The 71706-nt window shown below is 46.4% G+C and overlaps 2 protein-coding genes and 1 pseudogene across 5 annotated transcripts; 1 reads left to right on the plus strand and 2 right to left on the minus strand.

Annotated features, from left to right (window-relative positions):
* Window positions 1-9588: 9588 nt before the first annotated feature.
* LOC109746087 (putative FBD-associated F-box protein At5g50270) lies at window positions 9589-13257 on the minus strand. Of its 3 annotated transcripts, XM_045231122.2 has the most exons (7): window positions 13151-13257; window positions 12852-12960; window positions 12627-12731; window positions 11375-12250; window positions 11119-11274; window positions 10699-11017; window positions 9589-9876 (listed from the first exon to the last, which is right to left on the minus strand). In XM_045231122.2, the coding sequence occupies exons 2-7, from the start codon at window positions 12912-12914 to the stop codon at window positions 9851-9853; spliced, it is 1545 nt and encodes a 514-aa protein (XP_045087057.1). In that variant the 5' UTR covers window positions 12915-12960; window positions 13151-13257; the 3' UTR covers window positions 9589-9850. The 3 variants fall into 3 exon arrangements, with proteins under 3 accessions (XP_045087057.1, XP_020160790.1, XP_040251069.1); XM_020305201.4 differs by lacking the exon at window positions 13151-13257 and having other exon boundaries at window positions 12852-13082; XM_040395135.3 differs by lacking the exon at window positions 13151-13257 and having other exon boundaries at window positions 12627-12728; window positions 12852-13030.
* Window positions 13258-17141: 3884 nt separating this feature from the next.
* LOC109746106 (uncharacterized) lies at window positions 17142-49398 on the plus strand. 2 transcript variants are annotated; one of them, XR_006666614.2, is made up of 17 exons: window positions 17142-17271; window positions 42561-42723; window positions 42802-43060; window positions 43143-43371; window positions 43480-43630; window positions 43757-44158; window positions 44263-44518; window positions 44637-44868; window positions 44984-45134; window positions 45229-45624; window positions 46273-46380; window positions 46455-46713; window positions 46936-47164; window positions 47290-47437; window positions 47518-47715; window positions 48498-48671; window positions 49134-49398. XR_006666614.2 is itself a non-coding variant. In XM_020305223.4 (16 exons), the coding sequence occupies exons 2-16, from the start codon at window positions 42631-42633 to the stop codon at window positions 48528-48530; spliced, it is 3144 nt and encodes a 1047-aa protein (XP_020160812.1). In that variant the 5' UTR covers window positions 17142-17271; window positions 42561-42630; the 3' UTR covers window positions 48531-48978. The 2 variants fall into 2 exon arrangements, 1 of the variants encoding a protein (XP_020160812.1); XM_020305223.4 differs by lacking the exon at window positions 49134-49398 and having other exon boundaries at window positions 48498-48978.
* Window positions 49399-64367: 14969 nt separating this feature from the next.
* Window positions 64368-67859, minus strand: LOC120971057 (putative F-box/LRR-repeat protein At3g58880; annotated as a pseudogene).
* Window positions 67860-71706: the final 3847 nt, after the last annotated feature.

Consider the following 71706-nt stretch of genomic DNA (forward strand, 5'->3'; position numbering starts at 1 on the left):
CATCACTACGCGCTCAAGATACCATGGGCATCGGCGGAAGCACAATACGGACAACCCTGCAAGCATTCCCTTAACGCTTTTTTTATCCATTTTCTTTATTTTCCTTTATTATAAACAGGTGTCCGACTGGACAGCATATACAACGAACTCTGTCGGAGTTCGGATCCGCACACTCACCTAAGGGGTTACTTCAGTTAAGGACTCCCCTCCCAGAGGACGGGCGACGCAGACGTGCGACAGGAGGTCCAAAACATCTTTTTGCAGACCGCACTCTTTATTTTGAGCCTGTACAATGCCTTTTTCCTCCGTTCCCGACCCCGAGCATGTCAAATAGCCGGGTTGTGGTTTTTTCTCTTCTTTTTATATATATGAATTTATCATTGGCTTATTGCTCCACTCCCAGTAAACTTCATCCGAACTAATCTTCTATACTCTTTTTGCAATGAGTACGGCCGTAACGGCGGTGTTACAAGACACACCTCGGCATAACCTGCCAGGGGCTCGGTATGGGAACAAATGAGTTGCCAATAAAAGCCCGAACAGCTCTATAGCGTACTTCGGCATCGCAAGTTTGGCCTTATATGCATCAGCTCCGAATCATTGTCTTTGGTCAATAGTTGGGTTGCCCGGCTCCTATGCTTGCTACCCTACGTTCCGCTCTATCGGCTAGGGTAGTAAAGGGAGAACTACTGCGATTGTGCCCTGGCTTCGACTGGATGAGCACCTCAGTAGAGAAAGCCGAAAACTGACTGTCATGATGCGGCGAGAGCTGGTCAACCACTTGACGACTTATTCGAATCTTTAGCGATTCTCCGTGTCACACGAACGATCTTTTTCAGATCAAAAAATGTAAGGCACAATATTACGATACGCCGCATACATACCAGGGGCTATGTCGTAGCCCCACCATAAAACTCCTATGGCTAAGTGAAAGTGTTAACGCCCTATAGTCCGATTGCCTGGTTCGCCGCATTATCACCTCCTTTATGGACCAAGACATTGGATAAAGAGTGATTCAATGCTTTTCCGAACACCCCCGTATTTCCTACGAGGGGCTGAAGCCGACGACTGGAAAACTTTCAAATTACATTAAAACGGCCGCACAGGAGGAATACAAGCTTTCGAGCAAAAACATAGATTAATTATAAAGTTGTCTGTTACAACCCTTGTACACATCACTCGAATATTATGTCTTTTGAGCACTGACCCTCTATTAAGCGGGCGGCCTATAGGACGTCTCCAAAATAATGCTCCGGTTCCGGACGGTCCTTGCCTTCGGGTGGACTCTTCGTCGCAATATCGATGGCCTTCATCTTCCCCCAGAATGTCTTGACTCGGGCGAAGGCCATCCGTGCACCTTCAATGCACGCCGACCGCTTCACAGCGTTGATACGCGGCACCGCGTCAGCAAGCCGCTGCACCAGGCCAAAGTAACTACTCGGAACAGGTTCAGTCGGCCACAAATGGACTACGACGTTCTTCATGGCAGCGCCGGATATTCTATGCAACTCGGCCCACTGGGACATCTGTTCATTCAGCAACAGAGGGCGCTTCGACGCGCCGAATTGCGACCAGAAAAGCTTCTCCGTTGCATACCCCTCTTGCGCCTGATAAAACTGCGCCGCATCGGAAGAACTCTTCGGCAAGTCTAAAAATTTGTCCGGAGAACTCCATACTTGGTTAAGCTGAGTATAGTTCGGATCGCTGAACTTAGCCTGTAGCAAAAATGGCTTGCCAGCCACAATCTCCCCAGCTTGCCGGATCTCCTCATGGGCTGCTCTGGATTCAGACCGTGCCTCTCTCGCCTCTCTCGCCTCTCGTAAGGCCTTGTCAAGTTCAGCCGTTTTGGCTTCATTTTCCTTCTCCAGAAGTTTATAGCGGCCAGCCGCATTCTCTAACTCGCGCGCCATGGTGGACATGGCCTCCTTGTCCTGGCGCCGCGCGGCTTGTTCGGCCTTCAATTCAGCCGATGCCTTTTCGGCAGCCGCATTACTAAACCGGGCCTGCTCCTTGGCCCGGGCTAGCTCCGCCCGAAGGGCTTCCACGGTGGCAGCACCATCTGCATTGATGCACATTTTATGTCAAACTCTCTTCAGAGTCATGCTTACATTATAACCACATTGGTGTAAGGAATGCTCGAAATATATACCGTGCGAGTTGTCAAGACGCCTGTTGATCAAAGCAATGTCATCCTCTGCAATATCCAGCTTTCGCTGTAGTTCGGTTACCTCCGAATTTCGGGCAGCGGCAGGAGGGGAGACAACCTGCATTCCAAATTAAACCAAGGTTAGAACCTGAAAATATCTTTTCGATCCTCCGATCACTTCCTTTGGAAGGCGATCCGAGTCTCAGGGGCTACTGCATATACAACAGGTGCATTCAGTCAATAATATTTCATTGACAAAATTACATCACAAACCTCAAAACCCCTTAGAAGGCTCATGAAGGCCTCATTCAACCCGCTCTTCGCGGAGAGAACCTTTTCGACCACTGTAGCCATTAAGGCACGGTGCTCCTCTGAAACGGACGCCTGACGCAACACGTTCGTCAGCGTCTCCGGCACTCCTGGGTCTCCGGACACCGTTGCCGGAGCACGACACTCCTTTAAAGGAATCCGCTTACCTGCCTCCAGAATCATCTCCGGTTGGAAGCCGGACAGTTCGGGCCCGCCATTCTTGACCCCCGAACCCGGAGTGACAGAGGCACCACCTTCGGGTAACTCCTTCCTCGTTTCCTATGCTACTTGCCGGTCGGGAGGGGCCCTCCGGGACGACACCTCAAGATCATCCGCCCTATTGGGCGAGGAGGCCGGAGAAGGCGTATCACTCTCCATCATCTCTGGAAGAAGGTCCCCCGAGGAGGAGGACGGTTGAGAAACACCAGGCGTTAACCTGCGAGGACGCACACATGTCGGAGAACTACTTCAGTAATAAGAAAAGAATGAGGTATGGTTAAAGTAACCCGCTTCACTTACGGTCTGGCCAGAGGTTCGTCCTCACCATCAAGCTCTACATCGACATCGCTTGCCCGGCTCGAGCCGACCGACGATGGCATTTTTCCTTTCTTGGAAGGTTTCCCCTCCTGGCCTCCAGAAGCAGCCCGCTTCTTGCCGTGGCAGGCATCTCCTTTGGGCTCCCCGCTCTCGCCCCCCTCTGCAGACACCCGGTACGGTGTCAGAATTAACATCCGCGTCAACAGGGTGGACGCGGGATCTTCGGGAAGGGGTGCCGGACTCCAGATTAATACTGCTTTCTTTATCCAGTCTTGCGTAGGGACGGATTCTTCAGTATCTTGTCAAAGGATGTTGGAATAAAAGGTGTTGAATACTTACCGAAGTGTCCGGATGATTGCAGTCGAGGCCAACATCTTCGGTGGTGTCCGGCCATTGCTCCCCCTCCCCGAAATATAATTTCCACATTCCTTCGTGCGTAGTGCCGAAGAAATGCTGAAGAGTCCGCCGCCCTTCTGGATTAAACTCCCACATACGGATAGGCCGCCGCTGACATGGCAGGATCCGGCAGACTAGCATTACCTGAACAACGTTCACAAGCTCGATGCCTCTCTCGGTAAGGCTTCGGATGCGACTTTGCAGAGTCTGCACCTCATTAACGGATCCCCAGTTCAATCCCTTGTTGATCCATGAAGCAAGTTGAATTGGAGGGCCGAAAAGTCTTGAGCCACAAACCAAAGTCCGTAGGAGTCCGGAGGAAGGCCTCACACGTGACGATGAATGCCGAGATGAGAAGAATGGTGTCCGGGGCCAGATCGTGGAAATCTAGCCCATAGTAGAACATGAGCCCCCGGACAAAAGGGCTAAGCGCGAACCCTAGTCCATGAAGGAAGTGGGACACAAATACTACCCTCTCGCCGGATTTGGGGGTGGGAATAATCTGCCCCTCGGCAGGAAGCCGATGAAGAATTTCTGGGGTCAGGTACCTCGCTACGCGGAGCTTCGCAATATCCTCCTCCGTGACGGAAGAGGTCACCCACCGGCCTGAACGGCTGGGCCCGGACATGATTGGGGCTGGTGGTGATTGGAACTCGAGGGCTAGAACTCGAGGTGGCTGGGATCAAGGAAGAAGCAAGTACAGAAGAGAAAGACAAGTTCAGGTCCCTATATAAAGGCCCAGAATATCGAGCGTTCCCTCCTGGGTCTCGAAACTTACCTATCCTCAAAGAGTTGTACCCAGGGGACGGTTGGGTTACCCGTACCAACATTATTGAAAATCCCGTGAATAAGGGGGCACGGTCTCTGCTTTGACAAGACGTGCCAATAAAACCGCTTCCCGAGGCGTGGGGCGACAGGCTAGCCAGCGGTTGAAAATAATAACCGGGCAGACATGATTGCAATGTCATAAACAGTTGTCGACAGATTGGACTCGTGAAGTATTGTATTTTCTGCAATTATATACACAGGTCCGGATACAATCATCACATCCGAAGATTATATTGGAGTTCGGAAGAGGGGTGAAAGAACATGCGGTGCCCCCATGTTTGGTTTTGGTAATTGATGACAATCCCTATGGACTAATGGTTGCCTTGAGTTATATTTGAAGGATTTGTCCATAGGCATTTCTTGAAGTCCATGTGTTGGTTTCAAGGAGTTTATGTGGTGACCAAGGTGTTATTAAGGAATTATCTAAATATTGGTCATGTGAGAGTAGAGCTTATTGCAAGCATGTCTTGAAGAAGAAGATTGTGTGATCATTCATGTTTACCTTCAAGACATCATCCAAATGAAGAGAGTTGGAAAGAGTCAAGGTTGATCAAGACTAAGTCAAGAGTGTATCAAGTTGATCAACACACAAAGCGCACAAGATGTACCGAGAGGGATCAAGCGATCCATGGTGTTGTCCATTACGCTTTGTGTACTAACCCATGATCTTCGTGAGAGTTCTTTGTGGGGTTAGGTTGCGGTGTGCAAGTTCAAGTGAAGCATCATGAAGAGATCAAATGCTTGAAGCTTGCCGTCCATTGTGGCGACAATGGACTTGTGAAGATGTTGCGGTGTGCAAGTTCAAGTGAATCATCATGAAGAGATCAAATGCTTGAAGCTTGCCGTCCATTGTGGTGACAATGGGCTTGTGAAGATGTGCGGAAGAGTGGCTCACCCATAGTGGAGTATGGGGGAGCAATCAACTAGTCTTCATCGAGCCAACACAACCAAGAAAGGTGGTCCAACTTGAGGGAGTCAAGATCGTCATCATCTAGCTCAAGTGGACCATGTGCAAGGCAAAGGTTTGCTCTTGATAGGTTTTCTATTTTACCGGTCTCATGATGGTAGTTGGGAGACCGGGTTATAGGATCGATTGCCGTACTATCAAGGGGGGCTCTCGATGAGTAGCTTGATCGTATCGTTCATAGAGAGCTCAAACCATTGCATCCTTGCATCATCTTTGTTGGTTCTTGTTTGGTTCTTCTCTTTGTGAGTTTTGGAGCTTATGGTCATCTTGATGACAAGCTCGAGTTCATCGAAAACGGAGTTCACTCGCATCTTCTATGATGTTTTCGATGTTGGAGGTTATGTCGGTTCTTCTCGGTTGGAGGTTTCACTCCTCTATTTGTCGCTGTTTTGATGCTACTCGTCTTTCTCAATCCAACAAGCTTGAGTTTGCTCAATTCGCAGCTCATATGCAGAAGTTATGGCAGTTTTGGTTTCCTAGCGGTAGTACCGCGGACAGAGCGGCAGTACCGCTTATCGCCCCAAGCGGTAGTACCGCCATCCAAAGCGGTAGTACCGCCTATGGCCATAAGCGGTAGTACGGCTACGGTTCCGCGCTGGTACCGCCTCGATTTTGGGTCTTGCATTTTTCGTGTCGAGTTTTGCAGTAGTTGCACGGCAGTAAGGCACGGCAGTTCCGCCTATAAGCGGTAGTACCGCCCCGATGTGCGGTAGTACCGCCTGTAAGCGGTAGTACCGCTCCGGTCGGGCGGTAGTACCGCTACTGCATTTTTGGTCCCGTGTTCTGCTCCTCCAGCGGTAGTACCGCTGGGGTGCGCGCTAGTACCGCTTATAAGCGGTACTACCGCCCCAAGGTTCATGTTTGGTTGCTCCTTTTCCCTGCTTCTTCCGCCAGAGCAGTAGTACCGCTCGTGGAGCGGTAGTACCGCTCGTGTGCGGGCTGAGCACATAACGGTTGGATTTTTCCCTTTCTATAAAAGGGGTCTTCTTCCCCAATGAACCTTATCCTTTGAGCTCGTGTTCTTCCCCCATTGTTGACCTTCTTCGAGCTTGCTAACTCTCAATCCCTCCATGGATTCTTGCTAGTTTTTGAGGGAAAAGAGAGAGGAGATCTAGATCCACATTTCCACCAATCACTTTCTCCTCTTTGTGAGGGGAACCCCTTGGATCTAGATCTTGGAGTTCTTGGTGTTCTCCTTCTTGTTCTTCCTCTCATTTTCCTCCCTAGCATTAGTTGCTTCGGTGGGATTTGAGAGAGAAGGACTTGGGCACTCCGTGTGCCCTTGCCATTGCATTTGGTGCATCGGTTTGAGTTCTCCACGGTGATACGTGGAAGTTACAAGTTGAGAAGCTTATTACTCTTGGGTGCTTGGTGCCCTTGAGCTTGTTCCTCTTGGGTGCTTGGGCGCCCTAGACGGTTGGTGGTGTTCGGAGCTCAATCATTGTGGTGTAAAGCTCCGGGCAAGCGTCGGGGTCTCCAATTAGGTTGTGGAGATCGCCCCGAGCAATTTGACGGGTACCGGTGACCGCCCCCAAGGGTTGCCAAAGTGTACGGGTTCGGTGACCGCCCCCAAGGGTTGCCATTTGTACGGGTTCGGTGACCGCCCTCAAGGGTCCCTTAGTGGAATCACGGCATCTTGCATTGTGCGAGGGCGTGAGGAGATTACGGTGGCCCTAGTGGCTTCTTGGGGAGCATTGTGCCTCCACACCGCTCCAAACGGAGATTAGCATCCGCAAGGGTGTGAACTTCGGGATACATCGTCGTCTCCGCGTGTCTCGGTTATCTCTTACCCGAACCCTTTACTTATGCACTTTACTTTGTGATAGCCATATTGTTTCTTGTCATATATCTTGCTATCACTTAGTTGTTTATCTTGCTTAGCATAAGTTGTTGGTGCACATAGGTGGGCCTAGTTGTTGTAGGTTTTGTGCTTGTCAAATTAACCGCTAGGTTTATTCCGCATTTGTTCAAGCCTAAACCGTAATTATTTTAAAGCGCCTATTCACCCCCCTCTAGGCAACATCCACGATCTTTCAAGGGGGAACCCGCCTTGCAATGCCGAAGACAATCTGTGCGCCGGACTCCTCGTCATTGAAGCCAGGTTCAGGGGCTACTGAGGGAGTCCTGGACTAAGGGGTCCTCGGGCGTCCGGCCTGTTACTCATTGGGCCGGATTGATGGGCTGTGAAGACACGAAGACCGAAGACTATACCCGTGTCCGGATTGGACTCTCCTTGGCGTGGAAGGCAAGCTTGGCGACCAATTATGAAGATTCCTTCTTATGTAACCGACTCCATATAACCCTAGATCTCTCCGGTGTCTATATAAACCGGAGAGCATAGTCCGGATAGGACAGATTCATTACCATATACTCATAGGCTAGACTTCTAGGGTTTAGCCATTACGATCTCGTGGTGGATCAACTCTTGTAACACCCATATTCATCAAGATCAATCAAGCAGGAAGTAGGGTATTACCTTCATAGAGAGGGCCCGAACCTGGGTAAACATCGTGTCCCCCGTCTCCTGTTACCATCGATCCTAAACGCACAGTTCGGGACCCCCTACCCGAGATCCGCCGGTTTTGACACCAACAGACGTCTTTTCTCAGAAAACATAATAAAGTCTTAAGTCCAGTCAAATTGACTATCTTTATTTTCATGAAAAAATGGGATCTATCAAGCACATTCAGGATATGCCTACTATAAAATCACTTAGTCATATTTTTTTCTTCCTTTTGGTATTCGAGTTGAAGAAGTACGAGAATTCTATAACTACCAAAAACTTTTTGGAATAGTTTATTTAGTTATTATAGTTAATTGTTTTTGGTACTGAAAAAATATATTACTACTAGAATTCTAATTATAGTAATTAAATTAATTAAACATTTTTGAAGGTTGATAGTTTATTTATTGGTGGCCGATGCATACAAGATAACTTCGGTCGTTCAACTCGCAATTAAATCTCTCAACGGAAGCAGTGGCGTATCTAAGGGGGTGCTTCTACAGGCTCGAGCCCCCCCCCCCCCCCCCCCCCCCCTCAGATTTAAAAAAAAAAGAATTACTAGTATTCAGCCCAGTCTCGTATTGAAATTTTAACCTTATTTGAACTAAAAAACTGAGAGTTAGTGGCTTTTTCTTCACACCGTTAACATCGAGCCTCCCCTTCATTTTCTTTCAAGATTCGCCACTGCACGGAAGGAAGAAGCCAGCCCTTTTCCTTAAGCTGGATGTGGCAAAGCTTTGATTCCGTGGCGTGGCAAGTCCTTTTGGAAATCCTTGCGAGGAGGGGATTCGGTCGAAGATGGAGATACTGGATTACATCTTTTCTGTCCTCGTCCTGCACGCAAGTTTTACTCAATGGCTGCCCCGGCAACACGATTTGGCATGCTCGTGGCCTCAGACAAGGCGATCCGATCCCCCATTGTGATCGACGTGCTCGGTGCTCTTGTGCAATATGTGGAAAATATGTGTCTTTTGGAATCCTTCTCGGGCATGGGGATTAAGCACAATGCGTCACTATTTGCAGATGATATTGTCATGTTCATTAAGCGCAACTAGATTGAGCTCAAGGTGGTCGGAGAAAATTTTGGGACAGGCATGCTGAAGCCGGGGTGGTAAGGCATGCTCTACTTTTTGCCAAAGATTCAGGATTTGACAGGGTCATCTTAGCTTCAGACCGTCTTTCTTTTGGTTCACAAGCTGAACTCATTATTGCCGGACAGAACGTCTGTTAGGATTGGGGTACTAGTCTAGTCTATGGCATCAACTGAACGCTGAAACTTTGAGTTTGTTTCTTTTTAGTTTTATCCATGTAATCCATGTTTGTAATCAAGTTGCACATCATATCGGCCTTGTGTGCGTCAGTAAGGCGCCGGAGCTTTTCCGTGTCCTCCTCTCTACTGAACAAGCTTTGTTGCATCAATAGAACGCTGTTGATTATATGAGCAAAACTCTGTTTAATTCAACCTCTTCAGAATTGGAGTTATCGAGATTCTTTCGATTCTAGCCTCTGCTCCAATTCTTTGTGGAACCCCAGTACAGCACCGCGGAAACAAACAACTAATTCATCTCGATGCCGAATCGTTTTTACTTCATCTTTCAAGAGCTGGCAAATGTATACCAGCAGAGAGAATTTGAGCTTTCATCGCACATGTTCTATCAGTACAGATGGTTTTTTCTTTTGCACAAAAATGCTCCTGACTGTATGTCCCTATGGTATAGTGTTTTTTTATACATCTTAGTGTATTTTAGAACATAGGTAGGATTACTTCGTTTGAAATGGACTTGTAGGCTGTTGCACCAGGGCCCATAACTTCTTTTGGGGAAATGACCTGACTTCATTAGTTAAATAAACAAATTACACTAGATTGAAGAAATTGAACCATACACGGACAAGAAAGGCCTCTGATACAACCTCAAATTTCTTCAAACATTGATTGTCACAGACAAAACAAAAGGCCCAGGTTTACTGTTAATTTTAGATCGTCTGGTTTGGTTTTGGTGCCCTTCTGACACATACTAACTCACTCTAGGAGCAGGATACATTGAGGTTAAACAGACACCAGAGGATTACAGATTCTGAGCAAGGTAGCATCCCACTACGAATTGCTAATAATCTGCAGGCAATGACGGCACTAGCTAATGATGGTGCTGAAGAGATCCTTGTCTTACTGGGCCAAAGAAGCCTCCGTTGCTGCAGGAAAATCAATACATGAAAGATAACATCAGTCAATTGGATGTTCCAAAGAGACCACCCAAGCACTGTAATCCCAAACCAAAGATAATCGATGCTCCCAGTCGGCTCAGATTTCAGCCATGTAATCATGTCTTGGACTGATAGAGGGCGCCAATTCCAACCCAAAACCTCTCCAAGAAAAAGAGCAGACAAAGATAGCAATGGGACAGCAAAACAAAAGATGATCAGTTGTTTCAGTTTCCCCACACAGGGGGTAATTGCTATCTGTAGGCCAATGTCTATGAAGTATTTGTTGTCTTGTAATGTCTTGTAAGGATTCTATTCTATCATGGACAACCTGCCATCTTTAAAAGAATTTTAGCTTCCAGAGTTCGACCAAATATTGGGGTTTGGACTCCCAGATGGGAAAGCCAACGATACATAGATTTTGTGGTATAAGTTTTGCTACTAATGAGCTCCCATTACAGCTTCACTTCTTTCAAGAGTTGGCAAATGTACATATGGAGATGCAAGTTTGTCTGAATTTTCACAAACTAGGGTTCTTTCACTCGCTAGTAATAGCACACCAAGTTACAGGTTGAAGCAAGACATGATTAAAAAGGAAGAACAAGGAACGGATGCATTGGACACACATAGATTGGTTGTTCTTTTTTCTCTCTAATAAAGCTGTTAAGCCAAGAATAGTAACCAAAACAGCCACTACAGAAGCATTATACATCAACGAATAAACTTCTCCCAGCTACACTGAACTACTGCAGACTGAACTACCGAAGATTATTCAATATTAGCACAAGATGGGAAAAAGATTGGTTTACTCACTGTGATGGGAGGCACCTACAACGGAAATCACCTTACGGAAGCGCTCCGAGGTGACCTGTGCCCACTCACAGACCCCTGGTAAGATTTGGCCAAGGTCAGTATTCCACTCGGAACAATCACCCGCCCATACTTTGTCTGTAATCCTTGGTTCTATTATCAGCTGCTCAAGAACAGAAGCATTTCTCAAGATACAGCATGCCAGCTCAATCTGAGCCTTGTAACATCGAAAACCGCTCATGAAGACCGTCTTGAGATGATCATGGCGGCGCATACCCGCCACCTCACCGCTGGAGAAACTACTGGATATCGCACAGAGCATCTGCATTGGAAGCTTGCAATCATTGGTCAAACTAATAAAAATACAGTTTTTTCTTGAAGGTCTTTATATTAATCGTTTTAAATAAATAAAATTGCACTCACATGCAAGTGCAACGTCTCCAGTCTGGGTGCAACATCCAAACAATTGGCCAGCTGAAGAATTCCATTATCACCATTTGGGTCGTTAGAGTTGACGATTAATTGACAAGTCATATGCCTCAAATGCAAAAACATTCCCTGTTGTCTTGCTGGCAGCTTCTGCAACAGAAACATGACCCAAACGAATAAGATGACGCTGACAGTAACACCAACTTTGAAGAACTATGAGGTGAACCAAAAAAAAGAAAGACCAGCTAACCTGTGCATATTTTGATATGAATGCTTGCAGATGTAATGTCTTCACTGACAAAATGCTTGGAACTGCAGTGAATGTATGTGCCAGTGCTTTAGTGCCATTAAACTTCATTGTTGCCTTCTCTAGTTTCGAGCAACCATGAAGGACTATAGGGATCACTCGCCCTTTGTACTCAAAATGAGCAAGATCAGTAGCATGAAACTCAACCATCTGGATGTCCATTCCGGCGATCAGCAAATGTTGAAGTTTATCGAGTTTGTGTGGTACGATTAAGTTGTCCACACCATAGCACCCGATGATCTCTAAGTCCTCAAGTCCTGAACATTTTGCTAGCAAACCTGGAAAATCTCCTAATATCTTAACAAATTCCAGAACAAGCCTTCTGAGTATTGTAAAGCCAGATATTACTGAGTTTGGCTTTATAGAAACACTGGCGAGAAATAAGGACTGCACAAATGAGCAACCTTGTGAATCTAAGGCCTCAAGAGGGAAGTGGTGAAATTCGAATGGCTGATAAATTTTCTTCAGATTAAAATGTATTATCTTTGCCTTTGATGAAGTGGCAAACCCAATCCACCTGTCAAGATGATCAGTGTACTCTTTGTGCATGCCGCACCTGACGCTGAACTTATTGATTCCTATCCCGCTGTGCTGTTGAATAACCGAATTTACAGTCTCAATGAACTTTGCTCGTTTCATTTTGGTACTATCCTGACCAGCGAACTTGTCATCGGTGTCAGAATCCAGATCATTGGGAGTGGGACCATCAAAACATAGATCAGAGTGGAATGTCCAGAGCATTCTCCAACTCCTTGAAACAATGCTGGTCCTCACAGCCTCTTTCAGTGGCAGCTGTGACATTATAACAGGTTGAACTTCCTGTAACAAGAAAGGGGCTGAACTAACTGCCAGTGGTAGACGCAATGAGCTGAAAGTGCATATATTTTGAAAGAGAAATCTTATGCAAACAGCAATTTTTAGCTGTAGTTTCACTCAGTCCTTCATGATACTTTAAGGAAGTTGATTACTATTCACCTTGAAAACAAGTTAAGCAAGATGACTAAAAACATCATGAAGTGGGCAACAACTCAAACAGAAGACCAAATATATTTTTGCCCCAGGGGTTCAGATCCGTGGAGAACACAGCAGGCATCACACCAAAGATCAATTATTTCACTTTCAGTCAACACTTTATTTCCCTTGCTGTAATGGAAGGGGGGAAACAGAGGAACTGAACTGACGGAATGGAAGTTACCGCGGGAAGGTCCTCCATGCGGAAGGACGTCTCGTCGGGGGCGCCGTGCTCGTGCTCCAGCCTGGTGAGCTTGCCTGCTGCCGCCGCCGTCTCTTCCATGGGCTGCTGCAGGGAGGGAGGATCCACGGGTTAATGGCGAAATAGAAACTCCGCATCCGCCATCAGTGGATCTGTCAGAAACACCTACGGGAAAAGGAAAGGGGAGAGGATGATACCGAAGCTTACCTTCTGATCTAGTAGTGCAGAAGGAGGAGGGGGAGCTGATTCGTCTTCCCCGGCTCCGGCCATCCCCGCTGCTCCTCTCCGCTCTCTCCCTTCACTTCTGGACGACGCTCTGCAACACAGTAGAAGCGGAGGTGCTTGTGTTAGTTCTAGTAGTACCGAGTTTCAGAACCATTTCTTTGCTCGAGTGCACAAAAGGAGAGCGTAGTACTAGTAGACATTCTAATAAAAAATGTTGACCTTTTCTCTTAAAAAACAACCATTACAACGTGGATCTACATGGCATATCACTGCATACATACCCCCATCGCGAGGTGCTCGCCGGACCAGCACAAGACGACCCGTCACAACCCTAACCGGCCCGCTCTGACCCAAATCAGGCCCAAAAGGGCCTAGATCTGAGCTTGCGAGGTGTCGCCGGCCACTGCCTGCCCGAAGCGCCGTCAGCCGAGCCACACCGCCGCCAAGCCCACCTGCCCAAGTCGGCGGCAACGGCGAGAGGGAGGGGCGCGACCGAGGTCAGAGAGGTGGGGGAGAGGGGGCTGCCCCGGTCGCCTCGCTCGGGGAGGCGAAGGGGGGGGGGGTACGATGGGGGAGCGGGGCCAATACGAGGGGATGTAGATGTTTGATTCCAGATGGCGGCAATTGCAGAGTCCCAAAAGCCAAGTTATTTTTCAAGGAAGACATAATCATATTGCTGACAACATGGAGCCAGGAATAATCAAGATATGCCTTGTACACTATTTAAACATGTCGTACGACTTTTTGTAGAGATAATCTATTTAAAAAATATTAACTGGTCAATATTACAACTTACCAAAGTTTGTATTATAGACACTCGTGCATGTTAGATATACCGCATACACACTAGAATCATCTATTCAGTCGCATCTAAACTGGTCGGTCTTGACCTTAGCAATATCTATCAAGTTACTTAATTGATACACTATAAAACACTACCCGATTCTCTTGACATTTAGGAATACAATGAGAAAGGATACATAAAAATACAATATAATCATTAAATGTGTAGTTTATTTGTGAAATATTTTGATAATATTGAATTGCTCAAATCTATGATGAAATCCATTCTAACAAAAAAATAATCTTAAGCATGCATTTTTTTTCTTTTTTTGCAAAAATGACGCATTTCACATAGCACTAGAAATGTATTACTAATGATAAATAGTAGAAATGGATGCATTTTATAGTAGTATATGAGTTTGTTTACATTCTTAATGTTAATAGTTACCTAAAAGTACTATTAATATAATATGTCAAAATCAATCTACATTTGATGATAAGATAGTTATGAAATGGAAAATTTCGGTATAAACAAACAATTACATATTAATAGACCGGTGAAAGTGTGAATGACGACATAAACGATAAGTTTTTGTCATACCCTTTAATTATGTCACCATCGTGTGGTTGTTGTTTCACGAGACGTTTCGCGAATACTCAACAGGCAAAAACAAAATTAAGTATATTAATCTTTAATTTAATGTGATCTATAAACCATATCTGATGTAGGTTCAATTATAAATGTTCGTAAATTATAAATTAATGTGCACAATGCATGGTTGTGGTTAACTGTCGACTGTAATGATTGCAATCTTCATAACTTTTTTTATTCTGAAATTTATATATGGGCTGTCTCATTTCTCATCTATTGCTGTCAGTTTATTCGTAGTACTGATTTCTGGAGGCCTTTCCTAGGCGAATTATCCCAATTATTTTGTAAACTATTTGATCGCTCCGCTCACGAGAGATTCCTCACTTGTTGTACCTATAAAATCACACTATGAAATGTACTTGATCACTCCGATGAACTAGTAGAAAGTCTTTAAGAGGGTTAGGATTGCCTCGGAGATGTGCAGCAACGTCATGAGAATTTAATTGTGTAGTTCTTTTAATTTCATGATTTTGGTTATATAAAATCTTTTTTAAATTACATGAAAATTAAAAAACATGCGCATTTTTAATCACATAAACATTTCTAAACGTGTTAATACTTTTCTTAATTACATGAAACACTTTATAAAATTAGATTAAAAAATTCAAAAACTGATGAACACATTTTGTTAATTTTATGAATGTTTTTTGAGATGTGTAATTAGTTTTTTATACATGAACACTTTTTAAAAGTACATGAATGTTTTTTGTTAGAAGTACATGAGATATTTGAGACATGCCTATTTTTTTTACGGATGCCTATTTTCTTTACAACACACAAATTTTTTGTACTTATGTTATTATTAACTAAATTATATAGTTAAATATATATTTTGGAGTTTCCTTAAAAAATATATGGAGTACCTTTTTATGGGTCGCAACCGACGTACGGCCCGACTGACTCCGCGACGCGCGGTAAACGGTCGCTAAGAGCGCGGTATAGAAGCGCACGCCTCTGCCAGCGGCGGCATGCTCACCTCCGGTGCCGCTCCTCCGCCCGGCGCTCAAAGTAGCTGCATAACCACTGCTACGGCGCTGCTCATCCGTCCGACGCTCAAAGTCCCTGCATCGCCAGTTCGCCATGCCTCTGCGGTGGCGCTCCGCCCTCCGGCGATCAACCTCGCTGCGTCACCATGGCTTCGACGCCGCTCAATCGTCCGGCGGGAGGTGTGCTCAGCTCCTTGTTCGTCCAAAGCCGCACCCACTGGCCCTCGCAGCTTCCCGGTGTTCTCCGTCCCCAGCTCCAAGCACAGGCGCACGACCAAACAAGCTACATATTGATGTTGGCCATTTCACCTGGCCTTTTCAGATTTGGAGGAACTCGCAAATACACTTCAATTTGTATTGACTATTCAATAGTCATTTTGAATTATTTTCTTGTGTGAGATTGCAGGCTGAGGTTCTAGTTGTGCCAAATTCTTACATTCTTATATGGCATTGTTAAAAAGTATTAGTGGTGAGCATGCTCCAAGCTCTGGTAATCAGGCCTTCAACCACTCTCAGTTTCCATTCACACCATGCCTATGAACCAGGTTACAGATTCTGATCACTTGAAAAAATCAATTCCATTTCTCAAGTATACTCTGCGTTTTAGTCACCCCCAAAAAACAAACCGACCCAGCAAGAAAACGTATGCAGGCGCAACAAAGCGCTCATCCCTTGCTTGCTGCTTCGCGTTCTTTCTATTTCATCCCAGTCCATTCCGGGATAGGCGTCACGCCGCTGTTAATTCACCTAATGCGCGGCGACACTCAATCACCCATTCAAACACTAAATCACTCTGCCTCTTCTTCTTCCACCCACTATCTCCACCTCTCCAATCCAAGCACCCATTCAAACACGAAACCGTGTGTGTAGTTGGGGCATCTCTCTTTCCCTGCAGTTTCGGTATATTTTAGAACGTTCTTGTCTTAGCAAGGCGTGCAGGCAGATTTTTGTTGTGCCATGGCAAGCTACTCTCCCTACCTCTCTTTCCTTCGCCCTCTCCACCCCCTCCCTTCCGTCCCCCCCCCCCCCCCCCCCCCCCCCCAACACGATACAAGGCATGGTTAACTGAGAAAAAACGGCATCAAACCACACACACCTATAAACCGCACGATCGATTAAGGGATAACCGTGTAAAAACCCTACCACACGATTGATTAAGGGACAACCGTGCAAAAAAAACCCGTAAGATTGATCAACCGTGCAAAAACCCCACAACCGGGTGGATAAACTTGCCACCCTCGCAGCACAAGATCATCACCCATGCAATGCAGAGCCACGGGTCTACCTCATAGAGCCGTTGTTGCACGCCATCCGAGGCCGCCGCCTCGGCGTACATCCACCGTCCGGAGCCGTCACCCCGGCATCCACCACCTCAACCATGAAGAACCCTGCATAACCGAATTCAAGGCGACGCCTCCAAGAAGCATTTGAGTGGCTTATATAAGACACCATGCGGCCTCCTGGTTTAGAACCGAATTGTGTGAAGTACTGAACTACAGAGTGGATGATTTTTGTGATCGGCCAGGACATGATTTGTGTACCGTTAGGGAGAGAAATGTTCTTATTCTTAGTGCGAGACTCATCTTTATTCTTAGTGCGAGACTCATCTTTAGATTTTAGTCGTTGGAGCAGAGCTATACACCGGAGAAGAAATTAAGTGGAGTAACAAATGATCATGTTTTCAATCCGCTTTGAATGGTTCCTCCATTGGACATGGTCTTATTAACATAATTAAAGATATCGGTATCACATTTGTCCTCCGATGGAACCTTTTTACAAGTATAAATGGCCTGTAGCAAGTCAACTTTGTTTGTTTATTAATTAATTGGGTGTCGTGCGCCCAACGAACACGTTTACCTCAACTACTCCACATCGCTGGATCTAAAAGGCTCCTGCTGCTGCTGGATGAGACTCTCATAGTCATCGCCAAGGAGCAAACAAGGGGATCGATCATCGCGCGCCTTCCATCTTCTTCCTGCAGGTTAGTGGTTAATACACGATCTACTTATTCGATTCAATTGTACCCGCACCTACTGTTTCTCTACCGAGTAGTTCATGCATGGGGCCGAGCGGGGAATAGCTGGCTGGTTTCAATCTTAATTTGCTCTTTCAAAAGAAGTTAACTGATGCAGAGACCGAGGGTAAGCCTCCTTTTCCAAAAAAAAAAAGTTAATTGATCCGTTAGCGGAGGTGCAGCAGCCATCGATGCTGGATCTCACGCTGCATAGGCCTCTGGACTGGAGCCGAACAGTGGAGAGGATGCATGGACATGTACTAGCTGCGCATGTTAATTAGGCGTATTCTCTCGTCATGCATGAAGAAGACGATCATCAATCGTCTCGGATAAGCCAGCTGGGTTGGAGGTAACATCAGGATGAGTTCTAGTGCTTGCTAGTTTGTTTGGATTGTTTTGCGGTGTTCTTTGATCAGCTAGAAGCCTAGAACACCATGCGGTCATCCCCTGGCCCGAAGTATATAGCAAAAAACTACCACATTACGGGCTATCGTTACGGAAAATTATCTTTTTTTTTCAAAAGTCTACCATAATTTTGGTTCGCTGTTTCAAAAAAACTACCATGTTACATTGATGACTATATTGATTAAGTTTAAGCGTGATTATGACAGGTCGGGTCCACTCGTCAAGTTGACCGTTAGCTTTCATCGTTAGGTTGACCGTGACAGGTTATGACAAGTGGGGCCATTTTTTAAAAAGCAATCGGGTCCCTTAACTTTTATATAAAAGCAATCGGGTCCCTAAACTTTTTTTTAAAAAAGCAATCGGGTCCCTATGGCTGTGGCGACGCCGGCCATGGTTGTGGCCGGCCATGCTGCTGCTGCTCGCCGTTGTGCTGCCTTCGAGTGCACCGCCACCAAGGGAGAGCACGGCGCCACCGTCGGCGAATTTGACGAGATGCGCGACAACGTCAAGCGCGACCACATCGGCGTCGGCGAGGAGCCCGGCTGCTGCTCCCGCTGTTCATGGGCACGGCGGCCCCGAGCTCCTACCCTAGCTGCTGCTCCTTCTACTGCACACGACGGAGGCGGCTGCTCATGCTGAACGCCGCGGCAGCGACGCTGCTGCTCCCGCTGTTCATGGGCACGGTGGCCCCGAGCTCCTACCCTAGCTGCTGCTCCTTATACCGACGGAGGCGGCTGCTCGTGCTGAACGCCGCGGCAGCGACGCTGCTGCTCCCGTTGTTCATGTGCACGACGACCCCGAGCTCCTGCCGGCTGCTGCTCCTGCTGCTGCATGCGACGAAGGAAGCTGCTCCTGCTGAACGTCGCGGCGGTGGAGCTGCTGCTCCCGCTGTTCTGGGCACGGCGGCCCCGGGCTCCTGGGCATGACCGGCGGCCTGCTCCAGCTGTGGGCGTGGTGGTCCGAGCTCCTGGGCATGGTCGGTGCGTGGCTGCTCGAGTGCGGGGAGAAGCTGTGTCTCGCTAGGAGAATGAGCGGGCACGAGGAGCGGCTGAAGGAAGCACGGGAGAGTGTCCGGCCAGGCGGCGGCGCTGGCCGGAGGGAGAGAGATAAGGGAAGGATAGGGAGAGAAGATAAAGAAGAAGAAGAAGAAAGAGCTGACATGTGGGTCCTATATAAAAGTTGACGGTCAAACAAACAGTCAACAAACGGTATGTTTAATAGTGGGCCCGACATGTCATAAACCCGATCAATTTTAAATCACATGGTCATTTGGGTTTTTTAAAACAGAGAACCAAAATTATGGTAGACTTTTGAGAAATTAAAAAAAGTGATAGTTTTTCGTAACGATAGAATGTAATGTGGTAGTTTTTTGATATATACTCCCTGGCCGGGCAGGGTTTTTGGACGGCTTGACAGGTGAAACCCCCAAGCCTGAGCCTGGCCGGGCCTATCGCTCGGTCATGTAGTTGTAATTAAAAGGCCTATTTCAAGACTAGGCCCCAGCAAACTGAGTAGACTTGCTCGTGAGAGAGCAACTAATTAAGTATGGCTTCTTCGGGAGCCTCCCAATGATTGAGGGAGTCCTGGATTAGGGGGTCCTCGGACAGCCGGACTATATCCTTTGGCCGGACTGTTGGACTATGAAGATACAAGATTGAAGACTTTGACCCGTGTCCGGATGGGACTCTCCTTGGCGTGGAAGGCAAGCTTTGCAATACGGATATGTAGATCTCCTTGTAACCGACTCTGTGTAATCCTAGCCCCCTCCGGTGTCTATATAAACCGGAGGGTTTAGTCCGTAGGACGAGAACAATCATACCATAGGCTAGCTTCTAGGGTTTAGCCTCTACGATCTCGTGGTAGATCAACTCTTGTAATACTCATATCATCAAGATCAATCAAGCAGGAAGTAGGGTATTACCTCCATCGAGAGGGCCTGAACCTGGGTAAATATCGTGTCCCCCGCCTCCTGTTACCATCCGCCTTAGACGCACAGTTCGGGACCCCCTACCCGAGATCCGCCGGTTTTGACACCGACATTGGTGCTTTCATTGAGAGTTCCACTGTGCCGTCATCATAAGGCTGGATGGCTCGCCTCGTTGTCAAGGACAACATCACCTCTGGGGGAGCCCTGGCTGTAGGCCAAACTCTCCGACTAGGCGGTTTCGTCATGACCGCCTGTTCGGCCGCTGCGCCGACGATGACTTCTCGGGTCATCGAAAACAGCCTTCACGTCGGCTCGGAATTCGCCGAGCAGTTGGATCCAATGGAGCTCTCTTCCTTGAACGAGCTCTTGGATCGCATCGCCGCCTTGGGAGTCACTACGGACTATGATCAGATCGGGCTTAAACCCGACCAAAGGGAGATTAACTCCTCGTCGGTCACCCATCAGATAGCGGTGGTGGAGGAGCAATGCGGCGATTCTTCCTCTATCTTGAGGACAAACTATGTCCGGATTCCCGAGCTCTCCGAGCCGGATACCCGTCTACGGGAGGACATGGCCCAAACCTTGAACCTAGAATCAGGCAGCAGGCCAGACCTATTGGGCAACATCCCGGAGCCCGATCTTCCAAGATCGGAAACTCCTCCGCCCCTGGGTCTCAGATCGGGTCAGGGTTTGGACCTAAATCTACCCACCCACCCAGATATAAGCGATCTTTCCCACATTAGACAAGAGCCCCAAGAGACAGTACACCACTATTGGGCCAGATTCCTCCTTGTAATGAGCAAGGTTAAGGACTGTCGCGAGGAAGACGCAATTTCATTCTTTTGCAAAAATTGCACGGACAGGGGAATCCTCAACGCCATAAGTCGCCGTGACATAGCACACTTCGCTGACTTGGCGGCCATAGTACGGAAGTACTGTGCGATGGAAAGCGCCTGGAAAACCCAAACAAAATTTTGGGATCCTCCGGCTCTGACAAAACCCCCAGTCCGAACTAAAAGGGTGCACTCTCGTAAGTCACCCGATCCAATTACAAAGAAGCAAAAGCCCACTACAGGGCGTGGAACCGTATTGGAGGGATGGCTTAATGGGCCATGCAAAATTCACAGTACAGCGGATACCATACCAACACACAGCCTTAGAGCATGTTGGGTACTCCTGCAGGTGGCCAAGAGCGGTGAGGATCTCCTCATCAACAATACCGCAGAGCACCATCCCGTGGAGAACAACAATACAGTATTGACAGTCTTCGAGACCTTCGCCTCAAATAATAGGCGCAAGCGAGCACTCCGCAGCCTTGCCGAAGTCTGCCACGTGACAGCAATAAATCCATGGAGCGATATGGCTACCACCTTCAATGCCAGTGACGAACCTAAATTCCGAACAGCCAGAGCACCAGCCGCCTTGGTCCTTAGTCCAATTGTGGACGGCTTCCGGCTTACTAAAGTGCTCATGGACGGCGATAGCGGATTAAACCTCATCTATGAGGAGACTCTTCGAAAAATGGAAATAGACAGAAGCCGCATTGAGCAAAGCAGCACGACCTTCAGAGGAATCATCCCTAGCCGGGAGGCACGATGTGCTGGGAAAATCACACTAGATGTGGTATTCGGCACACCGGAGAATTATAGGTCCGAAGAAATCACATTCCAAGTGGCCCCGTTCAATAGCGGATACCACACCCTTCTAGGGCGGGAGGCCTTCACGATCTTCCAAGCTATACCCCATTACGGGTACATGAAGCTCAAAATGCCCGGGCCCAATGGAATCATCACTCTAACTAGTGATCCAGACATAGCACTCCGCGCAGAAAATAAAACAGCCGCACTGTCCCTCGAGGCGTTATCCGAAGCCCTCGCGGCCGAGGAATTAACTGCGTTGCGCTCCACAGTGGACAGGGACGACGTGATACTTGACAAAAGATCCAAGTCCACCTCTTTTAAACCAGCGGATGAAATAGTCAAATTTCAAATCCATCCAACGGACCCTATAAAAACAGCATCCATCGGGGCACAGTTAAACCCCACAGTAGACGCCGCACTACGGGAGTTCTTGCGCGAGAATTGGGACATATTCGTCTGTCATCCTTCAGACATGCCAGGAATCCCACGCAGGCTGGCTGAGCATAGCCTTAACATTCTAAAGGGATTCAAGCCGGTCAAGCAAACTCTTCGGCGCTTCTCTGAGCCTAAGCGACAAGCTATGGGAGAGGAGCTAGCCAAGTTACTGGAGGCCGGATTCATTCGAGAAATAAAATATCCGGACTGGCTAGCAAACCTGGTGATGGTACCAAAGAAGGACAAATCCTGGCGCCTATGCGTCGACTTCAAGGACCTTAATAAGGCTTGCCCAAAGGATCCCTTCCCCCCTTGCATCGATCAAATTATCGACGCTACCGCAGGACACGACTCACTGTGTTTCCTCGACGCATACTCCGGATACCATCAAATAAAGATGGCGGAGTCCGATCAAGCTGCAACGGCATTTATCACCCCATACGGCCCCTTCTGTTTTAACACCATGCCTTTCGGTCTCAAAAACGCCGGTGCAACCTATCAACGCATGATTCAGACATGCTTGGAGACACAGATTGGCAAAACAGTGGAGGCATACGTAGACGATGTGGTCATTAAAACCAGACACGTCGAATCCTTAATAGACGACTTGAGGCTCACGTTCGACAATCTCCGAACATACGACATTAAGCTCAATCCGGAAAAATGCGTCTTCGGCGTGCCCGCCAGAAAGCTCTTAGGCTTCATCGTCTCCAACAGAGGAATCGAAGCAAATCCGACTAAAATCCGAGCTCTGTCACAGTTGGCCATCCCAACAGACCTCAAGCAAATCCAGAAACTAACTGGATGCGTGGCTGCCTTAAGCCGCTTCATCTCCCGATTAGGAGAAAAGGCACTGCCTCTTTATTGCCTTCTTCGACGCACCGAACACTTCGAGTGGACGGATGCGGCCACGGCCGGATTAGAAGAAATAAAAGCCGTTTTGGCCACAAACTCAATCTTGGCCGCACCTAACGTCGGCGAACCAATGCTGCTATATATAGCGGCAACACACCAAGTTGTAAGCGCAGTGCTCGTCGTCGAACGAGAGATGGACGGACATAAGTTCCCGCTTCAAAAGCCGGTATACTATGTATCCACTGTCCTCACTCCAGGCAAATCACGGTACCCATGGCATCCCGGAAACTACGACACTACTTTCAAGAGTGTTCAATCACGGTGGCCTCTGAAGTACCACTCAACGACATAATAAACAACCGCGAGGCCACGGGCCGGATTGCTAAATGGGCTATTGAGCTCCCCCCGTTCGACATAATATATAAACCACGGCGAGCCATTAAGTCACAAGTACTGGCTGATTTTGTCGCTGAATGGACAGAAGCCGAACTCCCTAAAGAGTACGACGCGTATTTTAATTGGATCATGCACTTTGACGGCTCTAAAATGCTGGCGGGTCTGGGGGCTGGTGTCGTCCTGACATCCCCCACCGGAGATACAGTCCAATACGTACTCCAAATACTATAACAGACTCCAACAATGCAGCAGAATATGAGGCCCTCTTACATGGTCTCCGGATGGCAGTCTCCATGGGCATTCAACGCCTGGAGGTGCGTGGGGACTCAAACCTCGCAATATCTCAAATAAATGGAGACTTCGACGCCAGGGATCCAAAAATGGCGGCTTATCGCAACGCCGTCCTCAAAATGTCAGCTCGGTTCGAGGGGCTTGAATTCCACCATGTGGCCTGGGAAAACAATCAGGCGGTGGATATCCTCGCCCGCATCGGCGCTAAGCGCGACCCTGTCCCACCTAATCTTCTTGGAAAGGCTGTTTAAGCCATCCGTGGTATGGGAAGGAGAGACCGGTAACAATAGTCCGGACCCGGCCACAACACCAGATACCGAACACTCTGACATAATCGGAGGCTCTGCTACCGAAATAACACCTTCCGCCCACATGATAATGGCTGTCATCGCCCCGTGGACAGAACCATTCATGGCCTACCTAACTCGGCAGGAACTACCCGAGGACCCAAACAAGGTGCGCTGCATTGTGCGGCGGTCTAAAGCCTACAAGGTCCACGAGGGAGAGCTTTATAAGAAAAGCGCTATCGGAGTCCTTCAAAGGTGCATCTCCGAAGAGGAAGGACGACAACTTTTGGCAGAAATTCATGCTGGACTTGGCGGGCACCACGCCGCAGCTCGGGCCCTTGTAAGCAAGGCCTTCCGTACAGGTTTCTACTGGCCGACGGCCCGAGCAGACGCACAGGACCTCGTCCAACGTTGCGTCGGTTGCCAGCTTTTTGCAAACCAAAGCCATATGCCGCCTACCGCTTTCCAAACAATCCCCATTACTGTTGGGAATCGTAGCATAATTTTAAAATTTTCCTACGCTCACCAAGATGCATCTATGGAGTGTACTAGCAACGAGGGGAAAGGAGTGCATCTACATACCCTTGTAGATCGCGAGCGGAAGCGTTCCAATGAACGTGGATGACGGAGTCGTACTCGCCGTGATCCAAATCACCGATGACCGAGTGCCGAACGGACGGCACCTCCGCGTTCAACACACGTACGGTGCAGCGACGTCTCCTCCTTCTTGATCCAGCAAGGGGAAGGAGAGGTTGATGGAGATCCAGCAGCACGACGGCGTGGTGGTGGATGTAGCGGGTCTCGGCAGGGCTTCGCCGAGCTTCTGCGAGACGGAGAGGTGTAACAGAGGAGGAGGGAGGCGCCCAAGGCTGTAGGTTGCTGCCCTCCCTCCCCCCCTTTATATAGGCCCCCTGGGAAGGGGGGGCGCCGGCCAGATCCCATCTAGGGTGGGGGGCGGCGGCCAAAGGGGGGGAAGGGGTGCCTTGCCCCCCAAGGCAAGTGGGAAGCCCCCCCACCCTAGGGTTCCCAACCCTAGGCGCATGGGGGGAGGCCCATGGGGGGGGGGGCGCCCAGCCCACTAGGGGCTGGTTACCTTCCCACTTCAGCCCACGGGGCCCTCCGGGATAGGTGGCCCCACCCGGTGGACCCCCGGGACCCTTCCGGTGGTCCCGGTACAATACCGGTAACCCCCGAAACTTTCCCGGTGGCCGAAACTTGACTTCCTATATATAATTCTTCAGCTCCGGACCATTCCGGAGCCTCTCGTGACGTCCGGGATCTCATCCGGGACTCCGAACAACTTTCGGGTTTCTGCATACACATATCTCTACAACCCTAGCGTCACCGAACCTTAAGTGTGTAGACCCTACGGGTTCGGGAGACATGCAGACATGACCGAGACGCCTCTCCGGTCAATAACCAACAGCGGGATCTGGATACCCATGTTGGCTCCCACATGTTCCACGATGATCTCATCGGATGAACCACAGTGTCGAGGATCCAATCAATCCCGTATGCAATTCCCTTTGTCAATCGGTATGTTACTTGCCCGAGATTCGATCGTCGGTATCCCAATACCTTGTTCAATCTCGTTACCGGCAAGTCTCTTTACTCGTACCGCAATGCATGATCCCGTGACTAACGCCTTAGTCACATAGAGCTCATTATGATGATGCATTACCGAGTGGGCCCAGAGAAACCTCTCCGTCACACGGAGTGACAAATCCCAGTCTCGATCCGTGCCAACCCAACAGACACTTTCGGAGATACCCGTAGTGCACCTTTATAGTCACCCAGTGACGTTGTGACGTTTGGCACACCCAAAGCACTCCTACGGTATCCGGGAGTTGCACGATCTCATGGTCTAAGGAAAAGATACTTGACATTGGAAAAGCTCTAGCAAACGAAACTACACGATCTTTTATGCTATGCTTAGGATTGGGTCTTGTCCATCACATCATTCTCCTAATGATGTGATCCCGTTATCAACGACATCCCATGTCCATAGTCAGGAAACCATGACTATCTGTTGATCAACGAGCTAGTCAACTAGAGGCTTACTAGGGACACGTTGTGGTCTATGTATTCACACATGTATTACGATTTCCGGACAATACAATTATAGCATGAACAATAGACAATTATCATGAACAAAGAAATATAATAATAACCATTTATTATTGCCTCTAGGGCATATTTCCAACAATCTCCCACTTGCACTAGAGTCAATAATCTAGTTACATTGTGATGAATCGAACACCCATTGCGTCCTGGTGTTGATCATGTTTTGCCCTAGGGAGAGGTTTAGTCAACGGATCTGCTACATTCAGGTCCGTATGTACTTTACAAATATCTATGTCTCCATTTTGAACACTTTCACGAATGGAGTTGAAGCGACGCTTGATATGCCTGGTCTTCCTGTGAAACCTGGGCTCCTTCGCAAGGGCAATAGCTCCAGTGTTGTCACAGAAGAGAGTCATCGGGCCCGACGCATTGGGAATCACCCCTAGGTCGGTAATGAACTCCTTCATCCAGACTGCTTCCTGTGCTGCCTCCGAGGCTGCCATGTACTCCGCTTCACATGTAGATCCCGCCACGACGCTTTGCTTGCAACTGCACCAGCTTACTGCTCCTCCATTCAAAATATACACGTATCCGGTTTGTGACTTCGAGTCATCCAGATCTGTGTCGAAGCTAGCGTCGACGTAACCCTTTACGACGAGCTCTTCGTCACCTCCATAAACGAGAAACATATCCTTAGTCCTCTTCAGGTACTTCAGGATATTCTTGACCGCTGTCCAGTGTTCCATGCCGGGATTGCTTTGGTACCTTCCTACCAAACTTACGGCAAGGTTTACATCAGGTCTGGTACACAGCATGGCATACATAATAGACCCTATGGCCGAGGCATAGGGGATGACACTCATCTTTTCTATATCTTCTGCCGTGGTCGGGCATTGAGCCGTGCTCAATTGCACACCTTGCAATACAGGCAAGAACCCCTTCTTGGACTGATCCATATTGAACTTCTTCAATATCTTGTCAAGGTATGTACTCTGTGAAAGACCAATGAGGCGTCTTGATCTATCTCTATAGATCTTGATGCCTAATATATAAGCAGCTTCTCCAAGGTCCTTCATTGAAAAACACTTATTCAAATAGGCCTTTATACTTTCCAAGAATTCTATATCATTTCCCATCAATAGTATGTCATCCACATATAATATGAGAAATGCTACAGAGCTCCCACTCACTTTCTTGTAAACACAGGCTTTTCCATAAGTCTGTGTAAACCCAAACGCTTTGATCATCTCATCAAAGCGAATGTTCCAACTCCGAGATGCTTGCACCAGCCCATAGATTGAGCGCTGGAGCTTGCATACTTTGTTAGCATTCTTAGGATCGACAAAACCTTCCGGCTGCATCATATACAACTCTTCCTTAAGGAAGCCGTTAAGGAATGCCGTTTTGACGTCCATCTGCCATATCTCATAATCATAGTATGCGGCAATTGCTAACATGATTCGGACGGACTTCAGCTTCGCTACGGGTGAGAAAGTCTCATCGTAGTCAACCCCTTGAACTTGTCGATAACCCTTAGCGACAAGTCGAGCTTTGTAGATGGTCACATTACCATCTGCGTCCGTCTTCTTCTTAAAGATCCATTTGTTTTCTATGGCTCGCCGCTCATCGGGCAAGTCAGTCAAAGTACATACTTTGTTTTCATACATGGATTCTATCTCGGATTTCATGGCTTCTAGCCATTTGTCGGAATCCGGGCCCGCCATCGCTTCTTCATAGTTCGAAGGTTCACCGTTGTCTAACAACATGATTTCCAGGACAGGGTTGCCGTACCACTCTGGTGCGGAACGTGTCCTTGTGGACCTACGAAGTTCAGTAACTTGATCCGAAGCTTCATGATCATCATCATTAACTTCCTCCCCAGTCGGTGTAGGCACCATAGGACCATTTTCCTGCGCTGCGCTACTTTCCGGTTCGGAAGGGGTGACTATCACCTCATCAAGTTCCACTTTCCTCCCACTCAATTCTTTCGAGAGAAACTCCTTCTCCAGAAAGGACCCGTTCTTGGCAACGAAGATCTTGCCTTCAGATCTAAGGTAGAAGGTATACCCAATAGTTTCCTTAGGGTATCCTATGAAGACGCATTTTTCCGACTTGGGTTCGAGCTTTTCAGGTTGAAGTTTCTTGACATAAGCATCGCATCCCCAAACTTTTAGAAACGACAGCTTAGGTTTCTTCCCAAACCATAATTCATACGGTGTCGTCTCAACGGATTTAGACGGAGCCCTATTTAAAGTGAATGCGGCAGTCTCTAAAGCATAGCCCCAAAATGAGAGCGTTAAATCGGTAAGAGACATCATAGATCGCACCATATCCAATAGAGTGCGATTACGACGTTCGGACACACCGTTTCTTTGAGGTGTTCCAGGCGGCGTGAGTTGTGAAACTATTCCACATTTCCTTAAGTGTGTACCAAATTCGTGACTTAAATATTCTCCACCACGATCTGATCGTAAGAATTTTATTTTCCTGTCACGTTGATTCTCAACTTCACTCTGAAATTCCTTGAACTTTTCAAAGGTTTCAGACTTGTGTTTCATTAGGTAGACATACCCATATCTACTTAAATTATCAGTGAGAGTGAGAACATAACGATATCCTCCGCGAGCCTCAACACTCATTGGACCACACACATCGGTATGTATGATTTCCAATAAGTTGGTTGCTCGCTCCATTGTTCCGGAGAACGGAGTCTTGGTCATCTTACCCATGAGGCATGGTTCGCACGTGTCAAATGATTCGTAATCAAGAGACTCCAAAAGTCCATCTGCATGGAGCTTCTTCATGCGCTTGACACCAATGTGACCAAGGCGGCAGTGCCACAAGTATGTGGGACTATCGTTATCAACTTTACATCTTTTGGTATTCATACTATGAACATGTGTAACATCACGTTCGAGATTCATCAAAAATAAACCATTGACCAGCGGGGCATGACCATAAAACATATCTCTCAAATAAATAGAACAACCATTATTCTCGGATTTAAATGAGTAGCCATCTCGAATTAAACGAGATCCAGATACAATGTTCATGCTCAAAGCTGGCACTAAATAACAATTATTAAGGTTCAAAACTAATCCCGTGGGTAGATGCAGAGGTAGCGTGCCGACGGCGATCACATCGACCTTGGAACCATTCCCGACGCGCATCGTCACCTCGTCCTTCGCCAGTCTCCGTTTATTCCGTAGTTCCTGTTTTGAGTTACAAATATGAGCAACCGCACCGGTATCAAATACCCAGGAGCTACTACGAGTACTGGTAAGGTACACATCAATTACATGTATATCACATATACCTTTGGTGTTGCCGGCCTTCTTCTTGTCCGCTAAGTATTTGGGGCAGTTCCGCTTCCAGTGACCACTTCCCTTGCAATAAAAGCACTCAGTCTCGGGCTTGGGTCCATTCTTTGACTTCTTCCCCGTAACTGGTTTACCGGGCGCGGCAACTCCCTTGCCGTCCTTCTTGAAGTTCTTCTTACCCTTGCCCTTCTTGAACTTAGTGGTTTTATTCACCATCAACACTTGATGTTCTTTTCTGATCTCCCCTTCCGCTGATTTCAGCATTGAATATACCTCAGGAATGGTCTTTTCCATCCCCTGCATATTGTAGTTCATCACAAAGCTCTTGTAGCTTGGTGGAAGCGACTGGAGGATTCTGTCAATGACCGCGTCATCCGGAAGATTAACTCCCAGCTGGGATAAGCGGTTGTGTAACCCAGACATTCTGAGTATGTGCTCACTAACAGAACTATTCTCCTCCATTTTACAGCTGAAGAACTTGTCGGAGACATCATATCTCTCGACCCGGGCATGAGCTTGAAAAACCAGTTTCAGCTCCTCGAACATCTCATATGCTCCATGTTTCTCAAAACGCTTTTGGAGACCCGGTTCTAAGCTGTAAAGCATGCCGCACTGAACGAGGGAGTAATCATCAGCACGCTGCTGCCAAGCGTTCATAACGTCTTGGTTTTCTGGGATTGGTGCATCACCTAGCGGTGCTTCTAAGACATAATCTTTCTTGGCTACTATGAGGATGATCCTCAGGTTCTGGACCCAGTCCGTATAGTTGCTGCCATCATCTTTCAGCTTGGTTTTCTCTAGGAACGCGTTGAAATTGAGGACAACGTTGGCCATTTGATCTACAAGACATAGTGTAAAGATTTTAGACTAAGTTCATGATAATTAAGTTCATCTAATCAAATTATTTAATGAACTCCTACTCAGATAGACATCCCTCTAGTCATCTAAGTGATACATGATCCGAATTTAACTAGGCCGTGTCCGATCATCACGTGAGACGGACTAGTCAAGATCGGTGAACATCTCCATGTTGATCGTATCTTCTATACGACTCATGCTCGACCTTTCGGTCCTCCGTGTTCCGAGGCCATGTCTGTACATGCTAGGCTCGTCAAGTCAACCTAAGTGTATTGCGTGTGTTCCGAGGCCATGTCTGTACATGCTAGGCTCGTCAACACCCGTTGTATTCGAACGTTAGAATCTATCACACCCGATCATCACGTGGTGCTTCCAAACAATGAACCTTCGCAACGGTGCACAGTTAGGGTGAACACTTTCTTGAAATTATTATAAGGGATCATCTTACTTACTACCGTCATTCTAAGCAAATAAGATGCAAAAACATGATAAACATCACATGCAATCAAATAGTGACATGATATGGCCAATATCATTATGCTCCTTTGATCTCCATCTTCGGGGCACCATGATCATCTTCGTCACCGGCATGGCACCATGATCTCCATCATCATGATCTCCATCATTGTGTCTTCATGAAGTCGTCACGCCAACGATTACTTCTACTTCTATGGCTAACGCGTTTAGCAACAAAGTAAAGTAATTTACATGGCGTTATTCAATGACCCGCAGGTCATGCAAAATAATAAAGACAACTCCTATGGCTCCTGCCGGTTGTCATACTCAACGACATGCAAGTCGTGATTCCTATTACAAGAATATGATCAATCTCATACATCACATATATCATTCATCACATCATCTGGCCATATCACATCACATAGCACTTGCTGCAAAAACAAGTTAGACGTCCTCTAATTGTTGTTGCAAGTTTTTACGTGGTTTCTAGGTTTCTAGCAAGAACGTTTTCTTACCTACGTATGACCACAACGCGATTTGCCAATTTCTATTTACCCTTCATAAGGACCCTTTTCATCGAATCCGTTCCGACTAAAGTAGGAGAGACAGACACCCGCTAGCCACCTTATGCAACTAGTGCATGTCAGTCGGTGGAACCTGTCTCACGTAAGCGTACGTGTAAGGTCGGTCCGGGCCGCTTCATCCTACAATGCCGCCGAAACAAGAAACGACTAGTAGCGGCAAGAAGAATTGGCAACATCAACGCCCACAACTGCTTTGTGTTCTACTCATGCATAGTAACTACGCATAGGCCTGGCTCATGATGCCACTGTTGGGAATCGTAGCATAATTTTAAAATTTTCCTACGCTCACCAAGATGCATCTATGGAGTGTACTAGCAACGAGGGGAAAGGAGTGCATCTACATACCCTTGTAGATCGCGAGCAGAAGCGTTCCAATGAACATGGATGATGGAGTCGTACTCGCCGTGATCCAAATCACCGATGACCGAGTGCCGAACGGACGGCACCTCCGCGTTCAACACACGTACGGTGCAGCGACGTCTCCTCCTTCTTGATCCAGCAAGGGGAAGGAGAGGTTGATGGAGATCCAGCAGCACGACGGCGTGGTGGTGGATGTAGCGGGTCTCGGCAGGGCTTCGCCGAGCTTCTGCGAGACGGAGAGGTGTAACAGAGGAGGAGGGAGGCGCCCAAGGCTGTAGGTTGCTGCCCTCCCTCCCCCCCTTTATATAGGCCCCCTGGGAAGGGGGGGCGCCGGCCAGATCCTATCTAGGGTGGGGGGGGGGGCGGCCAAAGGGGGGGAAGGGGTGCCTTGCCCCCCAAGGCAAGTGGGAAGCCCCCCCACCCTAGGGTTCCCAACCCTAGGCGCATGGGGGGAGGCGCATGGGGGGGCGCCCAGCCCACTAGGGGCTGGTTCCCTTCCCACTTTAGCCCACGGGGCCCTCCGGGATAGGTGGCCCCACCCGGTGGACCCCCGGGACACTTCCGGTGGTCCCGGTACAATACCGGTAACCCCCGAAACTTTCCCGGTGGCCGAAACTTGACTTCCTATATATAATTCTTCACCTCCGGACCATTCCGGAGCCTCTCGTGACGTCCGGGATCTCATCCGGGACTCCGAACAACTTTCGGGTTTCCGCATACACATATCTCTACAACCCTAGCGTCACCGAACCTTAAGTGTGTAGACCCTACGGGTTCGGGAGACATGTAGACATGACCGAGACGCCTCTCCGGTCAATAACCAACAGCGGGATCTGGATACCCATGTTGGCTCCCACATGTTCCACGATGATCTCATCGGATGAACCACGGTGTCGAGGATTCAATCAATCCCGTATGCAATTCCCTTTGTCAATCGGTATGTTACTTGCTCGAGATTCGATCGTCGGTATCCCAATACCTTGTTCAATCTCGTTACCGGCAAGTCTCTTTACTCGTACCGCAATGCATGATCCCGTGACTAACGCCTTAGTCACATAGAGCTCATTATGATGATGCATTACCGAGTGGGCCCAGAGAAACCTCTCCGTCACACGGAGTGACAAATCCCAGTCTCGATCCGTGCCAACCCAACAGACACTTTCGGAGATACCCGTAGTGCACCTTTATAGTCACCCAGTGACGTTGTGACGTTTGGCACACCCAAAGCACTCCTACGGTATCCGGGAGTTGCACGATCTCATGGTCTAAGGAAAAGATACTTGACATTGGAAAAGCTCTAGCAAACGAAACTACACGATCTTTTATGCTATGCTTAGGATTGGGTCTTGTCCATCACATCATTCTCCTAATGATGTGATCCCGTTATCAACGACATCCCATGTCCATAGTCAGGAAACCATGACTATCTGTTGATCAACGAGCTAGTCAACTAGAGGCTTACTAGGGACACGTTGTGGTCTATGTATTCACACATGTATTACGATTTCCGGACAATACAATTATAGCATGAACAATAGACAATTATCATGAACAAAGAAATATAATAATAACCATTTATTATTGCCTCTAGGGCATATTTCCAACAATTACTTGGCCCTTTGCGGTCTGGGGGCTTTATATGGTCGGACCCCGCAAAGGGGGAAGCCATAAGAAAAAAAATACTTATTGATCATGGTGGATAAATTCACCAAATGGATAGAAGCCAAACCAGTTAAAACGGCCGAATCCGGACCAGTGATAGACTTCATATCCGGGGTTGTACACCGTTATGGCGTCCCCCACAGCATCATCACCGATAACGGCTCGAACTTTACAGCCGACGAGGTAAAACTTTGGTGCAACAACATGGGCATCAAGCTCGATTATGCTTCTGTCTATCACCCGCAAATTAATGGTCCAGTCGAGCAAGCAAATGGTCTTATCATGAGCAGCATTAAACCCAGATTAGTGCGATCCTTGAAGGAATCCGATACGCACTGGGTAGAGGAGCTGGACTCCGTACTATGGGGGCTGCGGACCACGCCGAATCGCACTACCGGATACACACCTTTTTTTATGGTGTACGACGCAGAGGCGGTACTGCCCTGCGACATAATTCATGACTCACCTCGAGTGCGCATGTATGAAGAGAAAGAAGCCGAGCTTGATCGGCAGGACAGTTTGGACGCCCTGGAGGAGGAGCGTGACGTGGCAAAAGCCCATTCCGCATTCTATCAGCAACATGCTCGAAGGTATCAAAACAGAGAAGTACGGGCCAAAACTTATAACGTTGGCGAACTCGTTCTCCGCCTACCGTAGAAGAAAAAGAATAAGCTCAAGCCCAAATGGGAAGGTCCCTTCGTTATTGACCAAGTTCTGACCGGTGGAGCGTACCGTCTGCGGGATGCATCGGACAATCGACTCGAGCCAAATCCATGGAACGCAGCCAGACTCCAAAGGTTCTACGCCTAGTGCCGGACTCTATGTTCGTCTCCTTACCTCCGTCAATTTTTTATATATCCGTTATCTGTCTTTTATTTTTTTTATTTTTTCCCTTTTTCTTCAAGGCATTGAAAGGCTAAAATGTGTCTTGACTACACAATCTTGACGCGCTAACCGCGCACATTATACCTGGGGGCTTCTTATACAGAAGCTTAATATAACTATTTTCCGGGCTCTATGCCCCACACATGTGTTATCCTTCCACATGTACCTTTTTTCGCCATTATATGCATCAATATGACTTAAGTTTTGGCCAAGCTGGGTTGCCTGGCTCTTGTGTTTATGCCCTACGTTCCCGTTAATTCGGCTAGCGCATAAGGGGAGCACCTCTGCGATTGTTACTGCCGGGTCAGCCGGATGTGTACCTCAGACTGGGTGAAGCCGAAAGCTAGCGTTCTTAAGGGAATACTCGGTCGGTGAACAAAAGATGACTTTTATTTATTGTAATACATGCCCCCAGACGTTTATATCCCTGTGTCTCTTTTTGCAGTTCGGACATGCACATTAATGCATGCGTACCCAGGGAAAGGAACCCTTAACGGAACTATTCTCCCTGGAAGATGTTTCTTACTATCCATGTAATATAACATAGCTAGTTGGGTACTTGTCTGTTCAAGCACTTATGACCCCTACGCCTGGTTTCCACGCGTACCCCGGTTTTTACATAACTGAGCGGGTATTCGGATACACTCCGGACTGTCAGGTCCGGAGGTCGAAGCGAAAAGGTCCGCCATGACAAATGATTTACAATCCGGCTAGGGACAATACATGTCACTTGAAGTACACAGTCACTTAGACTGACTAAATTCTTCTTCTATACCATCCAACAGGCTGTCTAGCCTACAATCCTGTTGGGAATACTTTGCGGCTAATTCTACCTGGTCATACACCAAACTGACGGGGTTCTCTTTCCCATCAGACCCACAGGTCCGACCTCGGCCATGTGGTTCGGGTCAGCCTTGGTATATCGCGTCTTCACCATGGCCCAGGCTTCCCTTGCACCTTGTCGGCAGGCTGATATCTTCCATAATCGGAAGCGCCGCCGGGCACCCTTGAGCTTCTCTACAAGCTCCCCCATGCCTCCTGGCAGGGAGGCGGATGGCCACAAGGCTTAGGCAATGCCCTGCATCACCTGCCGAACTTGTTCGTGCAATTTTGAGAGCTCTGGCAGAAGATCACCTGCAGACCCGGGCATTTCCTCTGCGGGACGACCCGTCAGCATGCCTACAGATATAACTCCGTTAGCCGGTTTCTTCGCCGAACTCAATCAAAAGTTCGTTCAAGCACTTACTAAAAATGCCGCGTCGAAGCCTCTTATTCTCCTTTACGGAGTCAGCAAGTTGGGCCCGAACATCTTTCAGTTCAACACTCAGACGGATATTGGCATCTTGGAGATCGTTTTTCTCCCGCCTAACCTGCTTAAGCACGCGCTCGCCAGCCTTTAACTGTCGTTGAGCATGTTGCTCATCCCCTTGCACTATCTCCGGATTAACCCCGGGATCATCTGTAGAATCTATTGTTAGATTTGCATGCACGCCGCATACTAATCGGTACATGTCATTCTTTTTGATTGAGACAAGTGTTACCAGAGCGGGCCTTCTCGGACTCCTTCATTGCGGCAACTGCGGTCCGTAGCTGGGCTTTGCACTCTTCCAGCTCTTGAGACAATTGGGTATTCTTCTCCGTAAGAACCTGCACAAATAATGATCCTTAAATCAGTTGTTCAACTGTTTCAAGTCTCAGGGGCTACTGATATACATAATTATCAGATTTTCTTACCCGTATATCCTTTACATACTGGTCCGTGGCTCTGGCAAGACCATTTTCAGCAGCTCGGATGTACGCGTCTCCTGAGTTGAAGGCATCGAACGCCTCTTGGGAGAAACAAGCGTCGCGGAGTACGGCCCGGCGACGCCTGTGATTCATGGCACTCTCCACTTCGGAATTCGTAGCGGATAGCCTATCCGCATCCTCTGTAGGAGGAACATCCGGCGTTCGCCCCATGTTAGCGTCCGCCTCTATGTCCGGCTCTGGAGCTCGACTGGTGGAGGCGTGACCGGCAACCTCTCCGGATATAGTCCGGAGAGTGTTTTTCCTACTAGGAAACATGGACGTTATTATATTTTAAAAGACGGCAACCATAGAGCGGGGTTCTGTTTCATACCTCTGCGACGGCGTCTCAGTCCTGACCGCCTTCCTTTTAAGCCTACCCGGCTTCAGTACCCCTTGTTGGTGAGTTACTGCGGGTTCGGCATGGCGTCCCGAGGGCCTTCCCTGTAAGACACCATATGTGTGCGGTAGGTGAAGTGCAGAAAAAGGGATCCTTCTCGGAAGTTGGGACTCCGGTTTTACTTACATGCGATGCAGGGAGTAGTCCAGGATAATCGGATATGATGGCCACCATGGCGTCATCGCAGCTCAATTGATAGAACGTCCTGCCAATCAACTCCACAAATGTGTCCGGATCCTCTTCGAGTCCGGGGTCGAGGGCCCGGTCAGGGTCCTCTAGTTGTGGAGGCGGGCTGTGGACCTCCCTCACAGCTTTTCGCAGCTCCTGCTATGAAATAGCAAGGTAAATATTTATGACAAAGAATGCGGGAAGGTCCGGAGTAAAAAGTAGTAGCTCACCCAGTTTGGGGGGTTGTACATGGAGAATCCATCCCGTGGCTTGATACAGATGAACTCCTCTTCCTCTCCTTTGTATAAATCAGACAGTATTTTCGCTAGAGCAGCAACGGAGTCCGGACCCTTACGACCGCAGCGGGTGGCATCGTCTTCTCCATTGAAGTGCCACATGGGTTGTCCCCGATATTGAAGTGGCTGCACCCCCCGCATTATACATATTGACATAACCTCGATTATTGTCAATCCTGATTGGGCCAGCGTCTTTATCCGGCCCATCAGGTAAAGGACTTCTCCGTTATCTTCCTCCTGGGGGCTCCGAGGGCGCCAGCTGTGGCGTTTCTTCAATGGAGCGTTGTCGAACTCAGGAAGGCCCATCCGAATAGGTTCCGGAAGGGGGACGTCCTCCATATAAAACCACTCCGAAGGCCAGTCTTCGGATGTCTTCTCCGGAGTACCGGGCAGGTATCCGGTCCCGGCGATGCGCCATATCTCGGCTCCGCCCACTTGATATATTGACCCCTCCTGTGTACGGGGAACGAGGCAGAATAGCCTCTTCCATAGCTCGAAATGAACTTCGCAGCCCAGAAACAGCTCGCAAAGGGCGACATAGCCAGCGATGTGTAATATGGAGGCGGGAGTGAAATTATGCAGCTGGATGCCGTAGAACTCCAGCAGCCCGCGGAGGAACGGATGAATTGGAAATCCAAGCCCTCTTAATAAGTAAGGGACAAGGCATACCCGCTCCCCCATGGATGGGTTGGGAAAGCTCTCCGCTTGCTCCCCGCCATTGTAGGTGGCGAGCCCGGCTCGAACGGGGACCATATACGCTGGAGGGAGAAATCCCTGGGTCTGTAACTCTACTAATTGGCTGTGGGGGACGGGACACTTCTTCCAATTACCGGGCTTAGGGCTACGGGAGCGAGAGGGGGAGCTACGATGGCCGGCCATGTTGGAATGGATTTTTTCCGGGCGCACTCCGATGGATACTCGCTGTGGGAGGATGGTGTGATCTGGATCTGAGAATCCCCGTCTCTTTAATAGACGATTTACTCACATGGCTAGGGTGGCAAATGTAAAAATGCCCTGGCTTCTCGCATTCGCTCGACACGTGGAAGATAGCCATTATTAGGCGCGGAAGCCAAGGAGTGCAACATTTATGGGAAGCCGGACACTACTCAACAGGTACTCAGAATTTGGAGAAGAACCCGCCTTGCAATGCCGAAGACAATCTGCGCGCCGGACTCATCGCCATTGAAGCCTGGTTCGGGGGCTACTGAGGGAGTCCTGGATTAGGGGGTCCGGACAGCCGGACTATATCCTTTGGCCGGACTGTTGGACTATGAAGATACAAGATTGAAGACTTCGACCCGTGTCCGGATGGGACTCTTCTTGACGTGGAAGGCAAGCTTGGCAATACGGATATGTAGATCTCCTTGTAACCGACTCTGTGTAACCCTAGCCCCCTCCGGTGTCTATATAAACCGGAGGGTTTAGTCCGTAGGACGAGAACAATCATACCATAGGCTAGCTTCTAGGGTTTAGCCTCTACGATCTCGTGGTAGATCAACTCTTGTAATACTCATATCATTAAGATCAATCAAGCAGGAATTAGGGTATTACCTCCATCGAGAGGGCCCGAACCTGGGTAAATATCGTGTCCCCCGCCTCCTTTACCATCCGCCTTAGACGCACAGTTCGGGACCCCCTACCCGAGATCCGCCGGTTTTGACACCGACAACGATCACTTAAGTGACAACGATCAGAAACGAAAAAACGCGTTTTTTTTCTTCTTCCGCAAGAGGCACGGTTTTACTTCCGCGAGAGGCACGATCATGCCTCTTACAAATGGCTTTCTAAAAGGGAAAAAGAATGTGCTCTTGATTTGGTTTTTTCATGAAAAAAGTTTGTCAAACCTATCAACATGGAATCTAATTTTAAAGATCTCAGCGCGAGCAATCCAATAGTGGAAACGGTTGGAGATTTTTTTGCGGTAGGACATTGCGCCCCTACCGTCAATGGCTTTGGCGACCCTGACGGTTAAAAAAGGATCAAATTTCAAAATACTTTCAGATGAGGCTCAGATCCGGCTAAATTTTAGGAAAAAGTTTGAAGTCCAGTACGAAGGACCAACAAGGCAACAACACTAAACTAGTACTACCGCCAAATCGCGACTCTACTGCTTAGCCTTACTCCAGCCGGCGGACCCAGCGTCTCCACGCCGGACAGCGAATCAGGATCCAATCCAGTGACGACGAAGACTTTTTCCCTGCTGCCGCTCAGCTCCCGTCAGCAGGGAGCGCGGCAGTACGGAAGGCAGAGCTTGGGAGTACACTGGGAACCTGGTTAGTTGCCACGCTTGCGATTCCCCCCTCTCTTTTCTTTTTCCAAAATCGACGAATCGTGGTGCGAATCCTCACCCGAGGCCCGCGAATCGGGTGCGAACCCAGATTTAGATTGCGATTCGAAGAACATTAATTTCCACTGTATCCGGTAGCTATGACCCTAATAATGGCTATGTACTAATTTCGAATGTTAATTAAGCATAATTTCTTGGGAAATGCACTTTGGTGGCCGAGCTATCTGGAGGCCGGTATCACACTCTGTTTGTCCTGGTCGTGATCAGTGCCACGCTGGTATGCCTCCCACCGTATTTCAGCTGCGGCCGTTTTAAGTTGCCCGTATTTGCTAGTACTCCGTACTAAATAAACAGTGACAGCTCATGTATAGATGAGTCGCACAGCAGAGCGGGCACACTTGCCATCCCCGTCCACCCATGTGCAGGACTTGTTTTCTTTTTATTCGGCAACGATTCGTCTACATTCGCAGGAAGCAAAAACTTGCTTTGTATGTGAGAGGTCAAGCACAAAAGACGCTGGCGCCATATCTGAATTTTTTGCGCCCGTGCAACTGAACACGTCAAACAGCAGAAATAGACCATCGACCAACTTAATCAGAAACTGGAGCTCCAACATTTTTCCACTAGACACAGCTACTCCATATGATTTTTGACAACATCGTCATTACACATTCAGCTTACAACAGGAATGTATGTGCGAAAATGGATACCAGCGATACGACACAGAAACCACCACAGATATATGTTGTGTTCTTTTCAAAAGATAAACTTCTGATATTTTGAGTCTGCAGTCCGAATATCAACTTAAAACACACTAAATCAATCATTGAAGTCCGCTTTTGGGGGGTTGGTGCATATGTTCTTCCTGTGCCCTCTCAAGTGCATCTGGAGCAGCAAGTCTGATAATTTCAAGACACAACAGATGCAGATTGTTATGTCGCCACGAAGAGTTCTTGAGAGGACCTTGGTTCTTCTAGTAGCGCAGAAGCTCTGGTGGGAGTATATCCCTCGCATCCCTGGTCCAACATTTCAGCACGTGTTTTGCCGGAACATCTTACAGCCCAAGCTGGATCATTACCTACAGAGAACAAAAAGTGTATCTCAGATGAACAATTTTTTGCGCCGGCGAACAGTACGTATAATAATTTGATCGGCACACATAGCAAGCAGCAAAAAAGGACACCTTGGGGTTCCGCTCGACAGGCCCCCGCGTCGCCCCCCGCTCGGGCGACTCGGGTGGCTCCCTAACGCTAGCCGCCGCCGGGGCCTAGCTCATCTTCCTCCCTTCCTCCCGCCGTCGCTGGAGGACGACGCCGGCTTGCGCCCGGAGGCCGACGGCGGTGGCGGGGGCCCTCCCTCGCGTGTCTGAGGGGTGGCGGGGCCCCAACATGCGTGGAGGTGCGGCCGATCTAGAAGCGACGGCAATGACTTCGACGGCGGCGGCGGTCGGCCCGGCCTCGGGCCACGGGCGGCTCCTTGCGGCGGCGGGCCTGAATCAGGCGGCGGCGCGATGCGGTCTTCGGCGGTATGTCATCTGGCCTTAGATCGGCGACGGCGTCGAGGGCCTGGTGGACTGCTTGGCGGCACCTCTGGCAGATCTGTTCTGGCCGGTGTAGCCTGTGGTGGTGGTCATCTTCTTCGTCGGAGGTGGCCGGCCAGAGGCTTGGTGATCGGATCTCGAGATCCATCATATAGTCCTGGCTGCGAGTTGGGGAGACATGGTTGCCGGTGAAAACCGAGCCGACGGCAGGCGATGGCGGCGTTCTACGCCGTTACCTTGATGAAGACATCGTCTTGTAACTACTGTCGACCCACTCGTGCTGCTCCAGGGGAAACTCTAGGATCTGGTGTTCCAGATCGGACGATGGCGGCACTGCGGTGTCGTTTCTCTCTTGAGAGCATCGTTTGTGGAGCAGCGCTGTAAGTCAGAGGCACGAGGTGGAGCGGCTTCGTCTTGCACAGAGCTTCGGTGGAGATGTCAAGTCATGCCTGACCGACAGGTGCTACGCTTTGTCATGCCTGGTCGGCAGGTGCTACGCACGACAGATCTTCCAAAGACTTCAAGCTGTGTCGGCTGGTGGTACTTGGCAGCATGGTGCTGAGGTGTATCAGTGGCGACCGCGACGTGCCCAGCTGTTTGCACGCAGGGAGGAGGTGTCGTTGGGCGCCGTGGTGGCGTCGACGATAGCTGGACCGAGCAAGGTTGATGCATCAGTACAATTCTGAAGATGGAGCGGTGGCAGTTGGCGGCGGCGGCCTCTGAGAGCACGCCGGAACGGTGAGTGACCCATACCCGGCAGGCGTCCTGGATGGGAGCTCAGGTCTTAGATGTTAGGTTTGGCTGCGAGGTCTGTTTGGTATTAGGCCCAGACTATCAGCATCCCTTTATCAATTGGATAGGAGTAGCGACAGATGTTGCCTAGACGCTGGCTTTAGTCTTACTGTTGTATTACTTTGTAAGGTCTTGTGTGAACAATTAATAAAATGGCTACATGCATCATCCAGATGCAGATGCCGGGGGTCTTCCTCCTTTTTTTTAAAAAAGGACACCTTTAGTGCATGGATACTCAACATCCCGAAATGATCGAACATCTCGCACTCACACTTGAACTCATCAGCAAGATCGTTCATCTGAAGAAGGAATTCATTTTTACACCACTTCTCTTTCGAATCCTTCTTTACATGCCTGGCTATGTACTCGTGACGAGGTACAACTTCACTCAGAACATATGATCCGACTTCATACAACATCTCACCAAAATTTTCAAACATAGTCCTTGTGTAAATTTTTGATACATGTATCTCAATAGGCAGGTTCTGAGTTAGAACAACACTGCCCTGCATTGTTGCATATCATTAGTATATGTCTTAATTGTTTTGATATTGGAGAGAACTGGATTACGATAAGAGAAATTCACACATTCAGCATAAAAGATGGGCATTCTTACAAGTTTTGACCACTTCTCATCTTTGTCGATAAGAGAAATCCACATTCTTACCAGTTTTGTCAATGGGCAATCTAAAAATACATGCCGCAGGACGAACAAGCCCAAGCTAGCATTACCCGTTCAGACAGTGCGTTTTCTGATTAGTTGTCAATTTATTACCGTCTAGTCCAGCACGAGCCCTTTGAGTTGGAGACGGGCACACGTTCTGCATCTCCATCTCCTCTGACTGTTGCATCGCTGGTATCTTCAGGAGCCATGTCGCTTGAGTCGGCAACCACATCACTAGCATCGTTATACGATCCAATGTCCTCTTCCACCAGCGTTGCCTGCTCAAGGTGTCTGTCCTAAACGGTGCTGCTCTGCGCCTTAGCCGACAGTGATTGGCTCAGAGGAAATCAAACCTGGGCAGTTCACGCGAGCTTCATGCATGGAAGCAACGACGCACTCCACATCAGCGACACCCCCCACCAAGATTCAACAACCAGGGGCACTGGGGCAGATGAGCTAGACAAAAAATTGGGAAGAAATCCGGCAGGAATTATCCGCTAAACACCTACTCCCTCCGTTCCTAAATATAAGTCTTTCTAGAGATTCTACGAAGTAAAATGAGTGAATCTACACTCTAAAATATGTCTACATACATCCGTATGTTGTTGTTCATTTGAAATGTCTAAAAAGACTTACATTTAGGAACGGAGGGAATAGTTGGTTCCAAGCATTAGAACAAGAACAGCCCAGTAGGTACATTGTGGGCGCATACCAGAGGCCCGTGTACAATGACAGCACCGCAGCCCACGGTACCGCTGTATTGCAACTTAATAGCGACCGTATTAACGAACGAGCACACATCGCAATGCTATACTGCACGGCACAGATTTCGGCCTGCAGGTAGCTCGGCCTCCAAAACGTCTCACCCTAATTTCTTGTCTTATATACGCTGCTAGCTTATCTCTGTGTCACGAAGAAGAAGATCATCGATCGTCTCAGATAAGCCTGGTGGGAGAAAACAGCAGCATGGACTTTAAACTCCAGTTGCTTGAAGCTATTACAGACAACTTTTCAGAGGAACAGAAGCTTGGCAGCGGCGATTATGGAGAAGTTTACAGGGTATAACTAGTTCTCAAATTAATAACAACACTGCTGGATACAAGCTCGGTCGTGTATACTAACACATGATTTTAATAGGCGGTGCTTGATAACGGGGAATATATTGCTCTGAAGAAGCTTCATCAATTACAAGGACTTGATGATAAGCAATTTCGCAGTGGATTCCGTGACCTTGTCAGGGTCTCTCACAAAAATGTTGTACGCTTAATTGGCTACTGCCACGAATCTCGGAAGAAATACGTTGAGCACAAGGGGGAACTTACTTTGGCTAAAATAACTGAGAGAGTTCTCTGCTTCGAGTATATGCATGGCGGGAGCTTCGATAAACATATTGCAGGTATATAAACATATTGCAGCTACAATTGTTCAGTAGTTTCATATGTCTAACAAATATGACTGTAGTTTCCTTCATATTGCAGATGAATCTTGTGAACTTGATTGGCCCATTTGTTACAAAATCATTAAAGGGACGTGCGAGGGGTTAAATCACCTTCACACCAAGCAGGAAAAGCCTATTTTCCATCTGGATTTAAAGCCTTCTAACATATTGCTGGATGAGAGCATGACGCCCAAAATTTCAGATCTTGGTCTGTCCATACTTGTTTCTTCGACAAAAACGCACGAAACAGAGATACTCAGAGGCACACAGTAAGCTAGTGCATGTTTTAAGTCAGTCATTTATTCTAGTATTGCTTTAAATAGATTTTTTCATTGTATTACACTGACTGTATCTATTATACTTATGACATCATGCAGAGGGTACATGCCGCCAGAATACAGAGATAGTGGCTTGGTATCAAACAAGTTTGACGTGTTCAGTTTGGGCATCATAATTATAAAAACAGTGGCTGGAAATATGGGCTACTTCCGTTATTCTGAAATGTCTCATAAAGATTTTATTGAGTTTGTAAGAAAAAAATCATTATTTATCTATACCATGAATACATATAGGTCTTTCCACATTGAAGTTTATTTATTTTTGCATGCATTTGCTGCCTTTCTGGGGTAGCTTATATTCCAATTTCACATGTAGGTAAGTGAAAATTGGATGAAGAGGTGGCAGGCAATGCCGGGTTACTATTCATCACATGAAATAGACATCCTAACAGTGATTACATGTATTGAGACCGCATTAAGATGTGTCGATACCGACCAAAAAAAGAGGCCCTGCATAGAGGATATTGTCCATGAACTGGACGAACTAGAAGCTGAGATTAAGAAAATAAGGTTACTAGCTCCTGATCCTATGCAGATTCTCTTGAGTAATCAAGGCCCTGGCATGGAGTTTCCAAAAATTTCCAGGCTATGTACGGCCCATAACTTGGCCCACTATAAGCGCATCCTGGATTTTAAATTCGGTTTGATTGAAGCTATTACAAACGGTTTTTCAGATGATCAGAAAATTGGGAGTGATGGGTATGGAGATGTTTACAGGGTATGCATGCCCAATTATCATATTTTCTATCTCTACTTGGCAAATTAATAATACCACCGTTGGCTATAATCTGGTCTGATCATGCTAAATAGCGGTTTTAACAGGCATTGTACAATGGGGAAGAGATTCTTGTGAAGAAGCTTCATTCCTTGGAGGGACTTGATGACAAAGAATTTGAGAATGAAATGCATATCCTTACCAAGGTCCATCACAAAAATGTTGGTCGTTTAATTGGCTACTGCTACAAAACTTGCCTTATAAATGTTGAGCGCAATGCGGAACATGCTTCCTCAGTGGCAACGGAGCGAGTTCTATGCTTTGAATATACACAAAGTGGAAGCCTTGATAAACATATTGCAGGTAAAATCATTATGACCGACAATTGGCTCTATATTGCACTAGTTTGCATGCCAAAGATAAATGGATTCGCAGGCATATGTCACCTTTCCTCATTTTCTTGCCTTTTACTTATTTGCAGATGAACCAGCTTGCCGACTTGATTGGTCCACACTTTACAAAATTATTAAAGGGACTTGTGAGGGCTTAAATCACCTTCTCAGTGCACATCAAAAACCTATTCTCCATCTAGACTTGACACCGGCTAACATTTTTCTGGTTAAGGGCAAGACACCTAAAATTATAGGTTTTGGTTTGTGGAGACTTATTGATTCGACAAAAATGCATCAAACAAAGATCTTCAAAGAAACACAGTAAGTTGATGGATCATATTGTAAGACGTTAATTCTTGTAAATCTTTTAAAAAAATGTCCTTGTTCTCAGTGCACTAACTGTATATATATTTGTGATGCTTATGATATCATGCAGCGGGTACATGCCACCAGAATATGTCGACACTGGCTTTATATCAAACAAGTTTGACGTGTTCAGTTTGGGTGCCATAATTATAAAGCTGATGGCCGGAAATATGGGCTACTCTCGTTGTTTCGAAATGTCCCCCAAAGATTTTATTCAACATGTAAGAATAAATTCGTTATATGCCATTTATTTATTTTTGCACGCAACCTTTGTACTATCATTCTAGGGGACTTCATGTTCCAATTTCTATGCAGGTTAGTGACAATTGCACGAAAAGGTTGCATGCAATGCCAGGATATTCACCATATGAAATAGACATCCTACGAGTGAGTACATGTGTTGAGATTGCATTAAGATGTGTGGACGAAGACCGAGAGAAAAGGCCCTGTATAGAAGACATTGTCCATAAACTGGGGGAACTAGAAGCTAGGGTTAAGACAATAATGTTACTACCTCATGATCATAGGCAAAGCCTCTTGACTGACCTGGACCCTGGCTTGTACTCTCCAAAAGAAAGCAGGCTATATATGTCCCATAAGTTGGCCCAAGATGGAGCTGTTACAGGGTATAAATCAAATTGGTCCAGGATTGATTCTCAGTCTGGCGCCACCAGCACTGCTCATGGTCAGTCAAAAGACCTAAGTCTCCAGGTATGTATGATAGATCAATGACTCAAATCATATTTTCACAATATACATCTATGTAGACTAATGCAGCTTGCATAGTGTGCTATTACTAGTTCATGAAAAATCGCAGTAGATGGACATTCAGAAGACTAGTTAAAGATTCTGGTAGTCAATGGCCCTGCCTACCGTTGGTGGCCTATTGAGGGAGTTAACCACTTTGATAATATGGTTAACTCTGCTAGAGGCTGGCTGAGACTGAGATCCCTGTAATTTGCAGAAATGTACCATCAATTAGGCTTAACACATTGGGAGCTTCTAGTTTGCTTATATGTCGCTCAACAAACATACCCCGATTATATGCCATCAACAGAACACAAGTTTTGCTTATTTTCCTTTGCCGTTATCATCCCGTTAATTTGAAATAAAATTGGGTAAGAAGTTTCTTTTCCTATTTTTCTTCGTGTGCGAGCATGGAGCGTGGTTGTACTTAACTTTCCATGTGCACTTAACTTTCCATGTTTCTAGCACATGGATAGTTTACAGTAGGTCTGTTTACAGAAAAGGCATCACCCATATATTCTTTGTTGGATAGATATTTTAAAGTTAAGCCAAAAGTGCTAATAAAAATAGTATAACTGCAACTCATCAATAACCAAGGAGCTCTTTATGCAGACGGGGTCTATTCCACAATATATGTCCTTACAACATCTAAGAGACATCACAAACAACTTCTCTGATGAGCGAATAATTGGTAGAGGTGGTTTCTATGTGGTATATAAGGTAAGAATAAATCATATATGTCTTTGTTTCCTCACATATAAACCACATCCATATTAATAAGATACTTTAAACAGGGAGTGCAACAAAATGCGAAAATGGTTGCAGTGAAGAAGCTTGTGCATCCAACGGTGAGCACACAGGTGGAATTTGAGAAGGAGGTTAAACTCCTTATGAAACTAAAGCACCCAAATATAGTGCAACAAGTAGGCTACTGCTATGAAACACAGAATCTGTATATGGTTCATGAAGGAAAATGCATTTTTGCTGAGTATACTCACACTTTGCTTTGCTTAGAACTTCTGAAGAACGGAAGTCTTGATAAGTATATTTCAGGTATGATATCAATATGTGGAAAACCACTTGTTTCTCTACTTATAATAGTTCCTTGAGACTGCAGTTTTCATAGTTTAATCATAGTTCTCAAATTTATGTTCTTATTACGATAGCAAAAGGAGAATACAGTAAATTTGAAGTCCTATATATATAGATAGAATAACAATAACAGATTTTCAAGTGAATATCTATAGAATGCTCTTATGTTCTTTAAAAATGCAGCTGCATGTTCTGGACTTGATTGGCACGGACGCTGCAAAATAATTGAGGGGGTTTCCTATGGTCTAGAGTACCTTCATGAGCAATCTAAAGAACCCATTCTTCACTTGGACCTAAAACCTGCGAACATATTGCTTGATGTCAATATGCTGCCAAAAATTACAGATTTTGGTCTGTCAAGACTATTTGATCAAAGCCGAACTATTCAGACTGCAAATACTAGTGGAACACTGTAAGTAAATCACCTCTTGATAAGTCGCCGCCTTTCAGTAATCAGTGGAATGTGTTTTATTATCCTTCTTTTTTTTTGACACTTCCTTCTCTTAACATTCCATATTCAACTATGTTAAATTGTAGAGGTTACATGGCGCCAGAATACCTGCGAGGTATAATCACACCTATGTCAGACATATTCAGTTTGGGTGTTATAATCTTGGAGGTAATAACAGGGCACAGGGACTACCCATATGATATTAGATCATCTTCCAAGGAATTCATCGAGCACGTAAGAAAAATCTGTTGAACTTTCAAGATGGAGGCCGCTTTGCACTATCTCACATTTCACCATTGTATTCTATTTCACAGGAGCTTCAAAACTGGAGAAATAGGCTGCAAAAAGAACCAGGGTCTAGATCGCTAGAAACAGATTGCCAACAAATAAAAAAATGCATTCAGATAGGTCTAATCTGCGTGAATCCTGAGCGGACCAAAAGACCTACAATGAAGAAAATTATTGATATGCTTGAAGGCTTGGAAAGTACGGATTGGTACATTAACAATCAGGTAGCACTTTTAGCCAAAGAATGGTAATGTCGGGTTGTTGTGTCGCATACAATTATATAATCTATTTAGTCTCCTTTTGCCCACTAAAGAGCACAAAACATCAAATTTCAATATTTGTACCTAGAAAGTGAATAATGTTATAACTAGATTCAAAATGCTGGTTTATATTCGAAGTAGTAACCTAGTTTACAGGGCTAAGCTATGCACTTAATGAATATAGTCCCTTGTATGCCACTTTGTAACTTTTAATTCCCGTTGAATCAAAATTTCTTCAGTCTACTGTAACTAGGGTGCACCTTACCTTTTAAATAAAAGATAGGAAGTTTTGGCTACAACTCATTACCAGACAGATTTAAAGAGATTATGTAGTATTCACCTTTATGACCAGGGATAGCAAAAAATCTTTTTAAGTATGATAGTTATACATATAAAATACTTTTTATGAACTGAAATTAACAGTCTGAGCGGATTAGCTCATGTGCATCATCTGCGTGCTAAGTCTCTTAGTCTTACTCCTAATGGTTCTCGAAAAGTTTTCACTCAAACTTCAAGCATTGACATCACATAAAATGTTTATTCAACTCTCCAAGTTTGACCACTGATATCTTCTAAAATATTCAGATTATAAATGTACAAGTCTCGTAGAGCACAACTTCAAAACTGCATTTTGTTCAAAGCAACATCTTTAGGCAACCAGAGAGTATAAATCAAGAAACCTTTCGTTCATTTTTTGCAATAAATAAATTAATCAAACACTTAATCAGCAGTCTGTTCCATTCCAGTTATCAAGCCATGAAATCCAAGAGGAGCTATAGCTATTGAAGGAGGTCGTCATGCATCCACTGCGGCTTCCATCTTCTTGGTATGCCACTTCACTGTGTTCGTTCGACAGGGTGTTGGATCTCCGTTCGTGCTACATGCAATTGTCGTTTATGTTTGACAGCTGGCTATGCAAGGTATCAATTTGCTTAATCTACACCCCTAGTTCTAGCTAGTGCATAGTATCACATATCTGAAATTTTGCTAGTTCCTGGAGACATATGCACTAGTACCTACGGGCATTGTTGTGACAAAAGGATGAAAGGCATCAAAGTCTTTCAGAGTTGGTGTAACTCAATCAGCAAATGCTAATCAGTAGACAAGGGTGCTCGTCTGCCATCTTCTATATATTCTTGTTTGAGTGCTATCTGTTACAGGTGTTGTACATAATACAGTAGCTGTTAATCTACCTTTGGTATATATGCATAGTCTGTACGTAACAAACATTTATCTCGCCGGAAATAATTGCTGCACAGAATCAAAATCCCCATCTGCTACGTCCCCTAGATGTTCTAGCCCATCAGACCTGAACCTGGGTCGGCGTCGTGTGGGTGCCGGTGTTGTTGTGAGTGATCATGGCAGATTTTATTTTTGGACAGGCTGTCGCCGCTCGCTGCTCTTTTGTGAACGTCTGTAACACTGAGAATGCTGAAGCCTGTGTGGTAAGGTATGCTGTACTTTTAGCGAAATATTGAGGATTTGGTAAGGTATGCTTCAGACTGTCTTTCTTCTTTGGTTAACAAGCTGAACTCATCATTGTGCAACTCCATGACATCAAATTGAAGGCTGAAACTCTGAGTTCTTTTTCTTTTACCCGTGATATATCGCTCAGTCTGCGATACATGATGCGGGCCTTGTGTGCGTTGGTAAGGCGCCGGAGCTGTTCCGTGCCCTCCTCTCTACCGAACAAGCTTTGTTGCATCAATAGAACGCTGGTGATTATATGAGCAAAACTCTGTTTAATTCAACCTCTTCAGAATTGGAGTTATCGAGATTCTTTCGATTCTTGCGTCTGCTCTAATTCTTTGCTGAACCGCGCAAACAAACAACAAATTCATCTCGATGCCCAACCATTTTACTTTATCTTTCAAGAGCTGGCAAATGTATATGAGCAGAGAGGGTTTGAGCTTCTATCAGTACAGATTTTTTTTTTGGCATAAAAATGCTCCTCACTATATTTAATTAAATACCTGGGAAAGTCAATTCGTTCGTAATGGACTTGTAGGCTGTAGCGCCAGGGCTCGTAACTTCTTTTGTGGAAATGACCTGAATTAACTAAAAAGTAAACAAAACTGAAGAAATTGAACCATACACGGACAAGAAAGGCCTCTGATATAACCTCAAATTTCTTCAAACATTGGTTGTCACAGACAAAAAAAAGACCCTTGTTTACAGTTAATTTTAGATCGTCTGGTTTGGTTTTGGCGCGGCACCTTCTGAACATGACAGCGTCAGTAGCTGTCCTTGGCATTTGAAGAAACGGCATCGCCGCCGAGCAGTGCAGCCCACCCACCAATGATGTTCTCATCAGGGGGCGCAGACCCGTTTACGACCAGGCCCCGCCGTCATCACCCTCATCCTCCTCATCTTTTAAGTGTTGTTGACGCACTGAACCTGGTGATCAGCAAATATGCTGCGGGGCAACCCCAGGATTTTAGTAGGTATTCGCCCAAGCAAACCACAAATTTGTCGCAATGCCAAACCAAAATGGGATAAGATGGCCTGTAGCAAAATTTATGCAGATGTTTTGTATGGCTAGATTTGATAGCTTTACTCCCTATAAGAGAGGAACATACTAACTCACTCCAGGATTAGGATACAGTGAGGTTAAACAGACACCAGAGGATTGCAGATTCTGAGCGAGATAGCATCCCACTACGATCTACTAATAATCTGCAGGTGATGACGGCACTCGCTAATGATGGTGCTGAAGAGATCCCGCGTATTGCTGGGCCAAAGAAGCCTCCGTTGCTGCAGGAAAATCAATACATGAAACATAACGTCAGTCAACTGGATGTTGCAAAGAGCCCACCAAACCACTGTAATCCCAAAACAAAGATAATTGATGCTCCCAGTCGGCTCAGATTTCAGCCATGTAATCATGTCTTGGACTGATAGAGGGAGCCGATTCCAATCCAAAACCTCCCGAACAAAAAGAGCAGGCAAAGATAGCAATGGGACAGCAAAACAAAACATGATCAGTTGTTTCGGTTTCCCCGCACAGGGGGTAATTGCTATCTGTAGCCCAATGTCTATGAAGTATTTGTTCTCTTGTAAGGATTCTATTCTATGATGGACAACCTGTCATGTTAAAACCCAGATCTTCAAAGGAATTTTTAGCTTCCAGAGTTGAACCAAATATTGGGGTTTGGACTCCCAGATGGGAAAGCCAACCATACATAGATTTTATTACCGTGTTTGTAATCAAGTTGCACATCATATCGGCCTTGTGTGCGTCAGTAAGGCGCCGGAGCTGTTCCGTGTCCTCCTCTCTACTGAACAAGCTTTGTTGCATTAATAGAATGCTGGTGATTATATGAGCAAAACCCTGTTTAATTAAACCTCTTCAGAATTGGAGTTACGAGATTGTTTCGATTCTTTGCTGAACCGCGCAAACAAACAACAAATTCATCTCCATGCCAAACCGTTTTACGTCATCTTTCAAGAGCTAGCAAATGTATACCAGCAGAGAGAGTTTGAGCTTTCGTCACTCATGTTCTATCACTACAGATGTTTTTTTTTTGCACAAAAAATGCTCCTGACTATATGTCCCTATGACATGGTGTTTTTTTAATAGTACATCTTAGTATATGTTAGAATGTAGGTACATTATTCATTAGATTAAATAACTGGAAGAGTCAATTCGTTTGAAAAGGACTCGTAGGCTGTAGCAAGGGCTCATAAGTTCTTTTGGTGAAATGACCTGACTTTATTAGTTAAATAAACAAACTAAACTGGACTGAAGAAATTGAACCATACACAGACAAGAAAGATCTCTGATATAACCTCAAATTTCTTCAAACATTGGTTGTCACAGACAAAAAATAGATCGTCTGGTTTGGTTTTGGTGCCTCGCCTTCTGAACATGACAGCGTCAGTAGCTTTTCCCTGGCATTTGCCGAAACATTTTCGTTCAGCTGCAACAATTTAATACTGAAACCTTTTTTCTCACCGTGGATCAGCAGCCCAAAACCCAGTTGGGATCCAGCGTCGCCACCGACCAGTGCCGCCTACCCACGAATGGCGTGTTCTCATCAGGGAGCGCAGATTCGTCTACAACCAAGCCCACCGTCATCAACCTCACCCTCCTTGTCTATCAGGTGTTGTCAACTGAACCTGGTGATCAGCAAAATATGCTGCGGGTCAACCCCAGGATTTCGGATGGTACTCGGCCAAACAAGCCACAAATTCGTCTCAGTGCCAACTAAACTGAGATAAGATGTCATGTAGCAAAATTTATGAAGATGTTTTGTATGACTTGAAGATTTGATAGGTCAGCATAGACTTTTAAGAGGTATTCCATTTTTCACCGGGATAGGAGAACCTAGAGACAGCTTACTTCTTCCCAGTTTTCCATCATTAGAGCAAAGGTAACAAAGTTTACTGGGGGTACCAGTTAATCATAGGAATAATCAGAGTGAAGAGAACATGGTGCAAGACTCCACAATTACAGAGAAACATACTAACTCACTCCAGGATCAGGATGCGGTGAGGTTAAACAGACATCAGGGGATTACGGAATCTGAGCAACATAGCATCCCACTAATTAAGATCTACTAATAATCTGCAGGCGGCACTCGCTAATGATGGTGCTGAAGAGATCCTGCGTCTTGCCTGGCCAAAGAAGCCTCCATTGCTGCAGGAAAAGCAATGCGCAAAACATAGCGTCAGTTGGATTCATGATGGGACAGCAAAACATAGACATGGGACATCTATAGGCCCATGTCTATGAAGTATTTGTTCTGTTGTTGGGATTTCCTAACAAACTTTTAGCTTCCAGAACTTGACCAAATATGGGGTTTGGACTCCCATTACAGCGATAAACAAATTTTGTGCTATAAGTTCTGTTACCAGTGAGCTCCCATTACAGCTTTACTTCTTTCAAGAGTTGAGAAATGTACATCAACATATAGAGATGCAATTTTCTTTCAGTAGCTCCAACGATACACTAGTAGGAAAAGGGGTTTTTACCCCGGTTTGTAAGGGCCTTTTGTCCCGGTTTTCGAACCAGGACTAAAGGGTCGTTACTAAAGCCCTAACCCTTTAGTCCCGGTTCTTACACGAACCGGGACAGAAGGTCCTCCACGTGGCCGCTGCTGCCAGCCCAGGCAGGGGGGCCGGCACCAACCGGGACCAATAGGCATCCACGCGTCAGCATTTCAGGGGCTGGAATTTTTGTTTTTTTGAAGGGGGGGGGGGGGGGGGGGGTTGGGGGGTTTTGGGGGGGGGGTTAATTTAGGTGTTTCATATATTGTGTTAGCTAGCTAATTAATAGAGAGAAGTGTCCTCTCTTATCTCCGTGTTTGGTCGACGCTACGTACTATATACGTATGGAGAGGACTAGACACGCTAGCTAGTAAGCAAATGAAGGAAACAGAAGATCGTCATGAACATATGCATACAGAGAGAAGTGATATCAACCACCTCTCCTTCTCCGAGAGATTGGTCGAACAACAAGTTCTCGTATATCTATCTGACACTACCGGCTACATGTATACAATAATTATCTCTTACAATATAATCTCCTAATTAAATTGTAAGAACACAGGGTCCACATAGTATTCTCCGTTTTCAGCGATCACGTGGTCAAGGAAGAATGCCGCCAATTTCTCTTGAATTGCTCGCATACGATCTTCTGCTAGGAGTTCATCCCGCATCCGAAACATCTAATTTGAAGAAGGGGTCAATACACACACACACACACACACACATATATATATATATATGAATAAATGAAACTCGACACAAATGATGGTAATAAAATAAAATGATGAATATTATTGCTTACGCACTTCATATTGTTCGTCAGAGTAGCTCCGCTCACAGGTCGTGTGGCGGATAGACTCGCAAACGTAGTATCCACAGAAATCATTCCCTTGTTCCTGCCACAACCACTTTACAAGAAATAGAGGTCAATCTAACTGATAAGCAAGCATGCTAAATGGTATTGATGAAACTAGCGCTTGAATCACTAGGAGATGTGCGGAACATGCTACTATAATACTTACTTTCGGGTGTCTAAATTGCAGCTTCTTCGGCAGTTCCGGAGCTTTTGTGGTGAATTTTCTCCAAACCCTGCCAGACAAAGAAAACAATTACTTGATATCAGGAAATGAACAAAGTTGCTGATATGGTGGATAATGATCGATTTAACTTCTCGAGCATTTGAGTCATGTTCGCATCGTCCTGGGGATCTTTTCGTCTCGAGTCTAAGACGGTTACTACTCCCTGCTCAAGCTTAATCTCTAGGAGAATATAGTGGAAGCTGCGCATGCATGCATAAGTCATCAATTACATTACCATAACCTGGACTAATAAGGGAAACCGAATATGCACAAGACAGTAACACTCACTTGAAGTTGTAAGGAAAGAGTATTATATCTTTGTTTTGATTTAATACCAACGATCGTAGCAAGTTGGCCTCGGCTTCTTTGGCATGTTTTTCAACCGTATATGCATCTATGAGATTTGTGTTAATGAACCCAATATCACCGATTTGTCTTTTCTTCAATTCGGCGATCTTCAATCTGCATAATATAGTGAGGATAATTATAAATACATGCAATGAAAGAGCTGACCTATATAGAGAGACTTACTGACAGAAGTAGTACTACTTACAGACAGTAGCAAGTGATCGTTGTTTTATCGAGGGCCTTTTGATTGAAAAACTGGAAGAACTCCTCAAATGGAACATTCAGCAGTTCAATTTCAACGAGGTCATGCTCCGGTTTAACTCTCAGCGTCAAAGTATTCATCCCATCAGACTCTCTACAGGTTTTAATCTTCGCATCATCGTTGTTAGAGATCTTTCATCTTTGACGAGAGGCTTCCCGTAATGGTATTTGTGTTCGTCCACTTTCATGATTTCATAATGTACATCGTCGGGCAGGTAATCTCCAAGGTTGCTATAACCGGCCACCATCCTCGGATAATTAGCGACGATGTCTTTAGACACCTTCAGCGGGGGGCACGATTGGTTCGCTTGTTCGCCGAGCTGGGCAATTTTTTTCCCAGCTCGTCGTTCTTTTAACCTTTGATCACTGACAGTACTTCCCGACCACTCCGCTTCGAAAAATGTCTTTGCAATAATGCGCTCATAGTTTCCTTTCGGCGGAGACTTTGGTGGTTTTGTCAGGGCATCCAGAGTGCGCTTCGCTTTCACTGGATCTACCTTCTCCTCTGGAGGTGAATGTTTCTTTGCGTTCACCCCTTCAAAGAAGTTCTTCACTTCGGCTCGCACGATCTTCGTGTTCTCCTCCTCGGTCTTCTCGTATGGTAACTTCTCTGGAGTCTTCAGAGAAGGACCGAATCTGTATTGCCTCCCGCCTCTGGCAGCTGTACTGCTAGACGCCGGCAGAGCAGACGGAGCGGCTGCGGCTGTCTTCTTTCCTTGCTTACGAGGTGGAGGAGAAGGACTAAGACGCGCCGGAGCAGCCGGAGCGGCGGCGGGTCTCTTCCGCCCTTGCTGACGAGGCGGAGAAGGAGGAGGCTGGCTGCTCTGGCACGCCGGCGCGGGCGGAGAAGGAGGCGGAGTGCCGCCACGCGCCGGAGAAGGAGGCTGATGAGTGCCCTGATCACTCGCCGGAGGAGGAGGCGGAGGAGGAGGCGGAGTGCCGCCATGCACCGGAGAAGGAGGCTGAGTGCCCTGATCACTCGCCGGAGGAGGAGGCGGCGGCGGAGTGCCCTTACTCGCCGGAGGCGTCCAGTTCGGAAGGTTAATGAGCTCCTTCCGCCATAGGCACGGAGTCTTCAGAGCTAAACCCAACCGAGTCTTCCCTTCACCGGTAGGGTGGTCAAGCTGGAGGTCCTCAAATTCCCTCCGTTATTTCATCCACCATCACCCTAGCATATCCTTCTGGAATCGGCCGGCAGTGGTAGGTTGCGCCGGGTTCAGGAGGTAAAACAGAGCCAACAGCCGCCTTGACTTTGAAGTTCTGCCATTGCGCCATAAGGTGGCAATGTTGAGACTCCGTGATAGCATCCACGGGGTAGCTAGCAGGAGCCGTCAAGACATGCTCCGGCTGAAGCAGCTCGGTGGAAGCCACGCTGCTTCTCCGCTGAGATGGCGGGGTAGCTTCGGGGGTAGTTTCGGCATGTCGATTGCCGTCTCGTTCCTCTAGCGCTTCTGAATTTGGGTCTGCTCCATTTTTTTCCTCCTCTCCTGGCTTTTGTAACCGCCTGCGTCCGGAAAACCAGCCTTCCATGGAACGGAGCCTGGCGTGCCTCGTGTCCGTCCAGGGTGCTCAGGATTCCCGAGGGCCATTGTGAGCTCGTCGTTCTCTCTGTCTGGAACGAACGTCCCTTCCTGCGCTGCATCGATATATTGCTGAATCTTCTTGACTGGTATTCTCAAAAGCTCGTTCGTCCAAACGCACCTCCCTGATACAGGGTCCAAGGTTCCGCCAGCCCCGAAGAACCAAGTCCGGCAACGGTTTGTCCAGTTCATTGTCTGTGGTTCGATCCCTTTTTCAAGCAGATCATTCTCAGCCTTGGCCCACTTAGGCCGGGCTTTGAGGTAGCCACCTGACCCCGTGCGATGGTGAAGCTTCTTCTTCGCAGCATTCTTCTTGTTTGCCGCTGACATCTTCTTACTCTTTTCCGATGTCTTGTGGGCCACAAATGCGGGCCAGTGATCTCTGATCTTCTCATACCGGCCGATGAATTCAGGTGTCTCTTCTTTGTCGACAAACGTTTTCAGCTCATTCTTCCACCTCCTAAATAGGTCTGCCATCTTCTTAAGAGCATGAGACTTGATTAATTGCACTTTAACTGGCTTCTCCGGATCCTCCTTTGGCGGTAGGGTGAAATTTGCCTTCAGCTCAGTCCAAAGATCATCTTTCTGCATATCATTGACATAAGACACCTCAGGGTCTTCCTTCTTAAGCTTATACCATTGCTGGATGCTGATCGGGATCTTGTCCCTAACTAGAACCCCGCACTAAGCAGCAAATGCATCCTTTGTCCGGATGGGTTCAATCGGTTGGCCGTCGCGCGCGATTGCTGTGATCTCAAACTTTCATCCGAGCGCAACTTTGTCTTCGGGCCTCGTCTCTTTACCGAAGTTATGCTCGATCTGGAGGGCTAGAAAAAAGAAGAAAGACGAGTGTTAATTAATATGTGTACATACCAAAACAATGAATGCATCAATTAGCTAGTCAGCACAGGCTTAACTAATATATTTACCTGGCCGGACTCTGTTCGGTCACCGGAGCCGTCACCACGGGATCCTTCTTGCACCAGCATTAGGTCACCGGAGCCATCATAATCATGTCTTTCCTCCTCCACTCTTCGATCACCGTAGCCTGCTTCTTCACCCTATTCTTCCAGACCATCATTGTTGTTAAGATACGACAAGATATCACCTCCGGCTAAGATTATGTCCCCCAACACCTCTTCTGCTTGCTCGTCTCGTCCGTGCTCCATTGTTTCTGCAAATATTACAACATGGCAATTATTACACAAACATGACAGCATGTGGATATATTAGTGCAAACGTAGACCTAGCTTATTCCGGGTTTGGGGTGGCCTCGGCAACGCTTCAAGGGTAGGGGCGCGGCGGGAGGGGGTAGGAGACCGACATCGTTTTTTTCTAGGGTTTGGGTGTCCTCGAGAGTTTTGGTCGAGCGAGAGGGCCGGGGGGTGCTCCCGTGGTATAAGTTATCACGGTCGAGAGGGGGTATAAATATCGACCGTCCATCATGTCGAAGTTATCTGGGAGGGAGTTATATATATTGACAACGACGACATACATACATGGGAAAATAATGTTATCGGGGAGGGAGTATATCGACCCCCCCATGTGTTGAAGTTATCGGGAGGGGGTTATATCGACAACGACGACATACGTACATGGGAAAAATAATATTATCGGGGAGGGGGTATATCGACCCCCCTCGTGTTGAAGTTATCGGGAGAAGGGTATATCGACGACGACAGACCCGATAAAACATAAGAAAACGAAGAAGAAATAAAAAGAGGAGAAGAAGAAAAGGAATAGAGGAGAAGATCGAAGAAAAAAAAGGGGAGAAGAAGAAAGGAATAGAGGAGAGAAGAAGAAAAAATAGATTTTTTTTCTATTTTTTCTTCTTCTCTTCTATTCCTTTCTTCTTCTCCTCTTCTTTTTCTTCTTTTTTCCTCTTCTTATTTATTTCTGCTCTTCTTCCTCTCCTCTTCTTCTCCTTTCTTCCTCTTCTTATTTTCCTTTTTCCTCTCATTCATAAAAAATGTTCAAATAGAAAATTTCAAAAAAAGTAAAGGTTTTGCCTAATGCATTGTTCATATTTCATCATGTTCTATGAACAAAAAAACATCATATTTCATCCACATCCATGCATACATCATGTATGTGATCATCTATGAGAAAAACATCATATTCTATAAAAAAATCATTACATATATATATGAACAAAAACAATTATGATAACAAGCATATATATCATAATATATATAAAAAACAAGCATATATATGAAAAAAAAGCATATATATGAAAAAATGCTAGGGAAGGCGCAGGCCGGACCAAGGTGAGGAGGATCGCGGGGTCGGCGGCGAGGATGGCGATGGGGCAGTGGGCGCGCGCTCGGGGTAGGGGCGACGGCGGCGAAGGGCGGGGCAGGGCGACGACAATGACGGGGACGGGCCGGGGCGGCGCGCGTCGGGGCAGGGGCGCGGCTGACGGCGAGGGCGCGGGCAACGGCGGGCGACGGCGACGACGGGCACGGGCGACGGCGACGGCGACGGCGGGGGCGGCGGGCGGCGTCGGCGTCGTCGTGGCGGCAACTGCAAGGTGAGAGTGAAAATTTCCTAAGTGTGAACTTATATAGCAAAGTCTTTAGTCCCGGTTCGTGGCACCAACCGGGACTAAAGGTGGGCATTTGTCCCGGTTGGTGCCACCAACCGGGACCAAAGGGCGGAATTGGTCCCGGTTCGTGCCACCGACCGGGACCAATGGCCTTGCACAGTGGCGTGGTGGTGGGAGTTTAGTCCCACCTCGCTAGCTGAGAGAGAGCCGCACCTGTTTATAAGGTGCGGTGCGCCTGAGCTGTCGAGCTCCTCTCTAAAGCAGGCTTACGGGCCTAACCTCTCTGTACATGCCTGTGGGCCTACTGGGCCTTCTGCGGGCCTGAATCCTGGCCCATGGATGGGTTTCTAGTCGTATTCAGGCCGTGGTGGCCCAGTAGGTGGCATAATTTTTAATTTTTGGCCTGTTTTTTTGTTTTCTTTTTTGCTTTATTTATTTTGTTTTGTTTCTACTTACAACAAAAAACTTATTTATTTTATTTTATTTTGTTTCTAATTACTTATTTATTTTACTTTATGATAATTCTTTTTGCTATTAAAGTTTCTAACAAAAAAAGTTCTTTATGAAAATTATAAGACCCTAAAATTGAAAAGCATTTCAAATGAACTCTGAAAAGGTTGAAAGTTGGCATGGTATCATCATTTCATCCACATAGCATGTGCAAGAAAGTTGAGAGGGTTACGGCAAAAACTAGATGCACTTCGTGTACAAAACGGACAATGGTATCATACTCGTCTGTTACAAAGTTGGCATGGTATCATCATAATAGTTGCGGGAGAAAGTCTTCACTTTTTCTTCGCTTGTGTCATTTGCTTATTGCGCCGTAACCATGGATAGTCTTCATCATTTATCAGGATGCTTGGGTCAGCCTTGACTTTGAAGGGAGGAATTTCATGAAACTTTTCATAATCTTCAGACATGTCTGTCTTGCCCTCCACTCCCACAATGTCCCTTTTTCCTGAAAGAACTATGTGGCGCTTTGGCTCATCGTATGATGTATTCGCTTCCTTATCTTATCTTTTTCTCGGTCTGGTAGACATGTCCTTCACATAGATAACCTGTGCCACATCATTGGCTAGGACGAACGGTTCGTTAGTGTACCCAAGATTGTTCAGATCCACTGTTGTCATTCCGTACTGTGGGTCTACCTGTACCCCGCCTCCTGACAGATTGACCCATTTGCACTTAAACAAAGGGACCTTAAAATCATGTCCGTAGTCAAGTACCCATATGTCCATTATGTAACCATAATATGTGTCCTTTCCCCTCTCGGTTGCTGCATCAAAGCGGACACCGCTGTTTTGGTTGGTGCTCTTTTGATCTTGGGCGATCGTGTAAAATGTATTCCCATTTATCTAGTATCCTTTGTAAATCAATACAGTCGAAGATGGTCCCCTGGACAATGAGTACAACTCATCACAAACAGTGGTGTCACCTCTAAGATGTGTTTCCAACCAACTGCTGAAAGTCCTGATGTGTTCACATGTAATCCAGTCGTCACACTGCTCCGGGTGTTTGGAGCGCAGACTGTTCTTGTGTTCATCGACATACGGGGTCACCAAGGTAGAGTTCTGTAGAACTGTGTAGTGTGCTTGAGACCAAGAATATCCATCCCTGCATATTATTGAGTCCCCTCCAAGCGTGCCTTTTCCAGTCAGTCTCCCCTCATACCGCGATTTAGGGAGACCTATCTTCTTAAGGCCAGGAATGAAGTCAACACAAAACCCAATGACATCCTCTGTTTGATGGCCCATGGAGATGCTTCCTTCTGGCCTAGCGCGGTTACGGACATATTTCTTTAGGACTCCCATGAACCTCTCAAAGGGGAACATATTGTGTAGAAATACGGGCCCCAGAATGACAATCTCGTCGACTAGATGAACTAGGACGTGCGTCATGATATTGAAGAAGGATGGTGGGAACACCAGCTCGAAACTGATAAGACATTGCGCCACATCACTCCTTAGCCTTGGTATGATTTCTGGATCGATCACCTTCTGAGAGATTGCATTGAGGAATGCACATAGCTTCACAATGGCTAATCGGACGTTTTCCGGTAGAAGCCCCCTCAATGCAACCGGAAGCAGTTGCGTCATAATCACGTGGCAGTCATGAGACTTTAGGTTGTGGAACTTTTTCTCTGGCATATTTATTATTCCCTTTATATTCAACGAGAAGCCAGTCGGGACCTTCATACGGAGCAGGCATTCAAAGAAGATTTCTTTCTCTTCTTTCGTAAGAGCGTAGCTGGCAGGACCTTCATACTGCTTCGGAGGCATGCCGTCTTTTTCGTGCAAACGTTGCAGGTCCTCCCGTGCCTCAGGTGTATCTTTTGTCTTCCCATACACGCCCAAGAAGCCTAGCAGGTTCACACAAAGGTTCTTCGTCACGTGCATCACGTCGATTGAAGAGCAGACCTCTAGCTCTTCCAGTAGGGTAGGTCCCAAAATATAGATTTCTTCTTCCACATGGGTGCGTGTCCCTCAGCGTCATTCGGAACAGCTAGTCCGCCGGGACCCTTTCCAAAGATTACGTGTAAATCATTGACCATAGCAAGTACGTGATCACCGGTACGCATGGCGGGCTTCTTCCGGTGATCTACCTCGCCTTTGAAATGCTTGCCTTTCTTTCGACATTGATGGTTTGTCAGAAGAAATCGACGATGGCCCAGGTACACATTCTTCCTGCATTTGTCCAGGTATATACTTTCAGTGTCATCTAAACAGTGCGTGCATGCGTGGTATCCCTTGTTTGTTTGTCCTGAAAGGTTACTAAGAGCGGGCCAATCGTTGATGGTTACAAACAGCAACACGTGTAGGTTAAATTCCTCCTGTTTGTGCTCATCCCACGTACGTACACCGTTTCCATTCCATAGTTGTAAAAGTTCTTCAACTAATGGCCTTAGGTACACATCAATGTCGTTGCCGGGTTGCTTAGGGCCTTGGATGAGAACTGGCATCATAATGAACTTCCGCTTCATGCACATCCAAGGAGGAAGGTTATACATACATAGAGTCACGGGCCAGGTGCTGTGATTGCTGCTCTGCTCCCCGAAAGGATTAATGGCATCCGCGCTTAAACCAAACCATACGTTCCTTGGGTCAGCTGCAAACTCAGCCCAGTACTTTCTCTCGATTTTTCTCCACTGCGACCCGTCAGCGGGTGCTCTCAACTTCCCGTCTTTCTTACGGTCCTCACTATGCCATCGCATCAACTTGGCATGCTCTTCGTTTCTGAACAGACGTTTCAACCGTGGTATTATAGGAGCATACCACATCACCTTCGCAGGAACCCTCTTCCTGGGGGGCTCGCCGTCAACATCACCAGGGTCACCTCGTCTGATCTTATACCGCAATGCACCGCATACCGGGCATGCGTTCAGATCCTTGTACGCACCGCGGTAGAGGATGCAGTCATTAGGGCATGCATGTATCTTCTGCACCTCCAATCCTAGAGGGCATACGACCTTCTTTGCTGCGTATGTACTGTCGGGCAATTCGTTATCCTTTGGAAGCTTCTTCTTCAATATTTTCAATAGCTTCTCAAATCCCTTGTCAGGCACAGCATTCTCTGCCTTCCACTGCAGCAATTCCAGTACGGTACCGAGCTTTGTGTTGCCATCTTCGCAATTGGGGTACAACCCTTTTTTGTGATCCTCGACGATATCCGCAACATGCAACTCCAATATCATCTTCTCCTCCTCAATTTTTTTTATTTTTTCCTTCAAGTAATTGTTTTCTTCTTCAACTAAATTTAACCTCTCGACAATAGGTCGGTTAGAATTTCCGGTTCAACCACCTCCTAGATAAATAAAATCTATGTCACGTTGGTCGGCATATTTGTCATAAACAATAAATGAACCAAATAGTTATAAAAAGATAATATATACCACATCCGAATCATAGACAGGACGAGGGCCGATGGGGGCGGATACCAAAACCATCGCACTATGTAATAAGAAGGAATAATAAAAGTAACAAAATTAGACAAGTATCTATCTAAAGTAAGAATTTTTTTCTTTCAGAAAGAAGATAAGAACAAGAGGCTCACCACGGTGGTGCTGGCGACGAGATCGGCGCGGGCAATCGACGACGGTGAAGACGGGGACGGGACGTGACGGACCGCTAAACCTAGACAAATCTCGGGGAAAATGGAGCTCGGAGGTCGAGTTTCGAGAGGAGAAAGATTAACTAGTGTGGCTCAGACATTTCATCGAACACCTCATGTGCATAGGAGGTGAGCTAGAGCACCCAAATGCCCTCCCCTCGCCGGCCAGAAAAAACAGAGCACTGTGGAGTGCTCTGCTGTGGCGATGGGGTATATATAGGCAACTCATTGGTCCCGGTTCGTGGCACCAACCGGGACTAAAGGCTTTGGTCCCGGTTTGTGCCACGAACCGGGACCAATGCCCCCCTTTAGTCCCGGTTGGTGGCACCAACCGGGACCAAAGGCCTTGTGCTGCCCCGCGTCAAAACTTTAGTCCCACCTCGCTAGTTGAGAGAGCTCGAGAGTGGTTTATAAGCGCTGCTGCGCCCACCCTCTCGAGCTCCTCTCAACTGCAGACTTTCGGGCCTAACCGTTCTCTTTGCCTGTGGGGCCTACTGGGCCTTCTGCGGGCCTGAATCCTGGCCCATGGATGGGTTTCAAGTCATATTCAGGCCGTGGTGGCCCAGTAGGTGGCATAATTTTTTTCTCTGTTTTTTGTTTTCTCTTTTGCTTTATTTATTTTGTTTTGTTTCTACTTCAAACAAAAAACTTATTTATTTTATTCCATTTTGTTTCTAATTACTTATGTATTTTACTTTATTTATTTTATTTTTATTTATTTTACTGCTGCTATTTTTATTTATTTTACTGCTGCTATTTTTATTTAATTTATTAAGGTTTATTTATTTTAGTTACTATAGTTTATTTTATTTTATTTTATTAAGGTTTATTTATTTTTATTTATTTTATTAAGGTTTATTTATTTTTATTTATTTTATTAAGGTTTATTTATTTTATTTACTATAAAAAAATGAACATAGATGCGCCTATAGAGAAAATTCAACCTAAATTCATAATAAATTTCTATGAAATTCAAAGAAATTTAGTGTGAATTTAGGTTAAATTTCCTGTATAAGGGCATCTATTTTCACTTTGAGAGGAGCTCAATAAAGCAGAGAGGGACGGGCTTATAAACAGGTGTGAGCGCCCTTCGGTTGGCGAGGTGGGACTAAACTCTGACCGCTATTAGGACCAACCCTTTAGTCCCGGTTTGTGGTATGAACCGGGACTAAAGGGTGAGCCTCTGGTCGCGGTTCAAGCCACCAACCGGGACCAATGGTGGTGGGCCAGGAGCGAGGCCCATTGGTCCCGGTTTGTCCCACCAACCGGGACCAACGGGGCCGGACGAACCGGGACCAATGCCCCCACGAGGCCCGGCAGGCCCCTGGCCGCACGAACCGGGACCAATGCTCACATTAGTCCCGGTTCGTGACTGAACCGGGACTAATGTGAATATTGCCCTGTGACCAAAGCCCAGTTTTCTACTAGTGGATAGCGCAGCAGGAGAAATAACCCTCTTAAATACAGGTTGAAATAAGGCATGATGAGAAAGGAAGGAAAAGGAACATGATAGACATAGATTAGCTTTTTTCCCTCTCTAAAAGAGGGGCTGACAAAGGCACAAAGTCATGAATAGTAACCAAAAAGTCACTACAGAAACATTACATGAATGAATAAACTTCTCCCAGCTACACTAAAATGCTGCAGATTGCAGACTATCAAATATTATTCAGTAGTAGTACTACATAAGATGGGAAAAGGATTGGTTTACTCACTATGAAGGGGAGCAGCCAAGACGTTGACCGCCTTACCAAAACGCTTTGACGTGAGCTGTGCCCATTCACAGATCCCCGGTGAAATTTCTTCGAGGCCAGTATTAAACCTAGAACAATCCCCCGGCCATATCGTGTCTCTCATCCTTGGTTCTATTATCAGCTGTTCAAGAACAGAAGCACTTCCCAAGATACAGCATGCCAACTCAATCTGAGCCGTGTAACAGCGAAACCCGCTCATGAAGACCGTCTTGATATGAGATGATCATGGTGGCGCATACCCGCCACCTCACCGCTGGAGAAACTACTTGATATCGCACAGAGCATCTGCATTGGAAGCTTGCAATCATTGGTGAAACTAATAAAAATACAGTTTTGTTCTTGAAGGTCTTTATATTAATCGTTTTAAATAAATAAAATTTCACTCACATGCAAGTGCAACGTCTCCAGTCCGGGTGCAACATCCAAACAATTGGCCAATTGAAGAACTCCATTATCACCATTTGGGTCGTTAGAGCTGACAATTAATTGACAAGTCATATGCCTCAAATGCAAAAACATTCCCTGTTGTCTTGTTGGCAGCTTCTGCAACTGAAACATGACCCAAACGAATAAGATGACGCTGACAGTAACACCAACTTTGAAGAACTATGAGGTGAACAAAATAAAAGAAAGACCAGCTAACCTGTGCATATTTTGATATGAAAGCTTGCAGATGTAATGTCTTCACTGGCAAAATGCTTGGAACTGCAGTGAATGCATGTGCCAGTGCTTTAGTGCCATTAAACTTCATTGTTGCCTTCTCTAGTTTCGAGCAACCATGAAGGACTATAGGGATCACTCGCCCTTTGTACTCAAAATGAGCAAGATCAGTAGCATGAAACTCAACCATCTGGATGTCCATTCCGGCAATCAGCAAATGTTGAAGTTTATCGAGTTTGTGTGGTATGATTAAGTTGTCCACACCATAGCACCCGATGATCTCTAAGTCCTCAAGTACTGAACATTTTGCTAGCAAGCCTGGAAAATCTCCTAATATCTTCATAAATTCCAGAACAAGCCTTCTGAGTATTGTAAAGCCAGATATTACTGAGTTTGGCTTTATAGAAACACTAGCGAGAAATAAGGACTGCACAAATCAGCAACCTTGTGAATCTAAGGCCTCCAGAGGGAAGTGGTGAGCTTCTTCTAATGGCCAATCAATTATTATCAGATCAAAATGTATTATCTTTGCCTTCCATGAAGTGGCAAACGAAATCCACCTGTCAAGATGATGAGCGTCTTCTTTGGGCAGGCGACACCGGATGCTAAACTTATTAACTCAGTACTGACTAGTATGCCGATGTTCCTACTGTCGTTCTTCGAAATTCTGAAAGGAGTTCGCAAGCGACTTGATTTCTTTAGATCCCGCTTCTTTTGGCAGTCTGATGAGGCCAAGCGGAAATACCGTCTCGCGCGATGGGATATCATTTGCCGACCTAAAGACAAAGGGGGTCTCGGTATTGAAAACTTAGAAATCAAGAACAAATGTCTTATGAGCAAATGGCTCTACAGACTAGAGACTGAGCCGGAGGGCATATGGTCTCAACTCTTGTGAAATAAGTATCTGCACTCGAAAACACTAGCCCAGGTTACCATGAGACCGACTGACTCGCCGTTCTGGAAGGGACTTATGCGCACGAAGAACCTGTTCTTTCGTAGGGTCAAATTCTTGGTTGGCAATGGAATGTCAACAAGATTTTGGGAGGACACGTGGCTAGGAGAGACGCCCTTGGCCATCCAATATCCTACACTCTATAATATTGTGCAACGTAAGGAGGATTACGTGGGTACCGTCCTTCAAACAATTCCCTTGAACATCCAATTCAGACGTGTATTAGTTGGTGAGAGATGGACCGCCTGGATGCACCTGGTTCAGAGATCGATAGAAGTTCAACTCTCCGATCAGCCGGATTCAATACAATGGAAATTAACTACGAATGGGAGGTTTACGGTGAAATCTTTTTATATGGATCTCATTAACTCTGGCCCCCTATCAAGGTCGCTGCACATTTGGAAAGTTAAGATTCCTTTGCGTATTAAAATCTTCATGTGGTTTGTTCACAAGCAAGTGATACTCACAAAGGACAACTTAATTAAGAGGCGATGGGTAGGCTCTTTGCGGTGCTGTTTTTGTGATCATGACAAAACAATACTGAATGCCCAATTGCTAAGTTACTTTGGAGAACGATTCATATAGCTTTTAATATTAATCCTCCAGTTGATATTGCGTCTTTGTTTGGGACGTGGTTAGCTGGGGTTTATCAGATTACTGCGGCTCGTATTCGGATTGGAATATGTGCGCTATTATGGGCTATATGGAACTGCAGGAATGATATAATTTTTAACAGACAACACACTTTAACTTTTTTGCAGGTTATCTTCAGAGCCACATCTTGGATCCGTACGTGGTCCTTACTCACTCCTATGGACTCCAGGGAGCCTTTGGTTACTGGGTGCAACCAATGGGAGATGGTAGCTCGGGTTATCTTCAACCGATTCGGATGGCGCTCGCATAACAGGATAGGAGTCTAGAGAGCTTATCCTTTTTATCTTCATTGTGCCGGTTGACATGGTTCACATGTATTTTTCCTTTTTTTGATACTTTATTCTGCTCTGTTTTGTGAGCTGTAAGACTTTTATGACGATTCTGGATTGTTGATAAGATGGCCGCATGCATCATCATGATGCAGAGGCCGGGGGCATGCCTCCATTTCCAAAAAAAATCCCACTGTGCTGTTGAATAACCGAATTTACAGTCTCAATAAACTTTGTTCGTTTCATTTTGGTAGTATCCTGACCAGCGAACTCGTCATCGTTGTCAGAATCCGGATCATTGGGACCATCAAAACATATATCACAGTGGAATGTCCAGAGCATTCTCCAACTTGTTGAAACAATGCTTGTCCTCACAGCCTCTTTCAGTGGAAGCAGTGACATTATAACGGATTGAACCTCCTGCAACAAGAAAGGAGTTGAATTTGTGGGCAGGTTGAATTTCTGCTAGAACTAACTGCCACTGGTAGACACAATGAGGTGAAAAAGAGATCTTTTTCAGAAAGTTGATTCATATTCATCATGATAAAAAGTTAAACAAGATGGCCTAAAACATCGAGCCTCGCTTAAAATGATTCATGAAGTGGGCAATAGTTGAAGCCCCTGGGCAACAACTCAAATAGAGCACCAATATATTTTTGCTCTAGAGGTTCAGATCCGTGGAGAACACAACAAGCACCACACCAAAAATCAGTTATTTCAGCAAACACTTTATTTCCCTTGCTGTAATGGAAGGGGGGAACAGAGGAACTGAACTGAACTGACGGAATGGAAGTTACCAGCCACTTACCACGGGCAGGTTCTCCATCCGGAAGGACGGCGTGTCGGCGGCGCAGTGGTGGTGCTCCAACCTGCCCAGCTTTCCCGTCGCCGCCGCCGCCGCCTCTTCCATGGGCTGCTGCAGGGAGTGAGGATCCACGGGTTAATAGCGAAATAGGAACTCCGCATCCGCACTCGGTCGATCTGCCAGAAACACCTCACTAGTAGAAAACTGGGCTTTGGTCATAGGGCAATATTCACATTAGTCCCGGTTCAGTCACGAACCGGGACTAATGTGAGCATTGGTCCCGGTTCGTGCGGCCAGGGGCCTGCCGGGCCTCGTGGGGGCATTGGTCCCGGTTCGTCCGTCCCCTTTGGTCCCGGTTGGTGGGACAAACCGGGACCAACGGCCTCGCTCCTGGCCCACCACCATTGGTCCCGGTTGGTGGCTTGAACCGGGACCAGAGGCTCACCCTTTAGTCCTGGTTCATACCACAAACCGGGACTAAAGGGTTGGTCCTAGTTGCGGTCAGAGTTTAGTCCCACCTCGCCAACCGAAGGGCGCTCACACCAGTTTATAAGCCCGTCCCTCTCTGCCTTGTTGAGCTCCTCCCAAAGTGAAAATAGATGCCCTTATACAGGGAATTTGACCTAAATTCAGAGTAAATTCTTTGAATTTCATAGAAATTTATTATGAATTTAGGTTGAATTTTCTCTATAGGCGCATCTATGTTCATTTTTTTATAGTAAATAAAATAAACAAACCTTAATAAACTAAATAAAAATAAATAAACCTTAATAAAATTAAATAAAATAAAGTATAGTAAATAAAATAAATAAACCTTAATAAAATAAATAAAGCAAAAGAAATAAAGTAAAATACATAAGTAATTAGAAACAAAATGGAATAAAATAAATAAGTTTTTTGTTGTAAGTAGAAACAAAACAAAATAAATAAAGCAAAAGAGAAAACAAAAAACAGGGAAAAAAATTATGCCACCTACTAGGCTACCACGGCCTGAATACGACTTGAAACCCATCCATGGGCCAGGATTCAGGCCCGCAGAAGGCCCAGTAGGCCCCACAGGCAAAGGAAGGGTTAGGCCCGAAAGCCTGTAGTTGAGAGGAGCTCGAGAGGGTGGGCGCAGCAGCGCTTATAAACCACTCTCGAGCTCTCTCAACTAGCGAGGTGGGACTAAAATTTTGACGCGGGCAGCACAAGGCCTTTGGTCCCGGTTGGTGCCACCAACCGGGACTAAAGGGGGGCATGCGTACCGGTTCGTGGCACCAACCGGGACCAATGCCCCCCTTTAGTCCCGGTTGGTGCCACCGACCGGGACCAATGTGTTTCCTATATATATCCCATCGCCACAGCAGAGCACTCCACAGTACTCTGTTTTTCTGGCCGGCGAGGGGAGGGCATTTGGGTGCTCTAGCTCACCTCCTATGCACATGAGGTGTTCGATGAAATGTCTGAGCCACACTAGTTAATCTTTCTCCTCTCGAAACTCGACCTCCGAGCTCCATTTTTCCCGAGATTTGTCTAGGTTTAGCGGTCCGTCACGTCCCGTCCCAGTCTTCACCGCCGTCGATCGCCCGCGCCGATCTCGTCGCCAGCACCACCGTGGTGAGCCTCTTGTTCTTATCTTCTTTCTGAAAGAAAAAAAGTTCTTACTTTAGATAGATACTTGTCTAATTTTGTTACTTTTATTATTCCTTCTTATTACATAGTGCGATGGTTTTGGTATCCGCCCCCGTCGACCCTCGTCCTGTCTATGATTCGGATGTGGTATATATTATCTTTTTATAACTATTTGGTTCATTTATTTTTTATGAAAAATATGCCGACCAATGTGACATAGATTTTATTTATCTAGGAGGTGGTTGAACCGGAAATTCCAACCGACCCTATTGTCGAGAGGTTAAATTTAGTTGAAGAAGAAAACAATTACTTGAAGGAAAAAATAAAAAAAATTGAGAAGGAGAAGATGATATTGGAGTTGCATGTTGCGGATGTCGTCGATGATCACAAGATCAAGATGGATGCAATGCGCTTGAAGATTAGAAAGATTAGAAAATATGCCATTCATATCGAGGCTTGGTATCATTATGCCGTTGGATCAATTGTTACCTTGGTTGCGATTATGATCGCATTTGTTTTCGCATTGAAATGTTTTACATAGTTTCAATGTATGGTTTAATTAATTAGATGCTCTGGAGAGCTATATATATGTTGTTAGATGAGAACTATGTATGTACTTTGGTTTTAATGTGATGATGAACTTCTATTAATTTGGTCACTTAATTATCTGTTCATGATGTTCTGTAATGGTTTTTGACACACTTAATTATATATAATGCACGCAGATGAACCGGCAATGGATGTACGGTGACTGACACACCTCCGAGTACATTAAGGGCGTGCATGATTTTCTCGAAGTGGCTGAGGCAAACAAGCAGAATGGTTTTATGTGTTGTCCATGCCCTACATGTGGGAATACGAAGTCTTACTCTGACCGGAAAATCCTTCACACCCACCTGCTTTACAAGGGTTTCATGCCACACTATAATGTTTGGACGAGGCACGGAGAAATAGGGGTTATGATGGAAGACGGCGAAGAAGAAGAGGACGATGACAACTATGTGCCCCCTGAATACGGTGATGCTGCAACGGGGGAAGCTGCTGAAGATCAAGAGGAACCAGACGATGTGCCCAATGATGCTGCAAGGGGGGAAGCTGCTGAAGATCAAGAGGAACCAGTGCCTGATGACGATGATCTCCGCCGGGTCATTGTCGATGCAAGGACGCAATGCGAAAGTCAAAAGGAGAAGCTGAAGTTCGATCGCATGTTAGAGGATCACAAAAAAGGGTTGTACCCCAATTGCGAAGATGGCAACACAAAGCTCGGTACCGTACTGGAATTGCTGCAGTGGAAGGCAGAGAATGCTGCGCCTGACAAAGGATTTGAGAAGCTATTGAAAATATTGAAGAAGAAGCTTCCAAAGGATAACGAATTGCCCGACAGTACATACGTAGCAAAGAAGGTCGTATGCCCTCTAGGATTGGAGGTGCAGAAGATACATGCATGCCCTAATGACTGCATCCTCTACCACGGTGCGTAAAAGGATCTGAACGCATGCCCGTTATGCGGTGCATTGCGGTATAAGATCAGACGAGATGACCCTGGTGATGTTGACGGCGAGCCCCCCAGGAAGAGGGTTCCTGCGAAGGTGATGTGGTATGCTCCTACAATACCATGGTTGAAACGTCTGTTCAGAAACGAAGAGCATGCCAAGTTGATGCGATGGCACAGTGAGGACCGTAAGAAAGACGGGAAGTTGAGAGCACCCGCTGACGGGTTGCACTGGAGAAAAATCGAGAGAAAGTACTGGGCTGAGTTTGCAGCTGACCCAAGGAACGTATGGTTTGGTTTAAGCGCGGATGGCATTAATCCTTTCGGGGAGCAGAGCAGCAATCACAGCACCTGGCCCGTGACTCTATGTATGTATAACCTTCCTCCTTGGATGTGCATGAAGCGGAAGTTCATTATGATGCCAGTTCTCATCCAAGGCCCTAAGCAACCCGGCAACGACATTGATGTGTACCTAAGGCCATTAGTTGAAGAACTTTTACAGCCGTGGAATGGAAACAGTGTACGTACTGTTGGAAATATGCCCTAGAGGCAATAATAAATGGTTATTATTATATTTCTTTGTTCATGATAATTGTCTATTGTTCATGCTGTAATTGTGTTATCCGGAAATCGTAATACATGTGTGAATACATAGACCACAACGTGTCCCTAGTAAGCCTCTAGTTGACTAGCTCGTTGATCAACAGATAGTCATGGTTTCCTCACTATGGACATTGGATGTCATTGATAACGGGATCACATCATTAGGAGAATGATGTGATGGACAAGACCCAATCCTAAGCATAGCATAAAAGATCGTGTAGTTCGTTTGCTAGAGCTTTTCCA

The sequence above is a fragment of the Aegilops tauschii genome, chromosome 7 (genome assembly GCF_002575655.3).
Source record: "Aegilops tauschii subsp. strangulata cultivar AL8/78 chromosome 7, Aet v6.0, whole genome shotgun sequence".
NCBI lineage: Eukaryota > Viridiplantae > Streptophyta > Magnoliopsida > Poales > Poaceae > Aegilops > Aegilops tauschii.

What these genes read in the sequence shown, in the direction of transcription:
- LOC109746106 (XM_020305223.4), top strand. Translation starts at nt 42,631, where the DNA reads ATGGACTTTAAACTCCAGTTGCTTGAAGCTATTACAGACAACTTTTCA. An exon ending in AAGATCTTCAAAGAAACACA is followed by an intron (nt 44,869 to 44,983) that starts GTAAGTTGATGG and finishes GATATCATGCAG; the next exon opens with CGGGTACATGCCACCAGAAT. An exon ending in CCAAGGAATTCATCGAGCAC is followed by an intron (nt 47,438 to 47,517) that starts GTAAGAAAAATC and finishes TCTATTTCACAG; the next exon opens with GAGCTTCAAAACTGGAGAAA.
- LOC109746087 (XM_045231122.2), bottom strand. Translation starts at nt 12,914, where the DNA reads ATGGCCGGAGCCGGGGAAGACGAATCAGCTCCCCCTCCTCCTTCTGCA. An exon ending in GCATGGAGGACCTTCCCGCG is followed by an intron (nt 12,251 to 12,626) that starts GTAACTTCCATT and finishes TTCTTGTTACAG; the next exon opens with GAAGTTCAACCTGTTATAAT. An exon ending in TGTAGGTGCCTCCCATCACA is followed by an intron (nt 9,877 to 10,698) that starts GTGAGTAAACCA and finishes ATTTTCCTGCAG; the next exon opens with CAACGGAGGCTTCTTTGGCC.